This window comes from Eptatretus burgeri, chromosome 16 (assembly GCF_056783735.1).
Source record: "Eptatretus burgeri isolate ZD-2024b chromosome 16, Ebu_testis_v1, whole genome shotgun sequence".
Taxonomy (NCBI): Eukaryota; Metazoa; Chordata; class Myxini; order Myxiniformes; family Myxinidae; genus Eptatretus; species Eptatretus burgeri.
The window spans coordinates 69,839,990-69,894,989 of NC_140976.1; the positions used below are offsets into that span (position 1 = coordinate 69,839,990).

Consider the following 55,000-nt stretch of genomic DNA (forward strand, 5'->3'; position numbering starts at 1 on the left):
TATGGGGATGTTGGCAGAACTTTTCGGTAGCTTGAGCATTGATAGGTGATTGTGTGCATCTGTGGAGTGTTGTTTGTGGGGGGGTCTCATCAAGGGGTGTTGTCTGGTTGATGTTTTTTTTTTTTGCCCATACCCCCTCCCCTGGAAAGGAAAAACTTTTTTAAAATCTTCAGAAAAAAAACAAAAAATGATTTTTAATATATTTTTTGGTCTGGTGTTGATTGATGTGGTGCAGGCATGATGGGCCGAATGGCCTTCACCTGCATGTAATTTCCTTTTGTATCCTCGTGTATAAACAATGCTCACATGGGGAATGGTAAATCCAAGAAGGAATAAATTTTTTTTTTTTTTTTACCCTTTACGCTTTCCCAATATGTGCCCATAAACGAACGAAGAAACGGAGATTTTTTAAATACCTAAACCTTATTGGGCCTAATTGTTCCACGGTAGAGAGAGACAGAGAATGACAAGACAAAACACCTGGTGCTCCCCGGCAAAAACCACCCCAGGATCAATGTCGGCACAGTCCTGGTTGTTCTCGCTGAAGGGATCTCAGTGAAACTCGGTACAAGTATGTATAATGATTTAAAGATAAACTTATTGGATTATGGGGTCAAAAGGTCAGAGGTCCCGTGACGTAAAACAATTGTTACTACACTTAATTGAGAACCAGTGATGGGATTTTGAACAAACTGGGTGTAAGTATTTATTACGATGCAAAAATGAACTGATTAGATTTCATCATCAAGAGGCCAAAAGACCCACAAAACCTCTAAAATCCTTTAAGACCCCTTATACCTTTAAGACCCTTTCAACACTTTGGACACCTTTTAGAGCTCTTCACCCTTTCAACCTTTTTATTCCCCGCCGCATGGCGGAGGGGGATATTGTTGTCACCCAGGTAGTCCGTCTGTCCGTCCGTCTGGGCGTCAACATTTATAACTGTGAGTGCAATAACTCATAAACTGTTTGCCATATTGATTTGAAATTTGTGTCACACATGTACCACCTGAAAAGGAAGAACTATTGATTTTGGGCGTGGCCGGATCCAAGATAGCCGAATGGGGCGGCCATTTTTAAAAAAATGTTTTTTGTAATAAATGGAAAACCGCTTATCTGATTTCAATTATTTTTGGTTATTACGTTCCTCACCCCTGGGGAACTTTTTCGAGATGATGACCAAATGGTGTCTTGTTTCCAATTCACCTCCCTCATTATCTGGAATATGTATGACCTTTTTCATTCAATGGCGGGGGATTCCCCATCTCTGATGGTATATTTTTATACCCTTTTGACTCCTCGAACCTTCAGACATTTTCACTTCTTAAGTCCCTTTAGTTAGAGTTTAGACCCCTTAAGACCTTAACACCATTTAGATCCCTTAAACCCTTCAGACAGACTAGACAGCTTGGACCCTTGACCATTTAGAGCTTAAGACCACTTTAACCTTTTTACAAATAAATTACAAATAAGTATAGTTTCACCAATATTACAAATAAATTTGGACAAAATAAATGTTTGTATTATGATTTGTGTAAATCATGATAACCCAGCAAATCTGTGATGTAAAGCCGCTGTCACACTTTAACGTTTTAGCCAGCGTATGGCAACGTATCAAAATGTATGTAAAACGCTGGCGTACACTGAACTATTGATGTTTTTTTTAAATTTTTGGGCGTATAATAACGTGTTGGACGTATGCATAACGTATTAGTAATGTAAACAGAACGTTTTAATCACTTATAGATAACTTATACCAACGAATGCTGAGCGTGTTGTCAGCGTTCACAACCTATGCCCAACGATAGTCTAACTTATGCATAGCACGCGGCACCGTATCGCCGACGATCACGTGGCGTAGGCTATTCATAGGCTGCGGCTCGACGATTCAAATCTTAACCGCACTAGACATCGAAGTGTGAAGCCACTGTCACACCTGGACGTTTTAGCCAGCGTATGCCGACGTATGAAAAATTTGCCGAACCAAGCTGGCACACGTCGAATACGTTATGGGTAAGTTTTGTATACGTTAAGAGCACGCTGGCATACGTCGTAGTACGCTGGCGTACGTTATCATATGCCGAGTACGTCGAGAAATTTTCAGCATGTTGAAAATTTCTCGACGTACTCAACGTATGACACACGTTCCGCATACGCTGGCATAAGTTGTAAGCATGCTACACGATTGTTGACACACGTCGACACACGTTACTTGTACGTTACTCATAAGTCGAAACACGTCTATGTCATGGTTAGCGTCAGTGTTCCAGACTCCCTGGTTTTTTTTTTTCCTTCGGTATGACGGTGATGTTGACACTTCGATTTCGAGTGCGGTTATGATTTAAATCGTTGTGCGGCAGCCTATTAATTATATTATATTATAACCGCACTAGAAATCGAAGTGTTAACATCACCGTCATATCGAAGAAACCCCCCCCCCCCAAAAAAAAAACAGGGAATCTGGAACACTGACGCTAACCATTACATTGACGTGTTTCGACTTATGAGTAACTTACAAGTAACGTGTGTCGACGTGTGTCAACGATCGCGTAACGTGCCTACAACTTATGGCCAGCGTTATGCAGAACGTGTGAGTCATACGCTGGCATACGTCGGAAAATTTCAAGCATGGAAAATTTGTCTAACAGCTCGGCGTACTACGACGTTTGCAAGCGTACAAAGACGTATGCCAGCGTACTACGATGTTTGCCAGCGTACAAAGACGTATGCCAGCGTACTACAACGTATGCCAGCGTGCTATTAACGTATACAAACTTACCCATAACGTATTCGACATGTGCCGGCGTTTTAGCCCAATTTTGTATACGTCAGGCATACGCTGGCGAAATCGTCAAGCTGTGACAGGGCCTTAAATCTCTAACGATGTGGAGAGAGGCGAGCGTAGTGAGCCAATCTCCGTGAGTAATGAAATAAATATAATATAGTACATTCACCGTTTACAAAACCCCACAGGCCCCTCAGTTTTCTGGGTGGAGATTTTGTACATTTCATGGCTTTCTCATGGGTGGCTTTTTTCACAGGACCTGGGACGAAACTGTGGAGATGAAGTGCATGAAGTTTGCCTCACACTATCCTTATGTGGAAATGGAGAACAACAGGCTACATGTTCAAGTATCCCTGCAGCACCAGCCCACAATCTGGAAGGATCCACCAGCAAACCCTCGCCGTCCGAGGTGGATAAATTGCTGCAGACTGCGCTGGATGTGAAGGTTCACCCTTTGGAAGTTAGTGGAGAGAAAGAGCAAGGAGATAGCACGTTGGATAGTGAGAGTGTTGATGGAGAGAAATTGTGTGTTAGTTTACTGGCTGGTTCATTGTCTGGGCCTTCACGAGTCTTTGGTAAGCTGCCAGTCCAGACATCGACGATGCAGACAAACTCTCAGTTTGACAGAAAGGACTTCACGCGTGGTATCTCTCGGCATGGCCAGAAGGTCGACGAAGCCGGCTCGGCAGGGCCGAGAGACAATCGGGTGCTCAAGAGGAAGAAAGACTTTGAGAAAAGTGGAGAGGTATCTGCACCAGAAAACTCAGATCCAATCAAACTCAGGCTGTTGAGAAAAAGGCTTCGTATCATCAACTGCTCTGGTTCAAGGACGCCTCAAGGTCGTGAGGCCTTGTGGGGCCAGGATATACGGAGTAGGTTGCGAGGGGGGATGAGTTACAGATTATCCCTTGGTACTTAAGATGGACTGTTTTCTGATTGAATCATGATTGCTGCATGGAGTGTGATCAATGATGCAGATTGCTGGGGTTTTTTTTTTGTGTGGAAATTTTGACAATTTGAACATCCTGGAATATCAGTGAAAGAAAAAGAGAGAAAAAAAAAAACCACACACCCTTATCGTTTGGGATTTCTTTTCATTGATCACAATCGATATTACTGCAGGTGTAGTAATAGCTGCACCTGCAGTATTTCTTTGGGTATTTTTGTATTGATTGTTTTTTTTTTCACTCAAAAAGATTTGTTTTTCCTTTCCAAGTGCATAAACCATCATTTGTTGGTTTCATTGATGATACTTTTGGAAGAAGGTACACTTCTGCCTCTGAATTTTGTGGGAGAAATATGGAAGACATTTTTGTCTGAGTTTTCACTTTTTTTTCACATCTGCAGAGGCAAAGAACTCTATCTCCAATGAATGTGAGAATCTTTAATTATTTGAAAACTTGTTTTTTGCCATCACAGCTATGCATCTACTGAGCAAAGCAATTTAATTTTTAAAGTTTAATATCTCCAATGAATATGAGAATCTTTAATTATTTGAAAATTTTTTGCCATCACAGCTATGCATCTACTGAGCAAAGCAATTTAATTTTTAAAGTTTAATATCTCCAATGAATATGAGAATCTTTAATTATTTGAAAAATTTTTGCCATCACAGCTATGCATCTACTGAGCAAAGCAATTTAATTTTTAAAGTCAGGCTGGGGGTGGAAGGGTGGGAAGTGAATGAGTTTGTGGTTGGAAAGCATCATATGTGATACACAGGTAGGATTTGTGGAATGGTATCACCTGATGGACTGCCCTTTTTTCCAATCCAGGCAAAAAAGCTTTTTTTTTTTTACAACTTCAATGCCAACACACTCCTCTCAAAGCAACCATCACACTCTTCCCACTCCAAGCTTCCCTCTCACCCTTCTCAAAGTTGCCCCCCCTCCCATCTACAAAGCTGCCTCTTCTCCTGCCCTCTCATCACTCCACTTCCTCAAATCCTCAACTGCCTTCTGCCCCCTCTTATTACTCCCCACTGTACCTCAACCGAGCACCACAGAGCCTTTTCTCCTCCTCATCCACCTCCCTCCCCTAGCTCTTCTGCAATCCCTCACACTCTTTCAACAACTCTCCTTACCTCCATTTTCCTCCCCTCCCTCTCCCCTGCATCCAAAGCCTCGTCCCCTCACTCATTAACAGTATGGACCTCAAACATCCGAGGTCTTCGCTCAAACCTGACAGACCTTTCCATACAGGTTGCAACTGACAAACCAGACATAATCTTTCAAACTTTTCTCCCTCAAGATGTCTCTGAATCTCTTGTATCTCTCTTCATCAAAGACTATTCCTCACTCTCCATGCACTGCCCTCACACCACCAGAAATACCTCTGGCTACGGTTTCACCTCCACTCCCACCTCATATTTATGTGTGCTGTACCGTCCACCAAACAGTGATGACTCCATTTACACCTCACTATCCGAAAACAAGCACCAACTTCTATCCTCATCCCAACTCTTCCTCACATGTGGTAACTTCAATTATAATCATGCCAATTGGCTGGGTGGGTCCCCCCCTCACCTGTCATGGCACTTCAGCAACTCAGTGGGACTAATTCAATCGGTCAATTTTCCGGAACCGGATCTCAACCAATGGTACTCAATCTCTTCTGGATCTGATTTTGACAAATTTCCCTGACAATATCTGCTGGTCTTCCTTCGCTCCAATCGGTTCTTCTGACCACGTGCTTGTTAAAGTGGACATCTCTGGCTGTTATTAGAGAACCACCTCAGCGCCGTCGAGTCTGGCATTCCCCTCAAGTCGACTGGCAGGGTCTCCAAGCAGCCATCAAACTTCTAAACTGGTCTCCCATCGCTACTTTCTCCAACATCAACTCACCCTGGGAATTTTCAAAGAAACTTGCTCTCCCTCATGCACAGATTTATCCCCTCTAATCTTCAGTTGTCCGACCCATCCCCCCCCGCCCTTGGTTCACTGAAGCTTGTGGTGAGGAAGTTGTCCTGAAACAACTTGCCTTTGCATCATGGAAAGCAAACCCAACTGAGGGAAATCTCAAAACAAGTGTGTATCTACCCTCAGGAGAGCCAGAAAACATCTTTCCAATCTCAAGTCTGAACTCTCAAACCTCTCTCCCTCCTCCAAATCCTGGTGGCATCTAATAAAATCTCTTTCTGGTGTGTGTTCCTCCTCCATCCCCTCCCTCACCTCAAATGGCTGCAATGCTGATACCACACGTGAAAAGGCTGAATGCCTCAACTCGGTTTTTGCATCGAAATATTGTGTCCTAAACCCATTGCTTTCTGTTCCCACCTTACCCAGTTGCACTCAACTGTCCCTTGACTCTGTCCTTTTCTCCTGACAAGGTGGAGAGTTTTCTGTCAAACCTCAACTCAGATTCTGCAACCAGTCCACACATCATCAGCCCATGTGTCCTAAAAACCTGCTCTTGCTCACCCTCTCTCCGTTCTATTCACTCTCTCATTTGCTTGGAAATCAAAACATTACCGCTCTGCATAAAAAGATCCCTGCAACTACAGACCAATCAGCCTTCTCCCAATCATCAGCAAGGTTATGGAATCATTCATCACTTCAGCCATTAAATCCTTTCTCTTCTCCAATGGCTTGATTTCTGATAATCAATTTGGTTTCAGACCAGGTCCCTCTCCCCTGGAGATGCTGCTTCTTCTCTCCCAACAATGGATGGAGGAATTCAATGCCAGATATGAAATCAGAGCCATATAGTGTGCTTTTAACGTGGTCTGGCACCCTGCCCTGCTCACCAAACTCTTCCTTCGAGTTCAAGGCACCGTTTTGGGTCCTGTTCTTTTTCTGGTTGTCATCAATGATCTCTCAGACTCTAGAAAATCCTCTTTATCTCTTTGCTGATGACTCCACCCTCTGTCATCCCTCAGACCAGCAAGCAGCAGCTTCTTCTCTGCAGATCTGGATAAAAATCACAAACTGGTCCAACACATGGAAAATGTCTTTCAATCCAGACAAATCTCACTCACGATGTCTGTCCGAAAGGACCATTTGGAAAGCCCCCCCCCCCAATCAACTTTCTCAAGAATTCCCTGAAAAGTCTTCATTCAATCTTCTGGGTCGCAATCTGCCATGATCTTTCCTGGGAAAGCCACATTTCCAAGCTGGCCTCCAAAGCCAGTCGCCAACTGGGAATCCTCCATCATGCAAAGTGCTTCCTCGGCCCACCTGAGCTCCTGACCACATACAAAGCTTTTGTCCGCAGCCTGATGGAGTACTGCTCTCCCCTCTGGGCTGGTGCTCCTGCCTCTCACCTTTCTCAGCTTCACACTGTAGAAACCAATCCATCAACATCTTACTCTCAGGCCAGAGTCTGTCAGGTTAATTCATGAATCAAATTTAATTTGACAATTTCGTTGGCCTGTTACACTGAAAGATCATCGAGCTGTGTTAAAAGAAATCCACCACAACAGCAAGCATGAACCGTAAGGAAGTTGGAGATGTGTATGGGGACTGATGGATTACTTTTGAATTTTCAACAGCTTCACCAAAGTGGAGCATGCATGAATGTGAAGCTAACCAGAGGGGTACAAAGGTCACTGCATGTGGCAGGTAGTGGGTTTCTTTTAAATGCTCCCATCCAGTTAAAAAGAAAATGTTGCTGTTTGGGCACATTCCATTGCCCCTCCCCTCACCTCTTCCCCCCTCTCCATGGACAGATCTGGACTCCACATGCCCCATTTCAATCTTTCACTACCCCATTCCACCTCCTCTTGTCATCACCAAACATCGTCCCACCCCTCACGCTCATCTCTCGGCCATTCTCCACCCACCCATGTGGTGAGGCATCGTTCTCCCACACCCCTTAATATCGCCCCCCCCAACAAAGCGACAGGTTGTATTTGCTAGTATGGAATACTGTATGCAGACAAGACGAGTTAAATGGAGCGTTAATAATGCAACTCGGACAATGCTAGGAACACGTGATGGGATAAGATCAGTGATTGTTTTTTTTTTGTTTTCTGAACCTCATGTACTTTACTGGTAAGATACAATACCAAGCATGTCAAGTCAATGGCTAATGTGCAGGAATACATATGTTACATTATACACATTGTTGATAATGTAAATTCAAGGATATTTTAAAATAAAGCAAATGCCCTGGTCCAAGTTAGGTAAATTGTCACAAGTGATGGGATGAGTCACTTGGCAAAAAGGTCAATATGGAACCATTTTTAAGGCACGTCATCTTGACTCTCCATGAGCTGAACTCATAAAACAGGTCGTGATGTCCGGACAGCCATTGACTTTTTGCTATTCCTCCCTCACCACCCAGATGGTTCTGAAACTTGACACCTGAATCCAAGATGAGTTCACAATCACTCAGGCTTCAATTTTGGATCATGGGGGCTTCCCAAAGTGAGGAGTACCCCTCAAAATTTTGGATCCTGACTCATCCTGTAAAACCTGACAGCCCTTCTACTCAATGGTCCACAGGATCACTTGGTCTTAGATCCCCCACCCCCCCCGATTTCGGACTGGGGGCTCCTCCAAATAGACTGCAGTCTAAAGTCCATAACATGACCAGATTTTAGATTTTGGAGGCTTGAACTACAACCTCGAGAAGACAGTCAGCTCATTCAGGGATATTTATGATAATGTGGTTCAGTAAACCCTGAAATATCAGGGGTTCAGTTCCTGGAAAATGCCACGATATTCAAAACAAAGCTTATCAAATGTGAAAAAAGTGAGATCTTCATATTGAATTGGTTCCACTTTAGAGAATTTTTAAATCTCAACGTCCATGTGTGGCTTCACCACCGTCCATATTCGAGATAAGCGGCTGAAGCAGCTCGATTGTTGAAAAGGCAAAATGAGGATCGAACCAAAGATAGTCACCATTACAAGTTCACAAGAAAAAATAAAATAAAATAAAATAATAAAAATCCAACGTCATCCACAAAGAGCTCAATCAAGTCTGCTTTTAAAATCGTTTAATTCGAATAATTTCACATAGCATTTTGCAATACAACAATCAATTTAACATCTTTTGGACAAGTATACCACCAGCCAGCGTGGAACCCCAAACCCCTCCTTTCCCCACCACCCCTCCCCCCAAATAATGTCAATATACCAATTTACATGTAGCACTCAACTGGTCCCTCTTCCCCCGACTGGCTACTCCAGATGACCGCAAGGTTCAAACTCCATCCTTGGAGTGCATTACCAGAACTTATGGCAAGGAAATCGAACCTTTAAACATTCGATACTTGATGCCATCATTTGGACTAGTTTCTACTGGAAACCTGCATAGGCCCTCACCCTTCAGAGGATAAAAATGGAAAAATCAATTCGGATGCCCCCACGAACCCAATGTAGCGTGAGAGCACAGGAAAAAAAAATAAAACCAAAAAAAAACCAAAAGGGTTTGCACAAAAATACAACACATTTGTATTTAAACACCATCACTTTAAACCCTCCCAAAACCCCAAACCCCAACCTAATGTAATGCTGCAGGTACGCCTCAACACCCCCTCGTGCGTGGAAATCAGCACGGTCGGTGCACAACGGGGAGGCAAGAAGCGATGAACCACGCAGGGAGTCTGCTCTTCAGCAGAACCGGCAGTCATGGTACACCTTGCCATAGCGAATACATCTTGGTGACATGGGATGGGAACAGTAAAAAAAAAACCGAAAACAAAACCTCAATTCCTTATCACAGTGCTGATAGGACTGAATTAGGGGATATGGGGAGGGGAGAGTGAGGGGCGAGGAGCTCGAGCCTTAGGAAAAGAGCACAAGGAGTGGTGCTTGGGCCACAAGGGACATCACATGCCGTAGCCATATCCTGGTTGGGTGTAACCAGGCGCACTATAACCGTATGGAGGGTAACCTTGCTGTGGGGGAGGCATGGCAGGATTTGGGCCTGCTGTTATCATCAGCTGCTGTTGGCCTGGTGGGGAGCAAGAGATTGAAATGCTGGTCAAACTTAACATTTGTAGCTCCTCAACAATGAGTTCCATTTTTATAATATTCCTAATAAGGTTCTTCTGTTTGAAGTTGACAGCATACCATAAACTATGGGCGTCGCCTCTGCTGCCTGTTCCTCCTCTTTGCGCACACTTTCTGAAGCATCAAGTTTATCCACCTGCACAACAATGTTTTTTAATAAAAACTACACAACCACAAAGAATGCCATTAAGAGCCCCTTCTATCATGGTCAAATGAAAGCGAGAGGCCGTCAAACCTACGGATGCAGTCAGTCGGTTTCATAATGCTTATGGGTCATGAGGGTTAGACCGAGGAGGTGCAACAATATCATTCCTGCCAAAGCCTATTGACTAAATCAGACAACTTGTTATGCTCGTCGGCCTGACATCGTGTGCAGAGCTTGTACATGTGCGTTATATGTTGAGATGAACTTGGTTAGACAAGGCAGATTGAAGGTGGCAATGAGTACTTGGAGAGACCAAGTTTATGTATTGAAACCACATGTTAGCATTTGGTATTTGTTTAGTTAAAGGGCACAGGCTCAACCGATCACCTTGTTTTTCAGCTCATCCACCTGTAAAAGGAGAGGCAGAAGAGAGGCTCAGAGCCAGCATAGCAAGAGCAGGAGGGCAAGGCAGGCAAACAAAACTTCAGTTTGAGCAAATAATGGTGAGATTATGCTCCAAGAATTGCCAGAGGGGAAGGAGAGGGAGGGAGCCAGAAGCTGCAACATGCCATCATGGATTGCCAATATTAATTTAGCTAGAGGAATGGTTAATTGGAAGTGAAAAAGCATGCCAAGTTGAGATTCAAATTGCATTAATCACTCGGGGAAATAAATAAAAACCTGCTCACAATTGCACACACAAAGGTGATGAGATTTCCATTAAAGCCACTCGGTCGAGCCAACAAGATGAAAACTCGATACAGATAAATTAATGGATGAATAACACCCCCATCCCCAGAGGGCATGCAAGCCTACCTTTGACAGGAATTCACGCATGACCTGGATGAAGTAAGGCATGGCAAAGTCCATGATGTTATGCCGCCAGGCCTGCTCCAGGATAACATCCGCACGAAGGAGGTCGTAGCAGGCAAAAAGACAAGCTGCAAAGCATTCGTGCTTTCCTTCATCGAGGAACCAGCCGAGCAGACTCTCCGCCAACTCTGTATCCTTCGACTCAGCTGCATACTGCATAGCATCCTGTGGGAATGGTCAGGTCACAGAGCAATGTGGAAATGGTACTGATAAACCACAAACATCTCCAAACATTTGTCCAGCTCAACCTACCTTGTAGAGTCTGTCTTTCTTGCACAGATCGACGCTCTGCTTCCAGCGGTTGTTGCCCTTGTAGAGGTATGCGGCAATACGGCGGAACTCTATGAGCTCGTGCTTCTCGAGCCGCTGTGCCAAGCTAATGTTGTCGAAGTTATCATAGGCATCAATTGATGTGCGTAGACCCTGCCATGGGAAGGGAGGGGGGGAGGGATGCGTCTCAATAAAGAAATAGAGCCAGGTAACAAACTAAACGAGCTATTGGTACAAACATTGCAGTCAAACATGGAGTATACTCATACCTGGTAGTCCTCTTCCTCAATGAGGAGGTTGTTGAGAGACTCATTAACAGCCTTGTTGTTGTGGTTTTGCACAGAGCGAAGATACGGCTTAACCAATGGGAGCTGCTTTACCTGCCAAGTCAAAAATCAATACTGCACACCAGCTCTCCAGGTCCAATCCATTATGCATCATGCTTTAAACAGGCAATTCTACATGAATGCATGCACTCTACAGATGCCAAGTAGCAACAGAGTTATTACCTTTGAGAAGAAGCTCACAGCACGAGTGTGATCAAGCCGCGGAGACAGCACCAGCAGTAGGTCGTTCAGCAACAGCGGCTTGAACTCCATGTAAAAGTTCAGGGCCTTGTAATAGAGCTCCACATTGGCAACCTGCATGTATAGGGCACAGAGGGATTAAAATAAACAAATAAATAAATCTCAATAATCAGGCGGACACCAGTGATTCCATGATTTGCATCAACCGATTTGACATTCTCAAATGAGCACAAAATTCACTATTCAGGTATCAGCTTTAAATACTTGACAATCCATCCATCCACTGACCATACTCTGTACAGAGTGCGTTTGTGCTGCCAAAGCCGTCTCCTGGGAAGGTCACCACTCCGACGCAGGATACTCAAACGGATCAATCATCCCAGCAAGCTGGTACTCATTTTGCAGACCTCAGAAGGATGACAGGCTGAGTCAACCCCACGTGGTGTCAATTCAACGGCTGGGCGGGATTTGAACTCAGGATCTGAGGATCCCAAGCACTCTAAAATACCAGACTTCAAACTAGAAGGACCTTTGTTTAAGTACACTGTAGGGTCCGACGATTTCTTGATCTATATCGGTATGATAACATCCATACACCTCCAAATTGAAGAAAGGTGTTTACAATGTTTAAATACTGTACACTATTTAAAGAGCTTTGATGCACTCTGCTACACCTGGAACAGTGGAACGCATGACGTTGAGACGTACCAGGAAGGACAGTAGCAGTAGGTTTTAACCTTTAACCCTCAGCACCATACAAGCAATTGTGTTTTTCTTTGCACTTGTGGCAGTTTCTAAAGCAATTGCCAATTGGTTATTTTATAGGAACCGGATGGGCTTCAGAAAACATGTGGTGATTACCTACAGCGATCTAAGATAGTCACACCCGCCTGTGACGATTACAGACATGGCGATCCGCAATGATGACCAGGACGCGGCAACAACTACGGAGGGGTGACTGCTCTGTGCCGAGCAATCTCTGCTCAGAAAAATCAGCTTGAGCACCAGCGTCCAGAGCAGTCAAGCTTGACAAAGAGGTCAACGATTGACCGTACCCTTACTCTTCGGGTCCTCATCAAACGCAGACGAGCGTTTCGGCAGGGGTTACTTACAGCCTATGTTGATCTCTGTAAAGAGTTTGATTCAGTGAATCGGGATGCCCTCTGGAGGATTCTTGGTCTTCATGGGGTTCCACCAAAACTGATCAATCTGATGTCTGAGCAATACTCTGGGACCAAGTGCTGTGAGATGTGGTGATACCATCTCAGACTTATTTCCCGTTGTTAGTGGAGTTTGTCAGGGTGTGTACTGGCCCTCACTTTTCAGTGTGTGTATGGACTGGATTCTGAGGATGTCCGAGAGATTAAGTTGCAGTGCATCATTTGGGAATGTCAAAATCTCTGACCTTCATTTCACAGATGATGTAGTCATCTTTGCGGAGACTCTGGATATCCATTTTGCAGGCCCCTCAAGATGCTGAACGGGTCAAAGCCACTGGGATTACGCGTTTCCTGGGCCAAAACTAAGATGCAGGCTTTCAACGACATCTTGTCTGTACCTGTTTGTTGAGGATGTTGAGGTCACTGAGAGATTCACTTACCTTGGCAGTGATATTCACGTCTCAGCTGGCTGCGAGCCAGAGGTCAGATGCCTGGGTCACACATGGGGAGTGATTTACAGGATCATAGGGTGTGGCCCTGTTGGTGCCTGTGGAGGATGAAGAAAGTCCGAGTTCAGGTCCTTGGTGCTTCCAGTCTTGTTCAGAGTCAAAGTCTCACATCCGTCGAGCAGGGATCTGAGACGGAAGCTAAACTCCTTTGTTACCAGGTCTCTGGAGAATCCTTGGCTATCGCTGGTCGGACTTTGTGTCCAACGAGTAGTTGCTGAGAGACTCAAATGAGATTTGTCAGCTGCGGCTGCATGGACATGTGGCTCGTTTTCCTGATGCTGATCCTGCTCACCCGATTCTCATGGTTGATCAGCATCTCAAGAAGATAGGGATGGGCTAAGCATCTGCCTGGGGGGATGGCCAGATAGAGACCCCTGGAGGACCGGCGGAAAGTGAATGCAGCGACACGCTGCTCTGGCGCATGCTCCCATACCTGACCTGATCCACAATACTGGCTTGTGCAGACTACCAATATTGGTCTCTCTTTCAAACAATTTTTTAATGCAAGTCGAAAGTATAATCAGCATTATCATAGGGTGCAGAGAAAAATCAATCATTTTAAAAAGCCCCATGTGGGAATACTTTGAAGGATTACTGTGCATCAATGTGATCAGAAATATATAAATACATAAAGGGACATTACATGTTTGGGAACTTTCATTTAAAATAAATTAATAAATACAAATAAGTATGAACTCACCAACACATCGATCTTGGGAAGAAAAAAATAAAAAATAAAAATAACCCCCAATAATCGACAGTCCAGCACACCGATTTCCACACATCAATGCCCTGCACAGAATGGATGTAAAAGCACATGCATGAGCATAAAGCTGGAGCACCTTTGTTATTATATCTTTGAATTGGCTCTCCTTCCATGCGTCAGTCGGATGGTTCATCATGGTGAGAATCGCATTGTCAAACTCCTCATATTTATCATATAGGAAGACCAGCTCCGGCCAGAGATGAGCTTGTTCTGCAGCTCGCAGCACCTATTAAGCAGTCACACAACTTTCATCGTAAAAGCAAAAGTTAAAGGGAAAGTATCTGACGAGCAGAAAGATGAAAACCAAAAAGAACAACATCTCATGAAAGAAGTCATACCTTAGGGATGTTAACGCGAGACCAGAAGAGTTCAAGATGCTCACGCATCTTCTGTGGCTTGAACTTCGAATAAAGAATGGCCAGCTCTGTAAACATTCCCATGTGAGCCCTTTCCAGGCCCAGCGCAGCCTCGAGGAGAGAGATAAGTTCTTCAAAGTAACCACGATCCTATGAAAAAACAATAGTTTGACAATTCAAAAAATAAACACATTAAAATAAAACCAACAACAAAGCAGTTTGGTTAAACAAATCATTTTAAAATAAAAATGACTGCTCGATAAGCAAAACTCACCACATGTAAAGTAGATCAGCACAACGTTAGCAGTGTCAATTTAAAGTTTTGCAAATGTTTTTAAACCTCTGCAAAAAAAAGGGGACAAACCTGGCCTTACCTGATAATAGTTGATAAGTTCCTCCAGCTCATCCGCATGCACTACGATATGTAGGCCACACATCTGGGCCAGTCTGAATTCTTGCCCATCCACACAGCTGAAACACACCTGCAGAGGACAGATAACCAAATTGACACAGTACAAAGACCTTTTGGAAATAGAAAAAAATATATATATTTAGCAGTGCAAGAAAAGATCTTCTGGAACTCTTAAAACTTAATTACACCATGACAATTGGAATTTTCACACCTCTAAAAAAAAAAATGCACAGCCATTGCATTTTCAATGAGGTGTGGAAAATAAAAAAACAAAACAAAACATGCACTCTGACCTCTTTCCATGTGCGAGTGGAATTTGCTTTCCGAGCGCTGTCCACAGCTGCCTGGTACTCTCCGAGATGAACCAGAGTGGAAGCCAAACGGCCAAAATTTGACACATTGTTGTAAAGCAGTTTAGCGGCCTCATACATCTTTTCATCGTAACAGCGATCACCGACCTGCAATTCGTGGGACAGAAACCGGTAGGATCGAGGGAAGTCATGCCAAGGAGAAAACATCCAAAACAGAAGTCAAAGGAAGCACCACAAAATTGTTCCGCATTGTGCGCACCTGCTGGATGTGGGCATTATTCGGGCCACTGACAAATTCCTCCAGCTCAGCCAACCGGTTAGTCTTGGCAAGGGCAAAAATGAGCTCCGTTTCAACATAAGACTCACGTGCCTTCTTGCGTGCCATTTGCAAATACTTCACCAAATCCTCCCAGTTTCCTGGAAGTACAAATTGATTGGGGTTTTACTGCAAAGTATGCTGCAGCAACAATTACAGCAGTGAACAGAGGAGGCAGGCAAATACAAGAGGCAGAATGAATGATAAGAAAGTCAACTGCAATTCCAAGTGATTCTTCAAAACTCCAATGACCACCGAGCAGCAAGGAACCAGCTTTGCGTGGCAAAGGTGCTCGTGTCCATGGAGAAAAAAAAAGTAAATTAAAATCAGCTATTAATAAAAAGAGCATGGTAGAAAACCCCAACCAGCGTTCTCCTGAAGTCACAACTTCAGCTTATTGGTTTGTCCTAAAATTTATCACGAGGCATCACGATTGAGGCCAACCAACAAAAAAAAAAAATAAAAATAAAAAATAAAAAAAAAAAAAACTCCACTCACCCACTGCCACCTCCACAACCTCTTTCCATGCAATCAAAACCAAACATTCATGCCTGAACAAAACTCACCGCTAACATCAGCAGCTTGAACCACATCCATGTAAGCCGAAGGGTCATCGGCCTTTATGTACGAGTCCACAGCTTCCTTTACCAGACCCTTCTGCAGTTGGGCTCGTGCCAGTTGAGACCACACTGCTGGCTCATTACAACGCTCCGCGAATTCATAAGCACGGTCCAGGTTTCCAATGTGATCAATGAGCACCTGAAGGCAAAAATAAAAACAAAATCTTCATGAAAACACTTCCAAATGATGAACAAGCGTCAATGCTAAAGCATCATTCGAGGTGTGCCAAGATAGTACCTGCACCGCAGAAGTATTAACATCAAACTTGCGGAAGATCGCAAAAGCTTCTTCATAAAGTTCACTGTTGATGGCGATGTTGGCGATATCTGGAGCATCATAGTTGTCCAGGCGGTTGATGTACTCCATAACTCTGCTGCGGTCAGCTTTGATGGCAGTAAGGATGAGGAGGTTTTGAAGATTCCTGTATGAAAGCAAAGCCACTGTATACTTGGGTGCAAATAAATAAATAAATAAAAAACAAGAACTCAATCTGGTGTGCAGATATAAACAAGACATTAAATGACAAACAGCTTCCCTGTCGCATGACACCTACCCCATAAAATCATTACTGAAGCTCACCTGTGTTCACTGAACACGGAGTTATCCAAAACTATCTTCTCCAGCAGCTCAATGAGCTCATTAGGCAAGTCGGCAGTCATGAAAGACTTCACAGTCACAGACACCTCCTCTGGGTCTTGAGTCTCGGACAAAGCAGTCTGTACTACCTGCTTAGACAATTCATGGTCAAGGCCTCCAATCACGATTTGAACTAATTCCAAACTCGGAACAAAGATTAAGCTTCAGTTGCCAGAACCAGAGTGAAGAGGGGAACAACAAAAGATAGGAAAACATGCAGCACAACCCCCCCCCCCACAAAAAAACCATTTCAATTTCAACCACGTTTTCTTTTTTAAACATCTATTGTGCATACTGAAGACAAGCAAAAGAATAAGTAGAATCATGGAGGGGGAGCAAACCTGGTCAATAAGCTGTCGTCTGTAAGGGTTAGATTCCTGCAGAACGTCAGCCCACAAATCAGGGTCTTTGCGCCGTACTAGGTAGCGAGCCTCGCTTTTGAACAGGGAGTTTTCATTGCACACCTGTCCAAAACAAAATGCAATATCTCACTGTCAAAATCTTGGTGTGCTGCAGAAAAAGTTGAAGTTCCACACTGTCCCCCCCCCCACTCCTTTTTGCATCACCTTTATAAGCTCCGCATCACACTGTCCACGCTCATAGGCAATGCAGGCCATGTGCGGGTCTCGCTTCTCACAGTAGCGGCCGACCACACGACTATCATAGTAGGGGTTTTCACGCAGAAAGCGTTCAGGATTGTTGTTGCTGTCAATGTAGATCTTAGCAAGCGCATTGTGGGTCGCCGGTTCTTCACATCCCTCATGGATTCGTGACTCCAACCACGGAAGCAGCAACTTGAGTCTGGATGATAAAATGTGTTCAGAATTTTGAAAAGGCTACATCCAAAAGAGGTTGTGACTGGACGATCAAGCAGCACAGAGTAGCATTCTGCAACTTAATTTGTCTAATAATCATATCATATCCAAAGTCAAAAAGAATACTTCACATGGAATCTCCAGCAAAACAATTTTTTTTTTAAAACTTGCAAACAGAGAAAAGTGAAGGGAGTGTGGGAACACACCTATTGCGTTTCTCCACCTCAGCTACAAGCTCATCAGTGGAGAACTGGCCTCTCACTACCAGGATGAGATTCTTAATTATATCCTCTGAGCAATCTACATCAAGCAGTCCTCCAACGACCACAGGCAGCCGGCTTGGATTAACCTGCACGCGGTAAAGATAAAAAAAATCAGGAAGAGTTGTTCTAATGGGAAGCACACACACACACCAAAATGGCATTGTAAATGACGAAGCAAGTTCTGAATTGGTGAGAAAATATTGGCCTTCAACGACATCAAAACTGTACCTTCTGCACATAAATCTCAATGTACTTCTGCAGGTTGTTCCGATATAGGTAGAGCACGAGGTCGTGGACAAAATCAAAACGGTCGCACACAATGATCAAAGGCAACTGATCCGTCAGCTTGGCCTCCTGTGTAGCCATACAAAAACCAGGAGGATCATTTGCAATCCCACAAGCCACTTTCAAAAGAATGCAATCAAATTCAATGTTCCAATAAAGTGACCTTAAGGAAGTTCTTCACACGTTCAGGATTGTAACAGTTGCTCTCGCGACAAATACGCTCGACCTCTTTGATCTGGCCAGTCTTGCAAGCAGACTGGATGTACTTGAAATGCACGTCCGGCTCCTGGCTGAAGTTAACGATCGAGCCCAGAAAATAAAAAAGTCCTGCTCCCCCCCCCATCCAATAAGAACAAAACGTCAGCACAAATAAAATTGTCATCAACGAAATCTGCTCTCAAGTTGTCAAGTTACCCACATCAGAGCATGCAAAATGCTTTGCACAACAACCTTCATTCATTGAATGAAACGATTGAATTAAATAAAGGAGTTATACAGAAAAAAAAAAGAAGCCATGCTGGTGTCCTCTACATGCAAACTGACGAATCACATCATATATGTTTGAACAAACCTTCAAAGCTCTTGAAGGATTCAAAAAGGTCAATCAGAGCTTCTGTGCCCAACTGCTCATGGTACTTTGATGCGACTTGCACGCAGATCTGTAGGTTCTGACGGATGTTAGCAGAGAGCATGGCGCGCAGACACTCCAACGAGTCTTCCACAGACAGCGACCCAAAGTAGTTGACCAACCACTGAAAGGTCAATCACACATATGCAGCCCTTGCAGAAATCCATTAACCTTCAAAAATACAGCTCAAATCAGAAAATTATAGCAGTGAAACAGGCACTCGACCATCGGAAGGTCACCTCTGGGTTTAGCAAATGCGTGTGCACTACTGCACGCTTGATGTCGTACAGGTCCGTGTAGTGTTCCAGTGCACGCTGCAACAGCCCAGCCTTCTCGCACAGCTGTGCTATGTGGGCACGGTCATAATGGCTAAACATTTGATTCCCCAGAATTGCATCTGCAACCTTGGTTGTTGAGTGGGGTGGAGTGTGGAGCAGAGATTGAGAGAAGTGAGAAAACATCCCCATGGCAGATCAATGATGCATTGTTATTTTTGGGGTGGGAAGGGTGGGGTTGTGCTTCAACAAAAGCTTTAAAAATGAGTCACTCCAACCAATTAAACATGTCAACTTCCTGCATCTGACAATGCATGATAAATGAGATTTCCAAAATAAATACCAGTTGTGCCAGATACCAAGTCAGGGTATTGGAAAGAAAAAACAAAAACCAAAACTACAAATGCAGTACCTGTGGTGCATGCATCAGATTCATTTCAAGCAGACGGGTTTGCAAATGGCCCTCAGATGGACGGTTGTTCTTGAGAGCATCGAGCAGGAATGACGTACATTGCTGTATCAGGTTTCCCTCCATGAACACATCGACAATCTGAAACAATTACAAAACAAGTCTCCTCATCCATCCTGTGAATCGTCAGGTTTACGCATGGACGTCCTAGGATCCAAATGGTGCTTTCACAACTCGTACAAGTCATTTAGAAACAAATTAAAAACTTTCCTGCAACAGCAGTATCTTCAACACACTGCTCAGAGATGAGCCATTCACCCCAGAAAAAAATAAAAATAAAAAAAAAAATTAAAAAAAAAGGTACAACTTGATGCCAAATGTCCTAAACAAGCAACTCGATGATCAGAATCAAAAACATTACTTTATTACTATACATCATGTGCAGGGTACAGAGCAGTTAAAGTACATGGCCTTAGCATGGGTAATACTATCATGCATACAAAGTCGTTTTTGCGGAGACTGGATATCCTTTTGGGGGCCCTCGAGGTGCTGAATGAGTTGGAGCCGCTGGGATTACGTGTTTCCTGGCTCAAAACTATGATCCAGGCTTTCAATGACATCTTGGATGCTGCTGTCCTGTCTGTGCCGAGGATGCTGAGGTCATGGAGAGATTCACTTACCTTGGCAGTGATATTCCTGCCTCTGCTGGCTGAGAGTCAGAGGTCAATAGACGTCTGGGTCAGGCCTGGGGAGTCATGGATTCACTGGATAATGGGGTGTGGCACTGCCGGTACAAGGCAGGAGGATGAAAGCTTGAGTCTTCAGGTGCTTGGTACTTCATCTTGGACTGATCAGGTATCTGAGACGGACTTAATTCCTTTGGCACCAGGTCTCTTCGGAGAATCCTTGGTCGAACCATGTGTCCAACGAGCTGTTGCTGAGAGTCTCAAGTGAGATTTGTTACCTGCATGGTCCGTGAGCACCAGTATGGACATGTGGCTCCTTTTCCTGACTGATCCAGCTCACCAGATTCTCAGCAAGGGCAATGGGCCGACCATGTGCTTCATGGTTGCAGCAGGTTGATTGGCATCTCAAGGAGATGGGGAAGGCCAGATCGAGGCCCCTGGAGTTCCGTATGCAGAAAGTGGACGCAGCAACGCGCTGCTCCGGAACATGCTGCCACACCCGCAGCAGTTAAGAAATTAAATACATTCGTTCAAATAATTATTATCCACAAAAGAGTTGTGTTTGGTGGAGCAACCCTGGAGACATCGAAAAGTTTAATTGCAGATAATCCACCATGTTGCCTGTTCGTCTGTGTACGCGTCACGTGGTACATTGGTTTGGTGTTTGTGCAAACGTTACTTTTATTTTTTTATTTGGTTAAACGTCCATTTTTCACCAGATTTGCTTTGATTCCCTGAAGAGCACCTCACAAAACCTCCAAAAATACAGATCTGGCAGATGCTCATGGATAAGCAGTCTGGAAGGGGGGGGGGGACAGGGCACAAGATCAAGCAGTGAATATATTAAATCATATAGCTGGTTAATTTTGGCACATTCCAAAACATTTTGTTCACTCTATACAATTCTTCAAACAGAAGAAAAAGACAAGTTTAATGCTTCAGAAATTTCACACTTTCTTGCACAATTATATATATATATATATATATATATATATATATATATATATATATATATATATATATATATATATATACATATATACACAATAAAATATAGATTATACATGTATGGAGGAGGGGGGACCATAGCCTTGCTTGCTTAAAATAAATAGGTATACAAGCTAAGTCATAACACTTATTTCTTTAAATTAGCAGATTTCACTCCAGAGACATTCTAGCCCAGACGATATCCGATCCTCAAAGATGAAATATTTAGAATGACAAACTTGAATCCGAGAGTAGATCGTGGAAAATCGAATCATATAATACATGAAATTGCTGCAAGCTCCCAATTTGAAAACTATAGCATTTAGAAAAGCAATGTATACAGCGATTCGAAGCTATGATGAACAGGCATTCAAATAAGAGAGGAAAGTGGAATGGGGGGATTATAAAGGAAAAACGATTGTTAAAAAAATTGTTTCAGCCTGTTCGAGCAGGCCAAAAACATGGCGGATTCAGACCCCAGCAAGGTTACTGAGGATACACATAATAAAGGATAAAATCAGCAACAAATCAAAGAAAGGCAATTGCAATCCTTAAATACCGCACAGCATTTAAAACGCTTTGATGCACTTGGCGCCTCGGCTAAACATGGAATAGGACGTACATGAGGAAGTACAGCAAGTTTTAACTTCTAAACCTTAGCATCCAAGCAATCACATGTTTCTTTGCCCTCGTGGTAGACTTCAAAGCAATTGGTTATTAATATGAATCGGGTGTGCTTTAGAAACAGTGCCGAGTCGGTGATCCACGACAGTCATACCGGTACCAACTATGAAGTAATTGCCATTCCCAGAATAAGATAAGTCTTCAATTTGAATGTAGAACAGACTTCCAGTTCCCAGCCGTTGTTTAGAGGGATGGGGGAGGAAAATGGCGTTAAGTTTAGCGCATTTCATTCCTGAGTTATGTCACCAGTCCAAGTCTCAACTTTTGTCTTTGTGGAACAATCCATCTTTCAATCCCTCCAGCATACATCCATCAATCCACCTTTCACCTCCAACTCCAGCTACCCATCCATCACTGGTCCCTCACCTTTTTGCTTCCAAAAAGCAACTCACCAACTCCTCAGTCTTCAATGCTGCCGTTCAAACCCTGCAATTCCCATGGGAACCTTTCCTCACCTGAATCTACCCATTCATTCATCTCAAACTAGTCATCCTTCCACCTCAAACCACCTTCTTTATTCAGCATCTGAAACCATCCCCACGTCACCAATAGCAACTAACCGATTAACTCAGTACAATGACCCAAATTAATTACTTGTAGGCTATTTAACATACAAAGGATCCCTCGGCATGTACAAATCATGGAATTAAATAAATCCTCCTTTTCTAAAATAATTTTCTGCAAAACTCAATAAAACCCGATGATTGTCATTGTGCGAGATAAACAGCTGCTCCCTCAGTGTCAGGTGGAATTCAAAATATACCCATACCAGCACACTGGGGGAGGGAAAGAAAAAATAAAAATAAAAAGCAGACCAATGAACATACAGCTTATATGGGCCCTGACCTAATGTAACCCAAAGTTGGTGGTATTCCAACTGCTGGGTCCAGAGAAGATTTGTTGAAATTTATTCAATTGGCCATTTTGACCGAAACGAGCTTTGCAATTCCTGGTACCAGTCACAAGGGGAACGTTGCCAAATTTCAGCCAGAGTGGCCCAGCGGTTTGGCCGGGTAAGTCGACAAATGACGGAACACGACAATACCTTATCTGGAATACAAATTCCAGATAAGCTAATAATGGGTAGATAGACCGAGCTGTGATACAACAATAAACAAATCGAAGAAAGGAATTCACAATATTTAAATACAGTACCATATTTGGACTACACGATATATATTTAAAAAAATAAATAAATAAATAAATAAATAACATCTGATGGATTCGGCTACACCTGGAACATGGAGACGTACTAGGAAGGAAGTAATGTAAAAGTTTTAACCCACATCATACAAGCAATTGCACTTCTTTGCCCTCGTGGCTGTTTTTAAAACATTTGCCAATTTTTATGAATCGGGTGTGCTTTAGAAACCGTGCCAATTACCAACACCAATCTTGCTTTAAAACAAAACAATTTTTAATGCAAGTTCAAGGTGGAAGTAAAATACAATTATCATGGGGGAGAATAAATAAATATTAAAACCTCATGGATTCAGTGATAGTCAGACTCCACTTTACATCAGGGATGAATTCCTTACAAATATCAAAACTATGAAAATCAACAGCATTTCCTCACGTCACCAATCCATGTATTACATTTCACTTTTTACAGACTGTCATTTTTGGATAGTTGTATCCAAGTACACATACAAATAAATAAGAGAAACAAGTACGACATATTTAAATAAAAACAAGTAAAGAGAAAAATGTCATAGCCCACATAGTTTTAATAATTTTGCTGTATGGAGTTAAAGGGCTAGCCCATATGTACGTACAACTAAAATGGCCACCAGTCGACAATCTTTGATCCGAGCACAAAAAAGTGAGCAAGTGTGTGCCATCACGTACTGTGCTTGTGCCAAGTTTGAACACAATTGGACCATGCACGTCGAAGAAATGGTTGAGGACGGATTTAAGTTACAAAATGGCCGTCTTGGATCTGATCTCAAAAAACAAAACATGCCGATGTATGCCACCATGTGTTGTGCTTGTGCCAAATACGAATAAAATTGGTCCATACATGTCCCAGAAATGGTTGTGGACACACACGAACGCAAAAATCAAGACCACATCCACAAGCCCTATTTCAGAGCAAGTCCAACAGGGGCTGATAATCCTCTTGTGGATGCAGATGAAGTTGGTGGTACCATTTTACTCCCTCAATGAACATGGGCATATTTATAGATCGGAGGCAAACTTAACCCAGCACCATTGACGGCAAGTTCACCAACATCCAATTTCACTTCCCAGGTAACTCTTACAATGCCTCTCAGCCAATGTACAGTGCATTTGTTTATGTGCGAAGCAAGGTACAACAGTTTATATTTTGCACTTCAGCAATGTATTCTGGGATCTTTAGTCTTGCACGTTCTGAAAACACGCACGAATAAAGGTATGGCTTTTAAAATGATGAGTTAAGACAAATAGACAAGTGGTAATAATGTGATGCAATTGGGAAACTGCTTAAAGGGCGATGTAAACCCGAGTATTGCTGTACCTCTGGAATTGATTACAAGAACAATCGGCATGACATCGCTCTGCTTCCTTCATCAGTTTACAATAAATGTGACTCTTAAGAGCAATAAAAAAACCATAATTCAGTGATTTGGCTAAAGTAACTACATGGATAGTAGTAACACATGGTTTTGTTGATGGGCCCAGCAAATACAAAACCAATTAAAAAATGAATGATGCAGGACTAAATATTTGACAAAAATGAACATTTGGTGCCTCGATGGGATTAAACGGTGAAAAACCTGATATTTTGTGAAAAGAAAAGCTCAGGAAGTAGCTAGCTGACAACCACTGGAGCTCTGGTGACACCACATCTAATGAAAAATTAGGTTAAAATCCTGACAACTAACACGTGGTTATCACATGCTCAGAACCCTGATAAGGATCACGAGCCTCCGATAGACCAAGGGCCATCGCCTCCAAAATGGCATCAAACCCATCCACAAAGCAATTGCTTCAGCATTGGGGATCCTCTCCCGACGACTTGTGTCAAGGTAATGGGAAACGAGACGTGCATTATTGGGAAGGAATAATCTTTAACTGAAACCTGTGCACTCGTTGAGGTTAAAATTCAAGCAATCAAGTAGAAACTTGATGCAAGTCAAAGAAATAATCGCATATTAAAAACATGGCTGTCAAATGAACAGCCCACAACCAGACATCGTAGAATAACTGGTATGCTAAAGCATCCAAAGTATAGGCCTGAAAAGCAAACAACAACAACAAAAAATAACTTGCTTATCACACAAATTTATCAAAAGGGTTTTTTTGAACCAGTACAATTAACAATTGAAGGAAGCAGCCTGTGCTGCTGGAGGAAGCAAGACACGGGTTTACACGAGGGGGAAACAAAATGTGAAATCACAATACAACTTCAATAAGCCCACAATCCAGAAGCAAAGCAAACCTGATTGATGTCTGCCAAAGGCTCCTCATCTTGCACAAGCATCTGCGCAAATTGAGAGCCGTGATCGGGATTGATGCGCATCACATTCCGGAGGAGAAAAACCCAGTCCGGGTTGTACCCAACCTGCACACGGCAAAGAAAAAGGACGAGAACACAGAGAGGAGGGAAGGTCCAAAATGAAAGGTGAAATTGAGAATACACAATTTAACCAAATAATTATTAGTGACACGAGAACAAAGTTACCAAATGGATTAACAGCTTGTAAAAGAAAAGCATTCTCAGCATGTTGCACAAATGACCTTTTTTGCATAGAGCACAATCTTCTGGAACTGTCCAGTTTCCGCAAAACACTGGATGACCTTGCTTGGCACATTAGCACGCAGATAAACACTCAGAGCAAGTGTTGGGTCAGCGGTTCGAACGAGATCACCGAGTTCCTCGGAGCATTCAAGCTGAAACGGGGAAAGAATAGCGTCAATCACATCTTCAAAGCCTGCTTTACAAATGCTAACACAGCTAGAAATTTACAACAAACAAACCAATGCTCAATTCCCAAACACAAGATAAACATCAGCACCCCAATCACTGAAGGAGTCTCACCTTATCTTCCTTCAACCACTTCTCAAGCAGCTGTTTGCGACCTTGCTGCAACACAGGCCTGCAGAGCTCCAGAGATTCGTACTTGTTCAGTTGTCCCTGGTCAAGCAAGATTCCAAAATATTGCAACAGAGGAGACGTTTGCCCAGGCTGGGCCGGCACCGTCTGGAACTTGCGAATCGTGTCAGGGGTGCGCAGGATTCCCTGGTCGGAGAACAGCGCAACGCTCGGACGTCTACATTTTGCATCAAAGGCATGACATATGAAGACATCAGCTCAACAGATCAAATCTCAATCAATCCAAAGCAACATTTGCCACTGAAGCAGTTAAACAATCACTTGCTTGTGAAAACTGAGTCGTCAGTATACCTTTGGTGCACTTGCGGCCACCTTTGCAGCCTCGGCGTAATTGCCTTGAGTGAATAGGGTGCTAAACTTCCGAGCGAAGAGCTCGTCAGCCCCAGACAAGTTGTTGCGAACGGCGAGGCGGAAAGCCAAGTCTGGATTCTGGAGAACGTTGTTCACATAGGGGATGAGATTCTCCTCCTCCACACAGACAGACAGAACCTGCAAGAGGAGGATAATACAATGAAAGGGAAAATTTAGCAAGGAGCTTTCGGGTGGTATGAGAAATAGATCTGTGCAACATGAAAGCTAAATCTTGAACTACAAGTTAATAAATCACGTACACAAGCCAAGTTACCATGATGGTTGCCATGACAACATAATACAACCAATCACAGCCATGATCTAACCAGGTTGAGATGAGGAATATCTGCAATCTGAAAGCTAAATGTTAAAGTTTCCGAAATATCACACCAATGAATGGTTGGTCGGACAGAGCTCATTTTAATGTCTCCCGTCAGACCTTGTCGGAGGAGTAGGGAACAATTTCTGAAAACAAAGCACTGCCATGACATGCATAAGCAGGTCTTAGAGATAACACAAAGGGAGGAAAGGCAGAAAGAATGACTGATCATGAAGGATCAATCAAACTTACCTGTCAAAATTTGACCACAATTTGAACCTGAAAAGGGACAGCCTAAAATTCTGATTTTAAATCTATCTCCGTATAGATAGAGATTATTTTTATCAACATCTTGAAATGATCAACTTTCAGAGGAATAAAGACAAGCAGTGTGGCACACACCTCGTACAGTGGAGATCGCAAAATATTTGGAGATGGTGCACCATAAACAAACATCCATTCTCACCTGGCCCTTCCGGTTCACCCCAATGATGCCGCTGGTAGCCTCGTGCGGTGCAGTGACGAATATAGTTTCGCCACTAATGCGGTTCATGTAAATGCACACGCCCGACTCCAGGTCGTACAGGTGGATGTAGCCGTACTTCGTGATTAAATAGATAATGTTGTGCCTGCTGCTAACCTGTGGGAACATTTTCAGGGAAGAAGAGCAACAAGTGAGACCAAATGAATCATTTAATATTATTTTAAAACGTTTTTAGGATAATATTGAACTGCACAAAACCAACAGATCACCCAAATTAAACCACATATCACACGTTGCTTCATTCAAGATACATATATACATGTTCAGGCACATCACCAGGGTTTTCAAGGGAGTGGGGCAAATTTAAAAGTAAATAGTAAACTACCCTTTAAAAAAAAAAAATATCTAGAAGGAATTAGTTAATTGCCACAGGTGGGGGGGGGCACCCAATCACAATCCATGGCAATGGGCATGTCATCATACACACAACAGCTCCCTCCCTATGCTCTGAACCACAACCTGACCTGCATGGCCACAGGGAAATCGTTCTGTGCTTCTGGGGGGAAGAAAACATCCATGGCCTTCTTGGGAAAAGCCTGGTTTCCAGCTGGAGGTTGGCCAACTTCAATAATGTGCAACTGGAAAAAAAATATATATATATATATTATATATACGCAAGCAAAAGCAAAACCATCATACACAGCAACTGGTCAAAAGTCCCACCTTGCCACCAGCCTGGTTGCGCACAGCAAAAGTGAACAACGTAGAGATCTCAGTGTTTCCATCCATTTTGAATTCTGCAAACGAGGCTGCGTGGCCCTCGATTGGCTGGGACACTTTGCGGTCAACAGAGTATAGCTGCATTGCACCCACGACCCGATTTTGCTGCAGGTGGTTCATGGGGTTGGAGGGACATTAGTGATGCAACTGATACGAATTAGATTTCAACACACAAACAAACCTTCCCTTCATTCTGCACAAGGAAAGTGCACTCTTTTCAAAGGGTCTGCCATTTGCAAGCCTGCAACGAGCTCGTCAAGCAAAGCACGGACGGGTATGCACCAATTCTCCACGTACTGGCTCAATATTCAGATTACACCATGGGACAGCCTTTTACGCAGCAATTACTACAAACACTGCAGCAAACCTGTGCCGAGATGCCAACAAGCAGCAGCCATTTCTGCTTGGCGTCAGTGCGATAGTTGATGATCTGGCAGCCGGCAAGGCTCGGGTGCCGGTCGAATATCTTCAGTGGTTGAGAGTCACCTTCCATGCTCCAGTGGTAAATGGCATTGTCAGTTACCAGAGCAATTGTGTTTAATGAAATCCACTTCCAAAACAGCACATCTTCAGTCATGTTATGTGCCTTCATCTTACTCTTCATCTCAATGTTAAATATTTGAAGAGTCTTTCCAGCTGTTTGATAACGACAAAGGAAAATGGGGGGGGGGGGGAGAGCAACAAAATAAATATCAAATTCTTCATTGTATTTACCACCACCCTTTTGATGCTGGGAACTACAGATCCATTGAAAATAATCTTTACTTTCCTCACAAGGAGATTCAAGTTGAACCAAGGTCAAATTTAATGAAGCGAGTTTCTTTGATCACTTAACCAATGATTTCATCTTAGATCCTTCCATCAAAATGCCCAATTAAACTGTAGAAGACAATTTGGCGACTTTCCTCGGAACTGCTGGAGAGGAAGCCACGACTCATCCACGGAACCATGAACACCTGAGGGAAGCAGGTTTCCTGCACGGGGCATTCTGCCTCCATGAGGAAAGTCACACTTGCCACTTAAATTGTGGGCGAGGGGGATTTTAATGGAAGGATGTAAAGTGAAAATACGACCCGTCTCACTTCATACGAAAAAAAAAAAAAAAAGGTTCAGGATAAGAATGGTTGGGGTGTGGGAGAGAATCAGAATGGGTTCAACATTCACTGTAGGTTCCAGCATTGTACCCAGCACCCCTATTCCCTCAAAATGTAATTAGAATTGAAAAATCAACTCGGAACACTGATTGAAGGCAGAAGAAACCATCCGAGATGCTCGATTGAAGCAAGGTGGAACAAGCACATTGAAAATGAAGTGCTCTGCATCGCCGCAGATATATCAAAAGGAAGAATTGCAAGAGACCACATGCTCACAGGATGAGAAAAAGCTGTGTTGGATGAATCAACAGGGAAACTTGCACTCCGGCCACCCACCCCACCCCCAACCAGCTGACCCCACCCACCCGTCCACACCACCACCACCACCACCACCACCACAATCACGACCATACAGCCCCACCCCCTTGTACAATGGTGTGAAATGCCAAACAACGGCATTCAAATTTTTTTTTGCAAAAGGTAATAAAAAAACAAAAAAACAAAAAAAAAAAACACCAACTACACAAATTTCAAAAAGAGGTCCTTGCGTTGCAGCAAGCAAAGTTCAACACCAAAATAAACTTTAGAGCAAACTACATTAAAACCAAAATTATTCAATCAAAACCAACTTGTACAAGCAGGGCTGTCTGCAGGACAGCTGTGAAGGACAAAAGAAAAATTAAAAAACAAAAAAAGGACTCACCCTCTAAAACAAAAGCGAGCAAGGGGAAAAAAAAAAAATTTTTTTTTTTAAAAGACAAAAGGGATAATCAGCAAACAAACTTGGTTACAGAAACCAGTCAGCATTTGGTGACATTAAAACCTAAAACAGACAACTGTTTAACCTGTGCTCAGAGATTAACCACTGACATCACTCCTGAGGCAGAGCCACCATTATTCAGTGACTAGATAAAAGGATAAAATGCTGGAGATAGCTTAAGCACCTGCACAGATTACTGCCTTGAAGAAGAAGAAAAAAAAAAAAAAAAAAAAAAAAAAAAAAAAAAAAAAAAAAATCCTTCAGGTCTGATGGAAACTCAAGAGTTCATACAACAAGCATCTAACAGCAGGTGGCTTGCTCAGAGAAACCGCTAGAAATGGCAATGGACAAACTCAAAAGGTCAAATTGGTTCAAGTTCATCTACAATATGCAAACAAAGCAGCTCTTCCACCCAACATCTTCAACATACACAAAGTTCAAGGAGCAAGGTCATAGAGATTCACCTTTGAGTGCGATAACCTTGCTGGCAGGGTTCATGATGGCACTCTCCGCAGAGATTGGTCGACGAATGGGATTGGAGGCGTCGTTCATATCGATTATGACTACCTGGGACTGCTCGCCCACCTTCTCACGCACACAGATGAACTTGTCCGACTCCATGGTCAGGGTGCTGAATCCGATGTTGGCGGGATTGATGCCGATATTTTGGAGCTGTACAGACATGAGAAAAAAAAAAGTCCAAGCATGGAACTGTCAAGATTGCAGTGTGTACAAGAAGTTTGCAGAGGGTTCAACAATGTGAGATTAAACACTTTGCACAGGTAATAAGTCAATGGCTTCTATGACTGACAAATAAACCAACATTGTCAGAGCCACGAACCAAGCAACATTGGTAGTCAAATTACCAAGTGACCATATCACGAGGCTCTCACCTTCCTTAGTTCACAACACGCAGCGAGGCCATGCTACACCGAATCAATTATTCACAGACTCGCCGTGCGTGACCCAGCATGGCCATTGCATTCCACCACGAACGAGGACGTACGGATAAAGTGCTCGACATCAGCAACAATGGAGACCAAGCAACGCGGAGAAAGCCGGCCAAAAGCGAAGGTTATAAACAGGCGGCCATCGAGCAGGTTTGTGTGCTTCGGCCAGCGTTACAGATGGGGTGAAATTGGTGGGCTACACCGCTACAGGTGCCGTTACACTGCGGACAAAGGAACCTTGTGATCATGTCCAAGGTAAACCAGCAAACAAGACTACAAGAACATTATAGGGAACAATTGCCTCAAACTACATGCCAAAAGATTTACATAATCAGCAGTTCACACAAACAAAATATCAGGAATGCTGGAAAACAGGACAACCTGCTTTTACCAATTCCAAACCTACATTCACACAAATAATTTTGGCACATTGTTAAAATGCAGAATGTCAATGAGAACAAAAAAGCATCCTTAAACCGAAGATTGCACAAATGTTCACAAAACAAAAACCACTTCGTATAAAAGAACACACATGAACCTTGACGCAAAACCGAGATATTCTACATCCTGATCAGCTCGGACAGCACAATTCCATACTGATAACGTTGGCCTTGGGTAATCTTGGAAATCCAACTTCAACCAATTTTTATCATCATTTTAAACAATGCATTCCTATGGGGTCCCAAAAACTTCTTCTTCTTCCTTCGGCTGCTCCCGTTTGGGGTCGCCACAGCGGATCATCCGTATGATCCGCATAGAGATTTGGCACATGTTTTACGCCGGATGCCCTTCCTGACGCAACCCTGGTCGCCTCTTACGACACAGGGATATGGTACACCTATTTTAACCGGGGTATACACCGGCCCAGTATACTGGTACTCATTTCGCCGACCTCGGAAGGATGACAGGCTGAGTCAACCCCCTGGTGTATTAATTCAGTGGCTCAACGGGGCTTGAACTCAGGACCTTTTGGATCCCAAGCCGCTGCCCTAACCACTGCGCCAACACACCAGGCTTCCTATGGGGTCCCAAAAACACCGTACTAAAAGTCCGAAGAAATCTGTTGCAGAAATATGTACAATTCATTTAAATCCAACATGGCCAGCAAATATCTGCTCTCAGGTGACGGGTCTTGCCATCCTTACCATCTTACAACCACAGCACATGTATTCTGCTTCGATATTCTAGAAGCGTCTGGCAATAAAATCGATGTTGGAATTTTTAATATACCGGTAAACCGAGAGAAAAAATCTGCATGAAAAATAAAATAAAAAATGGCACCACCACCAAATCGAAGAAAGGCGTTTACAATTGAAAAAGCTTTGTTGCACTCGGCTAGATCCGCAACAGTGGAGCGTATGACGTCAAGATGTAGCAGGAAGTAGGGACAGTAGATTTTTAATTTCACTCTCAGCACCACACAAGCCATTGTGTTTTTGTTTGCCATCGTGGTGCTTATCAGAGCAATTGCCAATTGGTTATTTGGTACAAATCAGGTGTGCTTCAGAAAACCTGTGGTGATCAACACTGCGATACAAGATCGACACCGGGAAGTGCCAATTACCAACTGATCTCGCTTTAAAACAAACATTTTTAATAAAAGACATCCGAGAGTTGCACACGCTCGCTCCAAGCTGTCCAGCCTGGGTTCAAATCGCGACCCAGTTATAAACTGTCATCCTGGTGTTTCACAGGCACAGCAATTCAATGGGTGCGTTGTCTCTCGGATGGACATTAAACTAGGCAGCACATCTGGCAGAATCCCAACAACTCCCCAAACTCTTGCTCTCCCACCCAACCCCCTCCCACTGTATCAAGGTTGAATTTAAAACTGCTTCCCCATCGAGCAGCATGTATGAATCGTAATTGGAGCAAGCCGACTAGAAGGGTGCAAAGGTCATGGCATATGCCAGCATGCAAGCACTCAGGGTGGCCTTTGCCAGGTAGACCGTGGGTTTTTACATGTTTATCTATATATTACTAAAACCCTCATCTTGTGTTATGTGTATACACACACACACACACACACACACACACACACACACACACACACACACACACACACACACGGGGCTGCAAAAGTAGGTATACAGTAATGAAAAACAAAACATTTTATGATACAAGCATATCAATAATAACAAGGACAAATGTGTTCGAGCAGCGTCCTAAAAGGTTTTGTCAGCAAAAAAAAAAAAAAAAACATCTTCCGATATTTCGTCACGTGCCTTGAATAAGCCAATAGCGAGACCAGTCAGTGTATTTACAATAAATTAAATGGAATAATCTTTAAATAGCAACGTGAACTTTTCGAAACTTTAAAGCAAATGTCCGATAGTATATTTAAAAGTTCATGATAGACGCTCTCAAAAGGCACCCTCAATGCGAGGATGTGTACAAGTGTTTAGTATTTGAAATCCGGAGAGTGTATAGAAGAGCAGAGTCCTAATAAAAGCTTTTGTCTTCACAAGAAGAACGCCTAGCGTTCTTAGAGCAGCGTTCGCTATGCGAGACGCTGCTAAAAGTGGTAAGAATGATTTCAATGAATTCTAGTATTAAATGAATCCTAGCACCACTATTACAATACTGGTATAATCTTTACTGTATACCTACTTTTGCAGCCCCATATATACATGGATGTTCCCAAAAGGGTACACGATAGCGCAAACATTTTAGGGGCACCTCTCACCATTCTCCTGCGATGTGCAGTATCAAGTTTCGTTAAAATCGGGCAAAGAAAATTATAAAAAAAAAAATTCCCGATTTAATCAAGTACTCTTCTGGAGAATTTGATCATGAAAACAACCTCAGCGGTATAGTTCGCTGGAGCTATCTTTTTTTTCATGCGCATGTGATTATATATATATACCATCAGTTAAAAAGAAAATGTTTGTTTGGCCACATTTTATCACCCTTCCTCCCTTCCCTGCCCACCCTCATGGACATCTTCATGTATCCACAGTCCACATCTCCCATTTTGTTCAAATCTGAACTACCCCCACCTGGGTGTGCTCTGGCTTTCAAAAGGAATTAGCCACTGTGGCTAATCCAGGTTTAGAATGATTAACCACAGGAGATAGGAAATAGCCACATATTTTATTCAAAAGTTTGTTCGCAATATGAAATAATAAGTTAATTTTAAGGCGGATGTGTGAGTTTGACGTGCGAGATTGGTTGAATGAACGAACGACCATCAGGGGAGGTGGTGGTGATGGTGTGTGCGTGTGCGTGGTTGTGGACCAGGATTGGACCAACTTCACGACATTCAAACTCACTCATCCAACCAATGTCACGTCAAACTCTCATACAACCAAAGTCAAAGTCACCCATCAAACAAACTCATCCTACTACAGGTAGAATTCAGTAGGAAGTACTACTGATTGTGTCAAAACTCACCTGGCAACCACTGACCAAATGAAGCATGTAGCACCAAATCATTCCAGAAAAATAAAAATTTCAAAAAACAATTAATACAATTTTGAGACGAGAATCATGGGAATCATGCGTAATTTCGGTCGATTTTTTTCACGAGAAACTAGTTTAAAACTACTAAAGTTAGTTTCTATATAAATAAAAGCTTGTACGAAATCAAAACATACAAAATGGCGGCCGTCTCAACGAAGGTTGAATTCTGTGCTAAAAATAAATAAAAAACCACGACAACATGGATTGGCTACAGTGGCTAATGGGTGGTTTAAAATATTAGCCACAGGTGAGGGGGATTCACCCTGTGGCGAGCGGCAGCGCACACCCAGCCCCACCCTCCTCCAAAACCCCTCTCCCCCACTTATACACCCACCCTCCAGGAATGTATAGCAATGTTTGAAGGGCTTTTTCATTTTGTGTTCCCTTGGTCTGTATTTACGTGTGTGTGTGCGAGGTGCCTCAGCTGTAGAATTTCTTCACTTTGTCATCATTACCATTACCTGTAGCCGTGTATCTATGGTGGGGTTCAGGAATAACGCTAAACTATGATTGGGGGAGGGGGGGTTGCACACAGTAAACAGTGTGATGTGGGTCAGGTCAGGTATGGGAGCATGTGCCAGAGCAGCGGGTCGCTGCGTCCGCATTCCGCAGGTACTCCAGGGGCGTCAGTCTGGCCATCCCCCAGGCAGATGGCTGGCGTACCCCCATCACCTTGAGATGCCGATGAACCTGCTGAAACCACGAGGCATGTGGTCGGCCCATTGGCCTCCTCCACTCACGAGACTCCTTCGCTGAGAGAATCTGGTGAGCAGGATCAGCGCCCGGAAAACGAGCCACATGTCCATACAGCCGCAACTGACGCTCACAAATCTCATCAGTCTCTCAGCAACCGCTCGTTGGACACAAAATCCAACCAGCGATCGCCAAGGATCCTCAGAAGAGACCTGGTGCCAAAGGAATTGTCTCCATCTCAGATCCTTGGTCAGAGTCCAAGTCTCGCATCCTGGAAGCACCAAGGACCTAAAGACTCAGACTTTCGTCCTCCCGCACAGGTGCTGGCAGCGTCACACCCCATGATCCAGTGGATCCATGACTCCCCAGGCGTCGATTGACATCTGACTCACAGCCGGCAGAGACATGAATATCACTGCCAAGGTAAGTGAATCTCTCCACGACCTCAACATCCTCACCACAAACAGGCACAGACAGGACAGCAGCATCCAGGATGTCATTGAAAGCCTGGATCTTAGTTTTGACCTAGGAAACCCGTAATTCCAGCGGCTCCGACTCCTCATTCAGGACCTCGAGGGCCCCCAGCACCTTGAGGATGTGGGGAGTGGGGGGGGGGGTGTACACTTTACACGTGGTAAACAGTGATTGGGGGGGGCGAGGGGGATAGAAGTAACAGGTTTCATCGAGTTCAAAGGGAATGTAATAAAAAAAGTTGCAGCTTACGTGGAGAGAATAAAAGGAACATTGGTGGGTGGTGGGTTTAAGAAGTGAACGACGTCGCCAGTTTAGCGCAGCAATGCGGAACCAACGATGTTGTGACTCATTCAATATCCGTGCCAGGTCAGATGCCTGGTCTACAATTAACCCCCCCCCCCTCCCTTCGTAAAATCCCATCATGTCCGGCCATGAATGGTGTAGGTACCTCTTTTGTGTTAACAGAGAATAATAAAGAGAATGGAGGTAAGTGCGAAGGTGTGGGGCGTGGGGTGTGTGTGTGTGTGTGTGTGTGTGTGTGTGTAGTAACCAGGCCAAACCGAAACCAGCCTTGGAAAGGCCGCGGACACATCGCTGTCAAAGCAGGACACAAACAGTTGGTACTGGTAACGTGCGCGGCCGACAACCCGTGCCCACCTGAAGATGCTCCTGGAAGCGAATCGGCAGGATCTGAGCCATGATGGCGGCTTACTCGTACCACTGCACCCTCGCGCTGCAGAAGAGGCAACCGCACCCGAGCGCACACACGTCCAGCGCCCTCTTGTTCCTCCTTAAATATTCTTCTTCCTCATCTAATCCGCACCCAACACGCAACAGGGCGAATGTAGTTCCTCTGCGCAAAAACCGACCGCATTACCTTCCTTCAGCCGTACCGGTGAATGGTTCAGCATTCGCACGGCATTCGAGACCGTTTCGGACGAGAGAGGCTAAAAGGAATCTGCTTTTCCTCCTCCGATTCCCGCCACAGACCGAGGCACATGCAAAGCAATCGAGAACGAAATAATACAAAATGGAAAAAAGTAGTGCAGCTTCGATCGGGTGGTGATGCGGTCGCTTTGCAATTGCCACGTCATATCACGTGACGCAGCCTCTGCATCGGCGTTTTCGTTGTGACGTTGTGACTTGCTTGCGATCACGTGCTCTCTGCTCAAAAACATCGTGCCTCAGTGAAAACAATGAAAGCCACTTTTGTTTATCACTTACTTCGATCGAGCCATCAATGGCCGTTCAGGAAAAAGTAAAAATAAAAATAAAAAAACTCAGAGGGATGCTGCATCACGAAGCACCTCCTCTCAGCGAAAAACTTTTCCCGCCTCTGGGGCCCCTGTGGTATTTTATAAAACATCGACACGCTTCGGGGAAACGTCCTTGGATAAAAAAGAGCTGCGAGGAACATTGTCATTGGCCTGGAGATGATGTGGTATATTTGATCTCCTTTTTCTTTTTTCTTTGGATATAGAGTCGAGGCTCATGGAAGAGCTCGACCACTGAGCGGATCAGGAGGCGACAGAGATAAAGGTACATTGGGGACTCCAACAGCGGGGTTGAAGGACAAATTCGAGGGAGACACGGTGCTGTGACCCGGAGAGCTGACAGGGTGGCGGAGGACCGAGAGGTTCGCGTGGACTCGCCTCTCACAGTCTCAGCTGTTGGGCCTGGGTTGGAATCCCGACCCAGCGAGAAAGTGTCATGATGCCGGTGTTTCAGAGACACAGGCAGGGTGATTCACCAATGGGTGTCGTGTACCCTCTCTCGGATGGACGTCCGCCGCCATTAGTTGGTGAACGCGAAAGATCCCGCGGTGTCCTTCGCAAAGAGTAGGTGAGCTCTCGCTGGCATCATGAACAAATTACAAATCCTTGCTCTAACCACCAGCGGGCACTGCATCAGCGGCACAGCCGCACCCTCAAACAATGAAGCAACCCCACAGCCTTGTTCTGCATACGAACGAAGAACGAACGAAGGGGCTTCCACATGTGACATCACACAAAAACATGGGCTCTTTGACCTGACGGCTGCTGTCATGAACCCGGTCCTGAAGACCCAAGGAGGACACTGTGGTGGACCGAACGATGTAGAACCTAGTGGCATCACTCTCAGCACATCCACAGGTGAGAAAGTCGAGGTCTGCAGAAAACTGATGCTATTGGTGAAGTATAGGTCACAGGAACACAAATTGGCGGCGTTCGTGGTCGAGCGGGGCCGGGATCTTGGCAGAGACTGGTTGGCTAAAATATGGCTGCATGAGAAAGAACTGTTTAAGGTGGAGACCAACACCGCATTTTGGACTGTGAACGCCCCTGGGCAGTTTGGGACCGTGGAGGTCCTGGAGCAGTTTGGGACTGTGGAGGGTCTTGGGCAGTTTGGGACTGTGGAGGTCCTGGAGCAGTTTGGGACTGTGGAGGTCCTGGAGCAGTTTGGGACTGTGGAGGTCCTGGAGCAGTTTGGGACTGTGGAGGTCCTGAAGCAGTTTGGGACTGTGGAGACCCATGGGGCAGTTTAGGACTGTGGAGGCTCCTGGGCAGTTTGGGACTGTGGAGGCTCCTGGGTTGGGACTCTTAGTACCAGAGGAAAGTTCAGACATCAGATTGATCAGTTTTGGTGGCACACCACGAAGACCAAGAATCCTCCAGAGGGCATCCCAATTCACTGAATCAAACGGTTTGCAGAGATCCACACAGGCTGCAAGTAGCCTCTGCCGAAACTCTCGTCTGCATTCGGTGAGGACTCAAAGAGCAAGGATACGGTCAATCGTTGACGTCTTTGGTGTAAAGCCTGACTGCTCTAGGCACTGATGCTCGATCAGATGGTGGCGAACCCTATCAAGAATTATCCGAGAAAAGACCTTGTCCTGCACTGAGAGCAGCGTCACCAATCATAATTGAGGTAATACCGGTCAACAAGCGCATGATGAGATGAAGGATTCATCACTCCTTGGATGTCATTTCCCTGGTCTCTGCACATGCTCCGATCAAGGCGAGTGATCTCACCGTGAAGGACGCATTCGATGCCACGCTCGAGTCTGTGGTTGATCAATGCCCCAGGTGAGATACTCTTCTCGTCTTGGGGGATTTCAATGGATCGATGAGAACTGATAGGGATGCTTATGAGACATGTGTTGGTCCCAATGGGTCTGGAACTGTGAACCTGAATGGAACATAGTTCCTTGACTTTGCAAGAAGTCATGGACTTAGGGTGACTGGTTCATGGTTTCAGCACCCACTGGCTCATCGCTGGACTTGGTATTCCAACGCTGGCAGTGTGGCAAAGGAGAATGACCATGTCCTCATTGATGGTTGCTGGAGGATGATCCAGAACTGCTGGGTCTACCAGAGTACTCGGTTCCTCAATACTGACCAGAGGCTTGTTGTGGCAACTCTGAAGTTGCAGCTTAAATCCAGGAGAATGGTACCATCCCAGCCTTTGCTGGATGTTGGCAAGCTCAAGGATGAGAGGGTAGCTGAGGACTTTGCAAACAGGCTGAATGGCGATTTGGGGGGTCTGGGTGCTTTGGGAGATCCTGAAGAGTTGTGGTGTGCCTTCAAGACCACCTTCCTTGATGTTCCCGGTAGATGTCTTGGAACTCAACGTAGGGAGAAGAAGAATTTATGTCTCAAGGGACACTGGATACCATTTCCCAGTCGCAGGGCCATGCTGAATGGTAGAGCTGAGCTGTTCAGGGAGCTGAGGCGTAAAACTGTACGTGTACTAAGGGTGGACAAGGAGGCCGATGTGCGAGGAATCTGTGAGGGGGCAGAGTATCACCTGTGGTCAAGTGATTCTCGTCCTACTTACGGGGGAATTTGCGCATTATGTTCCTCCAACACCGTCCCTCGGTGTACTGCAGTTAGAACAGAGGGTGGTGTGCTCTTGACAGAGGAGTCGGAAGTGAAAGCCCGCTGGGCCGGTTACTTTGAGCGGCAATACCAGGCTCATCCACCAGTTGTCGAGTTGGATCTCAGGGGTGTTGCAATCCCTATTGCTGACCCTCCAATCAACTGTGGTCCACCTTCGTTTGTGGAAACAGGCTGCAGTGAACCAGTTGAAATGGGGTAAATCTGTGGCTCCTGGGATCTGTGGCATCCATGCTGAAGTTCACAAGGCCGGTGGAAATGCTGCACTCGTGTCGTTGCTCTGTCTGGAACACAGGCATATCATCCCAACAGACTGGAAGAGGGGCCTTGTTGTCCTTCTCAAGAAAGGGAAGGGTGATCGCCAAGACTGCAACTACTACCAAGGGGTGATGCTGCTCTTAGTGCCGGGCAAGGTCTTTGCTCGGATAATTCTTGATAGGGTTCACCACCATCTGTTTGAGCACCAGCCTGCAGAGCAGTCAGGCTTCACACCAAAGATGTCAACGATTGACCGTATCGTTGCTCTTCGGGTCCTCACCAAACGCAGATGAGAGTTTCAGCAGGGGCTGCTTGTAGCCGATGTTGATCTCTGCAAAGCATTTCATTCAGTGAATCGGGATGCCCTCTGGAGGATTCTTGGTCTTCGTGGGGTGCCACCAAAACTTATCAATATGATGTCTGAACTATACTCTGGTACTGGGAGTGCTGTGAGATGTGGTGATACCATCTCTGACTTATTACCAGTTGTTGGCGGAGTTTGTCAGGGGTGTGTACTGGCCCCCACAATTTTCAGCACTTGTATGGATTGGATTCTGGGGAGGATGTCGAGGAGATCAAGCTGCGGTGCATAGTTTCACAATGTCAAGATCTCTGACCTTGATTTCAGAGATGATGCAGTCATCTTTGCGGAGACTCTGGATATCCTTTTGAGGGCCCTGGAGGTGCTAAATGAGGAGTCGGAGCCACTGGGATTATGAGTTTCCTGTGTCAAAACTAAGATCCAGGCTTTCAATGACATCTTGGATGCTGCTATCTTGTTTGTACCTGTTTGTGGTGAGGATGTTGAGGTCACGGAGAGATTCACTTACCTTGGCAGTGGGAGTCATGTCTGCTGGCTGTGAGCCAGATGTGGCCGGTTACTTTGAGCGGTTGTACCAGGCTGATCCCCCAGCTGTCGAGTTGGACGTCAAGGGTGTTACAATCCCTGTTGCTGACCCTCGAATCAACTGTGGTCCACCATCGCTTGTGGAAACACGGGCTGCGGTGAACCAGTTGAAACGGGGCAAAGCTCCAGGGATCTGTGGCATCCATGCCGAACTTCTCAAGGCTGGTGGAAATGCTGCACTCGCGTCGTTGCATGCAGTTTTGTGCTCTGCCTGGAACACAGGCATCATCCCAACTGACTGGAAGAGGGGCCTTGTTGTCCCTCTCTGGAAAGGGAAGGGTGATCGCCAAGACTGCAACAACTACCGAGGGGTGACGCTGCTCTCAGTGCCGGGCAAGGTCTTTGCTCGGATAATTCTTGATAGGGTTCGCCACCATCTGCTTGAGCACCAGCGTCCAGAGCAGTCAGGCTTTACACCAAAGAGGTCAACGATTGACCGTATCCTTGCACTTCGTGTCCTCACCGAACGCAGACGAGAGTTTCGGCAGGGGCTGCTTGCAGCCTATGTTGATCTCTGTAAAGCGTTCGATTCAGTGAATCGGGATGTCCTCTGGAGGATTCTTGGTCTTCGTGGGGTGCCACCAAAACTGATCGATCTGATGTCTGAACTCCACTCTGGTACTGAGAGTGCTGTGAAGTGTGGTGGTACCATCTCTGACTTATTTCCAGTTGTTACTGGAGTTCGTCAGGGGTGTGTACTTGCCCCCACACTTTTCAGCACTTGTATGGACTGGATTTTTGGGAGGATGTCGGAGAGATCAAGTTGCGGTGCATCGTTTGGCAATGTCAAGATCTCGGACCTTGATTTTGCAGATGATGCAGTCATCTTTGCGGAGACTTTAGACATCCTCTTGGGGGCCCTCGAGGTGCTGAATGAGGAGTCGGAGCCGTTGGGATTACGGATTTCTTGGGTCAAAACAAAGATCCAGGCTTTCGGTGACATCTTGGATGCTGCTGTCCTGTCTGTGTCTGTTTGTGGTGAGGATGTTGAGGTCGTGGATAGATTCACTTACCTTGGCAGTGATATTCATGTCTCCGCAGGTTGTGAGCCGGAGGTCAATAGACGTCTGGGTCGGGCCTGGGGAGTCATGGATTCACTGGATCATGGGGTGTGGCGCTGCCGGTACCTGTGCGGGAGGACGAAAGTCCGAGTCTTCAGGTCCTTGGTACTTCCAGTCTTGCTCTATGGGTGCGAGACTTGGACTTTGACCAAGGATCTGAGACGGAGACTTAATTCCTTTGGTACCAGGTCTCTTCGGAGAATCCTTGGCTATCGCTGGTCGGATTTTGTGTCCAACGAGCGGTTGCTGAGAGAGACTCGGATGAGATTTGTTACCTGCATAGTCCGTGAGCGTCAGCTGCGGCTGTATGGACATGTGGCTCGTTTTCCTGACGCTGATCCTGCTCACCAGATTCTCTCAGCGAGGGAGTCTCATGAGTGGAGGAGGCCAGTGGGCCGACCACGTGCCTCATGGTTGCAGCAGGTTGACCATCATCTCAAGGAGATGGGGATGGGCCTGGCATCTGCCTGGGGGATGGCCAGACGGAGGCCCCTGGAGTACCGGCGGAAAGTGGACGCAGCGACGCGCTGTTCTGGCACATGCTCCCATACCTGACCTGACCTGTGAGCCAGAGGTCAAGAGACGTCTGGGTTGGGCCTGGGGAGTCATGGATTAATTGGATCATGGGGTATCGCTGCCAGCACCTGTGCGGGAGGACGAAAGTCCGAGTTTTCAGGTCCTTGGTGCTTTCAGCCTTGCTCTATGGATGCGAGACTTGGACTCTGACCAGTGATCTGAGACAGAGACTTCATTCCTTGGTACCAGGTCTCTTCAGAGAATCCCTGGCTATCGCTGGTCGGGCTTTGTGTCTTCCGAGTGGTTGCTGAGAAAGACTCAAATGAGATTTGTTACCTGCATAGTCCGTGAGCGTCAGCTGCAGCTGTATGGACATGTGGCTCGTTTTCCTGATGCTGATCCTGCTCACCAGATTCCCAAAGCGAGAGAGAGGAGGCCAATGGGCCAACCACGTGCCTCGTGGTTGCAGCAGGTTGATCAGCATCTCATGGAGATGGGGATGGGCAAGGCATCTGCCTGGGGGATGGCAAGATGGAGGCCCCTGGAGTACCGGCGGAAAGTGGACACAGCCACATGCTTCTCCGGCGCATGCTCCCATACCTGACTTGATCTGACTGGGAGGCATGGATGACCCACAAAATATATAATGGAGAAGAAAGTAAATACCTTTGCATTTTATGTTTTTTTTGCCATGAACAAACCTTGGGTCATCACGGGTGAGAAAGTTTGTGGTCAAGTTTCATCGAAATTGTGTGTGGTTTCAGAAAAGAAAACAAATACATATTTTTGGGGGCATCCCCACCATAGAACACCCAAGACCCCAATTTTATTCCATGCCATGAACAAACTTTGGTACATCATGGGTGGTGAAGATGGTGGTCAAGTTTCATCGGAATTGTATGTGTAGTTTTGGAGAAGAAAGCAAATACATATTTTGGGGGGCAACCCCCCTTAAATCCCCTTAGAGCCAGATTTTTTTTCAATATCATGAACAAACTTTTGTACGTCATGGGTGATGAAGGTTGTGGTGAAGTTTCATCGGAATTGTGTGTATTGTTTCTGAGATGAAAGCAAATACCTCTTTGGGGAGGCAACCCACTCACCTTCCTCCCATCCCCCCATCAACTCACTCTGTAGACCCCTTCAGACCCCGTTTTTTTGTTTTTAATTCCATCACGGGTGATGAAGGTTGTGGTCAAATTTCATTGAAATCATATGTGTAGTTTCTGAGAAGTTGTTGCAAGGATTGTGGTCGGACGATTGGACAGACGGACGTCTGGACAGACGGACGACGCGCCATCCCAGAAGCTCCCCGGAACATACTTTACAGGTGAGCTAAAAACCATTCCTGGGAATATTATTCCAAACGAAATACATTTGGAAGTTGTCCGGGGCTCAGCGGCGATCCTGAAGAGAGCCCTCGGCACAAAACTTTGAGAACAGAAAACTTCACAGCTTGGTCCATGAATCGTGGCCCCTTACCGAAATAAAGGTGGAGGCTTCGAGTCCACCCTGAGAGGACTCCCTTCCACATTCAGAAAATATTGTCAGGTCAGGTCAGACTCGATCTGTGACTTGCTACAGGTACCATGTAAACCTGTACTAACCTGTTACATGGTCGGATTGTCGGCGACTAAACCGTCTCCCCCACCAAGTTTCTTGGTGAGGAGGGTGTTTGGATATGGACACCCAGCAAGATGAAGAACAAAACCTGTCAAAGGGCGGAGGAGCTCCTTGTGAGCCAATGGCCATCCATATCTAGTGCCCAACTGTGTCTGCGGACGTCCTCATGCAGTTGGGTTACTTCTTATTAGGAGGTTGGTGGCAGGATTTGCACTCCGGCCACCGTAAAACCCTTCATTCTGCAAAACATTCTAGAAGCAAAAAAAAATCTGAAAACGCACTCCGTGGGAGTACCTCCTATGCAGTTTCCCTTCGCAGGGCAGCTCACCGGATGACGAGATTGGGGCAAAGCCTTCGGGACCCCCAATCTTTGATGAAAGGAGGGAAACCACGGGGTAACATCCCTGGGTCAGATTGCGGGAGAGTGTGTCGGAGTGGTGCTGAGGTGTCATCTACCAGACGGCGGTCTCCTTGGGTTAACCTGAGGCGGTCCCTTCGGGTGGGTGCCTGGAATGCCCTATCCCGATGAGAGGATGATCACCTCTCTCTGTTATCATCTGAGCTCAAGCGTTTGGACGTCGGTATTGCAGCTCTCTCTGAGGTTCGGAGACCGGATTGCGGCGAGATAATGGCGGGTCGTTACACCTACTTTTGGTCTGGTCGCTCTGATGGTTACCATTCCCAAGGAGTTGTGGTAGCTGTGTCCAATAACCTGACTCCATGGATAATTGAGGTAACACCAGTCAACAAGCTTATTACGAGACAAAGGATCCATCACTCCTTGGGTCTCATTTTCTTGGTCTCTGTTTATGCTCCGACTGAGGTGAGTGATCTCGTGACGAAGGACGCATTCTACGCCACGCTCAAGTCGGTGGTTGATCAGTGCCCTAGGTGAGACACACTTCTAGTCTTGGGGGATTTCAATGCATCGACTGGAACTGATAGGGATGGTCATGAGACATATGTTGGTCCCAATGGGTCTGGAACTGTGAACCAGAATAGCACTAAGTTCCTTGACTTTGCAAGAAGTCATGGAATTATTGTGGCTGGTTCATGGTTTCAGCGTCCACACGCTCATCACTGGACTTGGTATACCAACGCTGGTGGTGTGGCAAAGGAGAATGACCATGTGCTCGTTGATGGTCGCTGGAGGATGATCCAGAACTGCAGGGTCTACTGGAGTGCTCAGTTCTTCAATACTGACCACAAGCTTGTTGTAGCAACTCTTAAGTTTCGGCTTCAATCCAGGAGAATGGTACCATCCCAGCCTTTGCTGGATGTTGGCAAGCTCAAGGAAGAGAGGGTAGCTGAGGAATTTGCAAACAGGCTGAGTGGAGATTTTGGGGGTCTGGGTGCTTTGGGGGATCCTGAAGAGTTGTGGAGTGCCTTGAAGACCACCATCCTTGATGTTGCCGGTCGATCTCTTGGAACTCATTGGAGGGTGAAGAAAAATTTTGTCTCTCAAGGGACACTGGATACCATTGCCCAGAGTCACAGGGCCAGGCTGAATGTCAGAGCTGAGCCGTTCAGGGAGCTGAGGCGTAAAACTGAACGTGCACTAAGGGTGGACAAGGAGGCCGATCTGCGAGGAATCTGTGAGGGGGTCGAGCATCAACTGTGGTCAAGTGATTCTCGTCCTGCTTACAGGGGAATTGGCGCATTGCGTTCATTCAAGGCCATCACTCGGTGTACTGTAGTTAGAGCAGAGGGTGGTAGGCTCTTGATAGAGGAGTCCGAAGTGAAAGCCCGCTGGGCTGGTTATTTTGAGCGGTTGTACCAGGCTGATCCACCAGTTGTCGAGTTGAATGTCAGGGGTGTTACAATCCCTATTGCTGACCCTCCAATCAACTGTGGTCCACTTCTATTTGTGGAAACACAGGCCGTGGTGAAACGGATGAAATGGGGGTAAAGCTGCAGGGATCTGTTGCATATATGCTGAACTTCTCAAGGCTGGTGGACATGCTGCACTCGTGCCGTTGAATACAGTTCTGTGCTCTGCCTGGAACACAGGTATCATCCCAACTGATTGGAAGAGGGGCCTAACTACCGAGGGGTGACACTGCTCTTAGTGCCGGGCAAGGTCTTTGCTCGGATAATTCTTGATAGGGTTCGCCATTATCTGCTTGAGCACCAGCATCCAGAGCAGTCAGGCTTTCCACCAAAGAGCTCAACGATTGACCGTATCCAATCAATCCTTGATTGACCGAGGTCAATAACAGCTTGTCATTTCGTATAATACCTGAACAGTGTATTTTCCAAACACATGTGAAAATGCTGGTCGTTAAAAAAATATCTATGGTGTAGTTTCCAAACCCATGTATGAGAATCAAGAGGAGCATTTTTTTCAAAATCCATCTTCTGCTAAATTGCAACATGAAGCCGTACCAATGTGGTTAAGCCACATTTATAAGGGTTAGCACAATTTCATCAGCAAGTTGATAAAATAATGTAAATACGTTTCTACCTTTGAAAGGCATAAATAAAGACATGACAGATCAGATGGTGCAAGGTGGTGGTGGTGGTGGGGAGCCAGGAAAGGTCAAAATTCCTCCATAATTGCAAACATAATAAATATATGACCCTAGATAGGTTCGTAAGACCCCTTGGGTGCAATACTGAAGTCCCAGATGGAGTCACCCGACCCTGAGAATGCACACAGTGGCCGAAAATATTGAAATTCATGGGAACTACTCACCAGCACAAGTGCACCAAATGATTCGACTTGAAGGAGTTCGTCCTTGTACGAAACTCAAAAATAATTGGACAAAGCATGGAAAATGGGACTGTGATCGATCAACTGTTGAACCGTGTGCTTGTGTATGTCTCCTCCAGTCCCTCGATCCAGTTAATCAAGTGCTGTACATTGTTACCTCATACTTTGTTCGACACCCAATCTGACTCTCATTTACAATCTGAAACCAAGCATTCCTCTCTTTGATTTATACCATCCATGTGCAATATCTTTGTCTTACTATTAGTCTTTGCAGGGATCCGGTGTGTGCCCCGGTTAGAATAGGTACATCATATCCCTGCGTGTCGTAAGAGGCGACGAAAAGGGATGGCGGCAGAAAGGGCATCCGGCCATAAAAACATCGCCTCAAAAGGAAACGATGATGAGTACAACTTATGGGTAGGGTACAGCCTGAAGTACCCCGTGGGGGTCCTCACCCCATCTCGTTAAAACTCAAGGTGGGGAACCCGATGGAAGCAAGGGAGGAAATCTTTCCATTCATGACGACCAATTGTCTGATGCCCCACATGGAGATTGGTTTCTGAGGTTTGGGACATGGAATGTAGGGACAATGACAGGGAGATCATGAGAAGTGTTTGAAACATTGGTCAGAAGAAGAGTGGACATATGTTGTGTGCAGGAGATATGATGGAATGGAAGTGGTGCGAGGATGGTGAAGGATCGGCCGAGACAGAAATACAAGTTTATGTGGCAAGGGTGCCCGGAAGGCATGCATGGTGTTGGTGTCATGTTTCCTGAGGAGTTTGTAGACAGTGTAGTGAGTGTGACTAGAGTGAGTGAAAGGTTGATGATGGTGAGAATCGTGATCGGAAAGGTCTTGGTGAACATCATCTGGGGATATGCCCCGCAGGTCGGTCAAAGCGATGAAGAGAAGAACATGTTCTGGTGTGCGATGGAAAAGTTGATGGGGAATGTGAAAGATGAGGAAGTTGTTGTGGTAGGAGGAGACTTGAATGGACATGTGGGAAGGAGTACAAATGGTTTTGAGGAAGTCCATGGGGGTTATAGATATGGTGTGAGAAATGGAGAAGGTGAAAGGATCTTGGAGTTTGCTGATGGAGCGGATAATAAGCTTATTACATACACGTCAGGTGGGTCGACGACAACCATTGACTACCTGATGGTGTATAGTTGAAATACAGAAACCTCCGGGACACAAAGGTGATCCCGGGGGAGGAGACTGTTCCACAGCACCACCTAGTTGTCTGCGATATAAGGGTGAAAGGTACGAAGAGAATTCAGCGGGTGAAGTACCAACCGAGGATGAATGTGTGGAGGTTGAAAGAGGCGACAGTGAAGGAAGCATTAAGAGAGAGGCCGAGTATGGTTGAGCTTGAAAGTGGTTGGATGTCAATGAAAGATAGTCTATTGGGAGCCGTTGGTGAGGTATGTGGATGGACAAAAGGACCACCGAGGCACTCAGAAACATGGTGGTGGGGTGATGAAGTTGGAAAGAGGATTGAAGAGAAGAGGAAAAAGTTCAAGGAATGGCAAAAGGCGAAGGGTACGGTGGTAGAAGAGGCAGCGCATGAAAGTTATAAGGAAGCCAAGAAGGCTGCAAAGAGAGAGGTAGCAAAGGTGCAGGAGGCTTGTAGGAAAATGTTCGGAGAATGCTTGGATTCGGAAGAGGGTCAGAGAGCGGTATTCAGGATTGCAAAGCAGATAGCGAGAGAGAGGTTTGATGTGACGGGGGTGAGTTGCTTGAAGGATGAAGTGGGACAAATCTTTGTGGATTCAGATGGAATTAAACGAAGATGGAAGAGATATATGAAAGGTTGTTGAATGTAGAATATGAATGGGATAGCAACATCGAGTAACCCAGTTTTAGGACCAGCAGAGAAGATAACTGAGAAGGAAGTCGAGGAAGCTATAAGAGCAATGAAGAGTAGAAAAGCAGGAGGGCCGACGGGAGTTGTGGGAGATATGTTGAAGGCAGCGGTAAGTTGGGGTGTGAAGAGAATGACAGAGATCTGTAATCTGGTGGTGAAACAAGGCCGCATCCCAGTGGATTGGGAATTGATTACCCTCATCCCTCTGTACAAGGGGAAAGGTGGAAAGACCCTCTGGACTGTGGCTCCGATAGAGCAATGAAGTTATTGGAGCATGGAATGAAGGTAATGGAAAGGGTGTTGGAGAAGAGGATAAGGAAAAAGGTAAAGATTGATGAAATGCAGTTTGGATTTATGCCAGGAAGAGGAACGACAGATGTGATTTTTATTGTAAGGCAGTTGCAGGAGAAGTACATGAAGAAGAGGAAGAAGCTGTTTTTTGGGTTTGTTGATCTGGAGAAAGCATTTGATAGGGTTCCACGTGAAGTTATGACATGGGCATTGAGGAAGTTAGGAGTGGAGGAATGGTTGATCAGAGTAGTGATGGCAATGTACGAGAGAGCACGCACAGCTGTAAGGATGGAGGACGGGAACAGTGGTGAGTTTGAGGTGAAGGTGGGAGCGCATCAGGGGTCGGTTCTAAGTCCACTACTATTTGTAGTTGTGATGGAGGTGCTGGTTCAGAGGGTAAAGGAGGGTTTACCGTGGGAGCTGCTGTATGCAGATGATCTGGTGTTGATTGTAGAGAGTCTGGATGGACTGAAGGAGAAGATGAACAAGTGGAAGGAATGTATGGAGGCAAAAGGTTTGAAGGTGAATATCGAAAAGATGAAGGTGATGGAAAGTGGTAAAGCATGTGATGAGGTGGAAGGACTGGGAAGTGGCCATGTGCTGTGTGCAGGAAGGGTGGAGTGAACTTCATTCAGTGTACAATGTGCGCTGAGTGGGTTTATAAAAATGTAGTGGTGTGAGAGGGTCATTAACCAGTGTGGCAGCTACATTCAAGTGTAAGGTGTGCATCGAGGGAGCAGCAGATGAAGGAATTGTTGAGTTGGATCTTGGAGATAGCGTGAAGCTGGAAGGTGTGAAAACATTTTGCTATCGAGGACACGTGTTGAATGGAGAAGGTGTATCAGACTCTGCGATGGTTACTAGAGTGAGATGTGCATAGAAGAAGTTTTGGGAACTGACAGGCGTGCTGACGAAGAGGGGAGTGTCATTGAAGCTGAAGGGAAAGGTGTATGCTACATGTGTGAGGATTACAATTCTTTATGGGAGTGAGACAGGGGTACTGAACACAGAGCAGCAACAAAGGCTGGAAAAGGTCAAAATGCGAATGGTTCGGTGGATGTGCTTAGTATCGTTGAGAGAGCGCGGAAGACAAATGACTTGCGGAAGATAATGGGAATAGAGCCTGTGATGGATGTTATGGAGAGAAACAGGTTGAGATGGTTGGATCATGTGTTGAGGAAGGATTAAAGTGACTGGGTGAGAGGAGTGTTGGAAATGAGTGGAGTAGGATGTAGAGGACTAGGAAGACCGAGAAAAACTTGGCTAAAGGTGGTGAAAGAAGAAATGTAGGCAAGGGGATTAAGAAGGGGAGATGCAGAAAATAGAGCAAAGTGGAGAAGATTGTTATGGGGCCCGCAAGGCTAACCCCCGCTCTAGCAGGGAAAATGACTTTAAATGCTTGTTGGTACGATTGGTCTTTGATCCTCTGTGAGCCCACTGCCCTCCGTCCGTGAGCTCCTCTTGATTTCCACATTTAGGCTCATGGAGGAGCTAAGGGCAGGGTGATCTGGCCCTTCGCTACCCAAGGCCTGGTGATGCGATCAATCAAAACATCCAAAGTTAAGTGAATTATATGCTACAATTTCAAATACTATACAGATGTGTAGAGTTCCAACAACAATGACATTACAGCTTGATTAATTATAACTACAAAGTTACAACTAAGTGACCACAAGACTAATGGGAGACAATTGTCAAATACACAAATCTCAATGAAATCTTAATCTTCTGAAAGTCTGGGCTTCGTTTGGAAGATGTGTCCATCATCATAATCCATGTGACACGTGCAACAATCTTAAAGCTGTGAACAAGAATGTTTAATGAAACAATTCAAAGTAACACAAAACATTTTCATGTCAGTTGCAAAAGTCATCCACAGAAGGACACGAGTGAAAACAGTCCGACTGGACAAATGGTTCCCTTTGAAATGGCGGGAAACACTGTTGAGTGGCTTGATCGACAACGTGGGAAATTTAGCACTTCCTGCATGGTAAGGTATTATTAATTATTATAATGTGCTGAACCCCAACGTACAGCTAACAAAGGCTCGATCCCACAGGTTGGCTGCACGTCCCCAGCACGTCACACATAAAGTTGGATGAGTTCGTCGCTGACGGCAGATGGCGTGAGTACGCCCAGGTCTGTAAAGAGTAGTGTGATATATGCTGGCGGTGTATAATCGATCATCGGGTGATCCATGGAATGATCTCCCCCGTTTTCCAGAACGTCTGCCTTGTACTGCAACAAAATCACAACCCATCGTACTCGGTCACTGCATGCCACACAAATCAAACGAAGGAGAAAACTGCTGCAAACGATGAGACATGCCGGAAAACAAAACTACAAACTACTGGGCCCATTTATATGTCTTTGGATGTCAACAACTTTGCAATATCATCAAGAAGATTCTTACAAATACATTACGAACTTTTCAACCTCTTGCCAAAATTGCTCAACCTCAATCAGTCATTCCTCTGGTCACTCAACCTTGATTCTTTCAGGTTCAGGTACAGGACAGAATTATCATGAAATACAGTAGTACTCCATAATCGAGGGATGATATGGGGGAAAAATGGCCACCCATTCAAATGTGTACCCAATGATACTTTCATCAACTCTTCAAGAGTGAAGTCATCAGCATTTAAAATATAAATGGGATGGACATGCAACAACAACAAAGAGCACTCCAAACTGGGCCTCACGTTGTCTCATTCCCTGCAGTTTCTTAACATTGCCTCACATCATCACCTGGTTTCCCCAACATACACCTAACCCCTGACCTTTACTGTACCGATACCCCCACCCACCGTGCCCTTTTCTTTGCTCATACTCCCATTTGCTTACTGTGTCATGTCTGTGGATTACTGCACAAATTCCCCTCTACCCTCCGTCGATGTTCCAGAGCTTGTTCAACTCTCACATTCAAACCACAAGTACGGACTATCCATGGACGTAGCCGGGATGACCAAGGGTGGTGAGATTTTATGCTTTGAAATGTGATCTAGTGTTTGTGTACATTAATCTAGTCATTAGCGAGTTTGATAAAGATTTACAAAAAAAAAAAAAGTACAAATTTCCACCATAATCGATGTACATAATGTATTCTGATACGTGACTCAAACAGACACAAAAGTCACTTACAAGTTGATACACTCAATTCTGTGTTGTTTCTCTCCCATGACAGTTCATAGAATGACTTGCACATGGAATTGGTTTATTTAACAACAGAAAGGAAACACCATCTGATCACATGCTCCACTCCATATCCACACCTTGAAACGGTCTGGAACATCTCGCTGATTCAGGGGGTAAAGTCTCAAGAACTTGAAGCTTTCTGCCACCACATAGAAAGGCTTGTTCTGTGCCTTGGCACACACTGCTACCTGGTAAGTACCAATCTGCAATAAAACAAAACAAAACACGCAGTTGGCATCGATATCCCTTCCTGTGTTTTCAATTCCGCTGTTTAAAATAAACACACAGAATTTGCTTCCTTCACGATGGGTGAAAAGCAGACAACTCCACCAAACTGCCCAAGTCACCTCGACCCAAGGAGCACTTTGGGAACGTCGTGACAAACAAATGTGAAAACAAAAACTTGGGGTGAAGCAAGTGCGTGCGGTTCACGCCATCGGGTTTAAAATGCTCTTCAGTGCCAATTTTGAGGAATATTTTGTGGAGAAGTTTTTCGACAATTCCCGTGTGGTTTATTTATGCACTCTTATTGTGCTTTTAACTCAAGGGGAATCTTAATGTGCAACACGACTTGGAATCCTCATGGGCTAATCGCCTCGGTGCACAGCAGACTATAATCAATCCATTTCTTCAGGGAGAAAACTAAACTTAGGCAAAAAAAAGAATAATTCAAAACTCATTTACCAATAGCAGTGTCATAACATAGTGTTACGGCTGTGGAAATTCGCAATACACCATAAAGGGCCCTTAGATCAGTTATGACGATACGTAATTGTGTCGTTAGATTTCCCCACCGTTGTTTAAAGGGAATGTCTGTGTTCACCGGGCTGCGATCCTTTGAGTTAGCCGTTTTTCTTTTCTCTGTCATTATTTTGGACCAATAATCCCCCAACAACTCAAACACCACCACCTTCACCTCTTTACCTCCACAACTCCATCCTGCAAACATCGCTTCACCGCCATTCTCAAACGACGCCCGCCAACAACTCAAACACCACCACCTTCGCCTCTTTACCTCCACAACTCCACCCTGCAAACATCGCTTCACCGCTATTCTCAAACGACGCCTGCCAACAACCAAACTCCCACCACCTCCGCCTTTCTACCACACGCCGGGCCATGGGTTGTGAATGCGTTCCTTTCGCCTCAAGAATCAGATCAGGAATGCTTCACGCCCCCTTTTCATCCATCCAATGACTGAGCATCGGGTGGTATAGCCCCGCCTCCGAACCCGCTGTGATCCAGAAATTTACATATACGCCCCTCCCCCGGGCTATACAAGCACGAGCTCGCGGAAGAAGAAAGTTGTGCAGTACGTCGGCAGAGAACCAAGTGGGAGCAGTGGAGTGGCAGCGGCGGAGTGTCGGGAGAAGAAGTCAAGTCTGCAGTGTCGGCGGGGCAGTCGAGTCGGGAGACGGAGCTCGAAGCCGACAGGAAAGGCAGACGGGGACCGCCGGAGAGAGCTCGCCGACCACGCCAGGGGCACGAAGCCAGGTGCAGCTACGCTGACATTGCGGCTTGCCCGCCATCGCGCCACGAGGGCGCGGGTAGGACCCTTCGGTCTCGTGGACCTGGCTGCTCATCCAGGTTCCACGTGGATTAGGCCCACGGGCCCAGTCTGACTCCCTTGCCTTTGAGGGGGTCTTTCCTTTGCTTTTGTGTGAATGCGTGTTGTGGTGCCGTGTCTTGTAAAGTAGAAACTGTTTGAGTGCATGTAAATAAATATTGCATAATCCGGTTGTAACTCTTGCTTGTAAATTGCATTCTTACTGTGTGGCTGTGAATACGTGCTTGTCTTGTCTGAGTGTGGAATAAATGTGCTTGTCGAACTGTTACCCGTTTCGTTGCGTCCTTTCCTTTGTTTGAAAGTTCCATCTTACATCACGGAAGGAATTGGTAGAAGGGTGCAAGCACCCGGTAAATAATCATGTCCGTCGGGGCCGGCGATAACACCGCTCGGTTATCACTGAAGCACGGAACAGACCGCTTAAGCGGTTCGTGTCCTAGGCCGGCCAGCGGCGAGGTATGATCGCCCGGTTAACTACCCGCGCAGGTACTTAGGTAGGTTGAGTTTGGCGAACAACCCTATCCTGCACGGGTGGCCGATTGGCACGATTGTGGTGGGGTCGAAAGACCCACCCGTGACTAGCTCCTGGCGATAGTTCCAAGGAGGGTCACGACAGAATTGTCCGTTCCGGTGGGCGACGGGGTCACGATTTGAGTTACGTGACCATTCGCACGCCGGGTGGACCGAAATTCGTAACAATACATTTCAAACACCACGGCAAAAAGTAAATATACCATCAGAGATGGGAATCCCCTGCCATTGAATGAAAAAGGTCATACATATTCCAGATAATGAGGGAGGTGAATTGGAAACAAGACACCATTTGGTCATCATCTCAAAAAAGTTCCCCAGGGGTGAGGAACGTAGTAACCAAGAATAATTGAAATCAGATAAGCGTTTTTACATTTATTACAAAAAACATTTTTTTCACAATGGCCGCCCCAGTCGGCCATATTGGATCCGGCCATGCCCAAAATCAATAGGGTTCTTCCTTTTCAGGTGGTACATGTGTGACCCAAATTTCAAATCGATATGGTGAACAGTTTATGAGTTATCGCACTCACAGCTATAAATGTTGACGCCCAGCCAGCCGGACGGATTACGGACGGATGACCCAGGTGACAACAATATCCCCCTTCCGCCACGCGGCGGGGGATAAAAACTTCAACTTGCGGGAGACAAAAGGTAGCGTTAAGTGGCCAATGGTCGGGAAAAAAAAGTTTAAAAAAAAAATAATAAGTTTGAAGTTTGCAATAAATGAACAAGTTAAAATAAAAACAACTTTAACATTACTGGGGTGGGAGAGGATAGGTGATAGGGGATGGAATAAGTGGGCAAAGGGGATGAAATGGACACAGACCTGACAAGTGAACACAGAGTGGGTAGAAAGGGATCATGTGAGATGCCTGTGACCTTCCACCTTAAAGGAATGGTGTGAGCAATGTGGATGTAAAGAGACACGGACGAGACATTTCCACAGGCAAGGGGAAAAAAAAAGAGGGACAAAGGAGTGTCAGTGAACTGTTAGTAGGTTCACAAGAAGTGGTGAGTCGAAGATTGTACTTGAACTGTTGGGGACAGTGACGAGCAGATGGATCACACGTGACAGAGCAGGCAGAAGAAGACCATATGAGAGCCTGCAGTAGACCGATAAATGACAAATCTGCCCATGGCGGGTAAGGAGCAGGCCGTTCAGCTACTACCCACTGGGAGATGCTGGTAATTACATTGCATCCAAAAGAAAGAGAGAGAGAGAGAGAGAGAGAGAGAGAGAGAGAGAGAGAGAGAGAGAGAGAGAGAGAGAGAGAGAGAGAGAGAGAGAGAGAGAGAGAGAGAGAGAGAGAGAGAGAGAGAGAGAGAGAGAGAGAGAGACAGACAGAGACAGACAGAGACAGACAGAGACAGACAGAGACAGACAGAGACAGACAGAGACAGACAGAGACAGACAGAGACAGACAGAGACAGACAGAGACAGACAGAGACAG

At 45.3% G+C, this 55,000-nt stretch overlaps 3 protein-coding genes across 18 annotated transcripts in view; 1 reads left to right on the forward strand and 2 right to left on the reverse strand.

The window, feature by feature from the left end:
- The window catches only part of LOC147011269 (uncharacterized), a 19,580-nt gene extending 15,320 nt beyond the window's left edge, over window positions 1-4,260 (forward strand). Inside the window, exon 2 of the mRNA XM_085859731.1 lies at window positions 3,042-4,260. Within this exon, the coding sequence (XP_085715857.1) occupies window positions 3,042-3,704 (663 nt within the window). The 3' untranslated portion in view covers window positions 3,705-4,260. The remainder of the gene's footprint in view (window positions 1-3,041) is intronic.
- A 4,451-nt stretch (window positions 4,261-8,711) lies between these two features.
- LOC147011270 (clathrin heavy chain 1) lies at window positions 8,712-36,069 on the reverse strand. Of its 5 annotated transcripts, none has more exons than XM_085859728.1 (33): window positions 35,799-36,069; window positions 30,027-30,234; window positions 28,076-28,344; window positions 27,652-27,813; window positions 27,453-27,566; window positions 26,911-27,084; window positions 26,066-26,263; window positions 25,700-25,900; window positions 25,399-25,551; window positions 25,100-25,222; window positions 19,325-19,462; window positions 18,877-19,041; window positions 18,581-18,761; window positions 18,173-18,336; window positions 17,953-18,078; window positions 17,668-17,810; window positions 17,213-17,447; window positions 16,988-17,110; window positions 16,590-16,735; window positions 16,248-16,431; window positions 15,956-16,148; window positions 15,333-15,490; window positions 15,056-15,220; window positions 14,725-14,832; window positions 14,333-14,500; window positions 14,071-14,220; window positions 11,542-11,673; window positions 11,302-11,412; window positions 11,015-11,185; window positions 10,706-10,927; window positions 10,277-10,297; window positions 9,805-9,880; window positions 8,712-9,685 (listed from the first exon to the last, which is right to left on the reverse strand). In XM_085859728.1, exons 1-33 carry the CDS (start codon window positions 35,838-35,840, stop codon window positions 9,561-9,563), a joined length of 5,049 nt encoding a protein of 1,682 aa, XP_085715854.1. In that variant the 5' UTR covers window positions 35,841-36,069; the 3' UTR covers window positions 8,712-9,560. The 5 variants fall into 5 exon arrangements, with proteins under 5 accessions (XP_085715854.1, XP_085715852.1, XP_085715853.1 ...); XM_085859726.1 differs by having other exon boundaries at window positions 16,590-16,738; XM_085859727.1 differs by having other exon boundaries at window positions 16,590-16,738; window positions 26,911-27,079; window positions 27,448-27,566.
- Window positions 36,070-50,048: 13,979 nt separating this feature from the next.
- Window positions 50,049-55,000, reverse strand: part of EIF2B1 (eukaryotic translation initiation factor 2B subunit alpha) — a 66,261-nt gene continuing 61,309 nt past the window's right edge. For 7 of the 12 annotated variants that reach the window (XM_085859983.1, XM_085859981.1, XM_085859979.1 and 4 more), the window contains 2 exons: window positions 51,526-51,651; window positions 50,049-50,491 (listed from right to left, as the gene is read on the reverse strand). In XM_085859983.1, the coding sequence (XP_085716109.1) occupies window positions 50,336-50,491; window positions 51,526-51,651 (282 nt within the window). In that variant the 3' untranslated portion in view covers window positions 50,049-50,335. Of the gene's footprint in view, window positions 50,526-51,525; window positions 51,652-55,000 lie in introns of those variants that run through there. The other 5 variants (XM_085859988.1, XM_085859989.1, XM_085859992.1 and 2 more) reach the window with 2 other exon arrangements.

Bases quoted from the DNA above. Each gene is read 5' to 3' on its own strand.
- LOC147011270 (XM_085859726.1), bottom strand. From the start codon at position 35,840: ATGGCTCAGATCCTGCCGATTCGCTTCCAGGAGCATCTTCAG. The intron at 17,448-17,667 runs GTGTGTTCCCAC...TTTATCATCCAG, and splicing joins GAGGTGGAGAAACGCAATAG to ACTCAAGTTGCTGCTTCCGT. The intron at 14,501-14,724 runs GTAAGGCCAGGT...GTTTTTTCATAG, and splicing joins AACTTATCAACTATTATCAG to GATCGTGGTTACTTTGAAGA.